This window comes from Sorghum bicolor, chromosome 10 (genome assembly GCF_000003195.3).
Source record: "Sorghum bicolor cultivar BTx623 chromosome 10, Sorghum_bicolor_NCBIv3, whole genome shotgun sequence".
Taxonomy (NCBI): domain Eukaryota; kingdom Viridiplantae; phylum Streptophyta; class Magnoliopsida; order Poales; family Poaceae; genus Sorghum; species Sorghum bicolor.
Genome location: NC_012879.2, coordinates 44,059,261 through 44,130,933, shown reverse-complemented (window position 1 = coordinate 44,130,933; position 71,673 = coordinate 44,059,261). Strand labels below are relative to the sequence as shown.

At 43.8% G+C, this 71,673-nt stretch overlaps 4 protein-coding genes across 9 annotated transcripts; 2 read left to right on the top strand and 2 right to left on the bottom strand.

Annotated features, from left to right (window-relative positions):
• Positions 35,081-36,011, top strand: LOC8058846. Its single transcript, XM_002438436.2, has one exon. It carries the CDS (start codon positions 35,263-35,265, stop codon positions 35,821-35,823), a length of 561 nt encoding a protein of 186 aa, XP_002438481.1. The 5' UTR covers positions 35,081-35,262; the 3' UTR covers positions 35,824-36,011.
• LOC8072626 lies at positions 40,997-44,093 on the top strand. 3 transcript variants are annotated; one of them, XM_021449665.1, is made up of 2 exons: positions 40,997-41,409; positions 43,864-44,093. In XM_021449665.1, exon 1 carries the CDS (start codon positions 41,068-41,070, stop codon positions 41,404-41,406), a length of 339 nt encoding a protein of 112 aa, XP_021305340.1. In that variant the 5' UTR covers positions 40,997-41,067; the 3' UTR covers positions 41,407-41,409; positions 43,864-44,093. The 3 variants fall into 3 exon arrangements, with proteins under 3 accessions (XP_021305340.1, XP_021305339.1, XP_002438480.1); XM_021449664.1 differs by having other exon boundaries at positions 40,998-41,409; positions 43,800-44,093; XM_002438435.2 differs by having other exon boundaries at positions 41,005-41,409; positions 43,811-44,093.
• LOC110431056 (protein trichome birefringence-like 24) lies at positions 44,618-49,738 on the bottom strand. Of its 2 annotated transcripts, none has more exons than XM_021449663.1 (4): positions 49,236-49,738; positions 47,972-48,019; positions 47,035-47,312; positions 44,618-45,872 (listed from the first exon to the last, which is right to left on the bottom strand). In XM_021449663.1, the coding sequence occupies exons 1-4, from the start codon at positions 49,462-49,464 to the stop codon at positions 45,096-45,098; spliced, it is 1,332 nt and encodes a 443-aa protein (XP_021305338.1). In that variant the 5' UTR covers positions 49,465-49,738; the 3' UTR covers positions 44,618-45,095. The 2 variants fall into 2 exon arrangements, with proteins under 2 accessions (XP_021305338.1, XP_021305337.1); XM_021449662.1 differs by having other exon boundaries at positions 47,972-48,055; positions 49,236-49,737.
• On the bottom strand, positions 52,175-59,739 carry LOC110431010. Of its 3 annotated transcripts, none has more exons than XM_021449469.1 (9): positions 59,521-59,739; positions 55,098-55,339; positions 54,960-55,010; positions 54,791-54,864; positions 54,433-54,695; positions 54,124-54,192; positions 53,158-53,216; positions 52,981-53,082; positions 52,175-52,558 (listed from the first exon to the last, which is right to left on the bottom strand). In XM_021449469.1, exons 2-9 carry the CDS (start codon positions 55,309-55,311, stop codon positions 52,422-52,424), a joined length of 969 nt encoding a protein of 322 aa, XP_021305144.1. In that variant the 5' UTR covers positions 55,312-55,339; positions 59,521-59,739; the 3' UTR covers positions 52,175-52,421. The 3 variants fall into 3 exon arrangements, with proteins under 3 accessions (XP_021305144.1, XP_021305146.1, XP_021305145.1); XM_021449471.1 differs by lacking the exon at positions 59,521-59,739 and adding an exon at positions 59,434-59,456; XM_021449470.1 differs by lacking the exon at positions 59,521-59,739 and adding an exon at positions 55,766-55,886.

Genomic DNA, 71,673 nt, shown 5'->3' with positions numbered 1-71,673 from the left:
ATTGCTAGGGGTAGAGTTTATCTCTATTTTTAGTGATGACGGTAGTAAATGTCAACACAACCTCAACCAAGTTCTGCCTCCAAGTTCCATGTGATTCCAATTTGCTCATCATGTGAGAGTCTGGGCCACTCGTAACCGTGAGCACGACTGATATATCAGTTTGATCAAACTCTACAGAGGTTGTACACTTTCACTTCAAGTCATGATTCCCATTTGCCCGGGGTCATGACTCCCCAAAAACACTACCAAAGGTGAGCAGGGAGGGTTTCACTACGAGATTTTTCACAGGTTCTAGCTAATAGAGTGCCACTAATAAGTTTTGGCCGGAACGCGCGACAGTCGTGCCCATAGCAATGGGACCCCGAACTGACCGACCTCTTAATATGAATACCCAAGCTACTTCCTTATGCCTACCCAGAAAGTTACAACAGTAGAGGTCCCAATATTACGTCAAGCCAGAGTGAAAGGTCCTTGTTTGGTTTTGGTAATTAAGTGACAACTTAGGTGGACTAATAGTATTTATGTGAGATATACAGGAGATTAGTCCATAGGTGGATATGTGATGATAAAGGAACTCATTGCATATGAGACATGACATGGAGTCATGTGACCAAGGTGGAGAAGATCAAGATGAGGCTTGGCTCGATGGACTAGTTGCAAGTGTGAAGGGCAAGTCAGAGGCTTTGAAGCGAGGGACCGCGTGTGACGGTGAAGCTTGATCAAGACTTGGCGCCGATGGACCAAGGCAATGGTGAAGAGCAAGTGAGGTCAAGATCGATGAACCAATATGGTCATGTGATAATATGAAGTGGATCATATCATTTATGATTGGTTGGTGCATGTGTTGCATCAACATCGAAGGAGATGGAATGGAATACACAAGGCAAAGGTATAACCTATAGGGCATTTCATTTCACCGGTCTAAGTTGAGTAGAGAAGTGCTTGACCGGATTTAAGATAGATAACCGTACTATAAAGAGGGGAAATCTTTAATTGCAATGGTTATCTAGTGCCACTAAGTGTGAGTCTCATTTGCATATGCATTGCGCTTAGTGACGTGGTGAGAATACTTGAGAAAACCCTAAAAATTATTTGTGAAAATGCTAACTTAAGTGCTCAATTGTTTTTGGTACTTTGTGGGAAAGTTAGCACCTTAAAAAGGGGTTTTGAGTTGGAAAACCAAGCTAGTAGTCATGCCCAAACAGCAAGGGGTTGATCGGAATTATTCACTGCCCTACCTAGATATTCTATATTTGTGCTTGCAACAGAGAGGGGTCGATCGGAATTTTTCTTACTTTACCTGGATATTTTCATGGCCCTACATGGAAATTCCGGTTGAGCTCAGATCTAACCCACGCCAACGGTCAAAAGTGTGTTCGCCTAGAATTATTTCCTACCCGCACTGGAATTTCCTACGAGGCTGAATCTGACCGTTGGGAGCGCAAGCTGAGGTATTTGGGGCTGCTGCTGCCCTCTTCCTCCTCACTTCTCTCCCCATTTTCTCACTTTAGGAGAGCAAGCAAGTTAGGGTTCTTCCTCTCCTCTCTCTCTCTCCCATGGATTTGAGCTGAAATTTCTTAGAGAGATTGAGTGCCCTTTGTGGGTGTGGATGAGAGGTTGAAGATCCACCTTTTCCCCTTCCTCTCCATCTCATGCTTGGTGCCTTTTTGAGTGAGGGAGTGAGAGCCTAGTGTGTGCATTCGGGATTTGCATTTGGTGGCACAAGGAAATCTTTGTGATTGGGGATTTCTTGTTACTCTTGGTGATTGCCATCACCTAGATGGTTTGGTGGATTGTGACTCCGTTTGAAGCACGCAAGAAGATTGTGCGGTGCTCCGGAGGAGGATTTGTGAGGGGTACGGTGCTCACCCCGTGGGGATCGCAAAGAGCAACTCTAGTGGATTGCTTGTGGCTTGGAGGATCCCCATCTTGAGAGTGGATGTGTGGCACCCGCTGAGGGTTTGGCTTTGGATTGCCAATTAGCTCGTGATCCATCAAGTGGGTGTATCGCTACAACGAGGACGTAGCTTGGTGGCAACCAAGTGAACCTCGGTAAAAATCACCGTGTCAACATTGTCTACTCTTCTCGGTGGTTTGCATTCGCCTTACACAAGCTTGTATTTACATTCTTTATATACTTGTGCTTGTGTAGTTGCTTTTGTAATTAGTTAAGCTTGTGTAGCTTGCTAGTTACCTTCTTGCTTGTGTAGCTAGAAGTAGTTCCCTTGCGTGGCTAATTCGGTTTGTGTAACCTTGTTAGTCACATTGCTTAGTTTGTGTAGCTAAGTAAGTTGCGCTCTCTAATTTGGCATTAGTTGCCTTATTATTGAGCTTGCTAGTGAGCTTAGGCTTCGTGCGCTTTGCCTCACTAGTTTGTGTAGGAGCTCCCCCAGTTTGCAAAGTACTAGTTGCATAGGTTTGTGTGACCTTGCTTCTAGAATTGGTTAGGTGAGCTCTTGCTAAGGTAGCACCTTGTTTTCTTGTTTAAGATCTTTTACAAGGTGCTAGAGAACTTAGATAGAGGGGTGTAGTCTTGCCTAGGCCGATAGATTTAATTCCGCATTTGTTTCGGTTAGCCGGTGCGATAATTTTTTAGAAAGGACTATTCACCCCCCTCTAGTCCACCATCTCGACCCTTCAATTGGTATCAGAGCCGAGGTCTCTCATTTGTGGTCTTCACCGACCCGAGAGGATGGCGACTTATGGGCTAGATGTTGAGTGTCCACACATTTTTGATGGCACACACTTTGCACAGTGGAGAAATTGGATGCAATGCAATTTTAAGTTTATTTCTCCTCAAATGTGGTGGATGGTAGATGTGGGCTTTTCTCATGTGTTGGATGAAGATGGTCTAACTCAAGCACAAGAGAAATGCCTAGATCTTGACATCCAAGCTACTAACATCATGTATAGATCTTTGGATGATTGCATATTTGGAGAGATCATCAACATGATGACCGCCCATGAGATTTGGAGTTATCTCAATAAGAAATATGGGATAGACTTCAACGATGATGATGTTGATGATGAGCCCAAGGAGAAGGTACATGAGGATGTTGAGCATGACCACAATTTGGTAATTGTTGAAGATTGCTCCACCTCATGGTCAAGTGATGATGATGATGTATCTACCACAAGCTCACTTGACAAGATTGATGATGATGCCACAAGTGAGGCAAATGATGATACTACTTCATGCACACTTGATGGTGAAGATGATGGTTCATGCTCAAGCCATGACTATGACGCTACTACAAGCCCATCCACTACACCACATAGCTTCATGTCACAAGGTGACACCAAGGTATATAATGCTAATGTGGTTAATCATGTTGTCTCATATGATGAGCTTGTTAGTAGACTTGCTAGCATGACCATGTCTTTAGAAAATGAGAAGGCTAAAACAAGTAAATTGGAAAATGAAAACTCATTTCTAAAGACCACATGTGAACAACAAAAGCATCTACTTTATGTTACTACTTGTTCACATGAGGAGATAAAATTGGCTCATGAGGAACTTTGTGTTGCTCATGATAACTTGGTACAAGATCATACTTTTCTCACTAAGAAGCTTTGTAATAAAGAAATTAAAACTAGTGAGAGCTCATCACTTGGGTCAAATGATCAATCACATATTGCTACTAACCCTTGTGATGTAGGCAAGAAGCATGTATCCACCTCTTGCGATGATTTATTATCTATGCCATGTTCTTCACATATAGATGCTTGTTCTACTTCTATGTCCTGTGAGACTAACCTTTTGAAGGAGAACAATGAGCTTAATGAACAAGTGAAGATTTTGAGCAACAAGTTGGAGAGGTGCTACTACTCAAAAGTCACCTTTGAGCACATATTGAAGACTCAAAGAAACTATGGTGACAAGTGTGGCCTTGGCTTTAAGAAGAAGATGACAAAGGGCGAGAGAAAGCAAGAAAAGAGGATAAAGAAGCTCCATCAAAAGAAGCTTTCTCATACCATGTGCTATCGGTGCCGTGAAGCGGGACACCTTGCAAATGGTTGCCCAAATATTAAGAAGCTCAAGAAGATGAAAGAAGAAGAGAGGCTTAAGCATGTCAAATGCTTCAAGTGCTGCACTTGGGGTCATCTTACCTCAATGTGCCCAACCAAGCAATTGGTGAAGCATCAAGTGAAGCCTCAACCAATGCCACAAGTTGAGCAAACAAAGACACCCCAAGATCAAGTCAAGATCAACCATGATGGTGATGACTTGATGATGAAGAAGAAGAAAACAAGAAGGGGTGGAAGAGCAAGGCATCCAATGCAAATCCAAGATGCCAAGATGATGAGCAAGAATGAAGACAAGAAGAAAGCTTATGCTCACATCAAGTGCTTTGAGTGCAAGAATGATGGACACTTTGCCTCGAGGTATCCTACCAAGCTTGAGAAGAAGGCTCAAGCAACTCTCAAGAGGCAAGGCAATGAGAAGCAACACATGAGCAAGGAAGAAAAGGCTCAATCCAAAAGAAGTTGCTACTTATGTCGGGAAAGGGGACACATGGCTCATTCATGTCCCCTAGGTAATAATTCTAAGCCCATTTCAATAAATGATAATACTATGCTTAGAAAGGATAGTAATGGTACCTCTATGGTTGCTATTGCAAAACATCCTGCTACTCATACTAAGGCGTCGCCTAAGTATGTTGCTCCTAACTTGAGAGGACCCAAACTAGTTTGGGTACCATCAAAAAGTGGATGAATGTGTGTAGGTACCATCGGCATTGGAGGCTTGATTCAATTGATCCTATAATGGTTCATCATATGATTGAGTCAAGTATTGAAGCCTAGTGCACATCCAACCCAATGCCATGACAAGATAGTGAAGTTCAAATGTGCTACAACATACAAGTGTAATATTCAAGTTGTGGTGATTTATTGGATTATTTGATGGCTTGCAAATACATGAGTTGAAGCTTGCAAATTGGATGATCATGAGCTAACCAAGGTATATCTTTGTTGACCACATTCATTTGGGTGCATATGAGTTGATTGAATTGGATAAATATGCAATGTTGCTTGCTATAAGTTGTTTGAATGGATAAATGCTTAGTAATCAAGTTTGGATTGATTCGAGTTGGATAAGTTCATGAGATGACTTTTAGTAAGTGGATTGAATTGATATATGTCTTGTGAAAATATTCAATCAAGTTGATTTCAAGTTTGATTCAATTTGAAGAAGTATAGTTCAATTGCTTGAAATATGTTCAATATTGAAAATCTGAGCTAGCTGAGATCAAGTCTGCATTAGAGTGATCAAATCTTATTGGAAAGGCTTGAAATTTGGTATGCATGCTGTACATTTATCATTGAAGATGCTATAGAAATTTCATGAGAATTGGATAAGGGATACTTCAGTTTTAGAGTGGATGTCATCAGCAATAGTACAGCAGTTTTCAGCATGTAGCAGTGGTGGAAGAATTGAAATCTGGTAGTAATCTAGAAGTCAAATGAAGCTGAAATTTTTACATCTGCTAGATAACTCATTGAAGCACATCTCCACCAAATTTCGTGGTATTTGGATCTGTACATTGAGAGATATAGGTTATTATTTAGAAGGTACAGAATCTGCCAGAAAAGTGACAAGTATTGGATTGATCTAGAGTCACTTCAATTGAAAGGTCCTCAAGTTGGAAACATGATTAAAAGTGTTTGAGGCACCTAAGTTTAGTTTTGAATTAATCAAGAAGCATGACAAGCAAAGAGTACAAGGCTATTTGATTGTGGAATGTACTTGGTGTACACATTTAGTACTCAAATTGAAGATCAAGATCAAACTCAAGATGAAGATGAAGTTTAAGTTCTAGTGACTATTGGAGATTATTTAGAAAAAAAAAGAACTTAAACAAGTAGAAAGAAAAGGACTTAAAGAAGGGTTCACGGATATTCATCATATTAAGTCCATCACTTGAATCAATCAATCAAAGGCAATTCAAGTGAGTGTCAAGAATGGTTCTTTAGAGAGAGGTCACTTCTCCCTATGTGAGGGGCTTGCCGCCCGAGGAGTGGGTTAACCAAGTGTGGTGCTTGGAAGTCTAACATGGAAGTGGTGATCTAAAGGACATTTGAGATGCTTAGTTGAAGCAATCAATAGGATTGATCAAGAAATCAAGCAACAACCCAAAAGAGAGCTAGTCATGATATTTCAATTGATATTCTTATTAGTTCTCTCATGCAAGCAATGATCAAGAAAAGATGAAGCAAGCCAACCACAACAAGACAGTGCACTTGATCATAAAGTGGTTTTCATTTCATATGGGTGAAGATTTGATCTATCAATTGGCATTTATAATTTGTCTTCACCAAGCTTATAAATTGGACTTCACATTGCCATTGGAGAAATGAATTGGAATCTATGTGACTATCCTCTTCTCCAACATAGCCACGGTATCATTGTAATGTGCATGATCATTTCATCCCTTACTAGTATGCGGTTAGTGCATATAGTACATGCTTAATAGGATCATGCATGACAAATGAAAAGTTTTCAATGCATAACCTACCACTATTGCTTGAATGATTAATTGATCTAGTGGTATGTGTATGAGTTTGTTCATGAGCTAGTAAACCCAACTACTTGATCTATTTTGGATTGTTAACAAGTGACAAGTACAACATTGGCAAGATAACCCTTAATGTGAGGTGTGAAAAAGCTTGTCATTGGTTCAAACCGGACTTTGATGCTTAGGCAAATCAACATAGTTCAAGTCAACAATTAGAAGCTCATGATGATTAGAGTACAAGAACAAGACAACAATGCAAATGGATATCTAAATTCAAATGTTTCTTCAATTGGTATCCAACAAATGGTACTCATGACGATGATAGCAAATGTTCAAGATAGCAAACAAGTGGTTCCATACTAGAAGACCTTAATTGATAGAAGAATCCCATATGATATCGGACAAGATATTCCAAATATCACATTTATACATATGGTATCAAGAAGGTGGTTCCACAAGTGATCCTCAACTTTAAGTGATCATAAAGCAAAGAAAAGTTCCCTCACCAACAAGATGGACAAGTGAATGACCCATGCTACGACATAGGGGGAGTGCCCCACCAAATGGTATCAAGGTCAAAGATCCTATGTGGTATCTCGAGAGCAATTCAAATAATGTCATTCCAACACATATGGTGATGTCCATCAAAAATGCAAGATTCAAGCCTCAACCATCTATCCCAATGCAATCCTTTGTCACAATGAGATTCATACTGTTTCAATTGATATCAAGTGATTTAATTGGTATCACATACCTTTTATGGAAATTGATGACAAAGGGGGAGAAGTTGGAACAAAGATATGATCATGGAATAAGTTGGACAACTAAAAGGGGGAGAGATCAAAGATGGAGATGGACAAGGGAGCAACATTAAAAGAAAAGATGATGGATCAAAAGTCTTGGACAAGGGAAGCACACAAGTAGGGGGAGCAAGCTCATGAACATTGATTGTTTGCATTTGATATGTGCATATTCATATGCTTGCTTGCATTGCATTTTTTTTAAATTCAATATGCATGCTTGTGTGGTGTGTGCTAGTTATAGAACTTGATTGATGATATGATAACTAGCATGCATAGGTTGGTATCTAGACTTGTGTTTATTAAGTAAAAACTAGACCCTTGCTTATAATGTTGATCTTACGGGGTTTCTAGTTTTTTTGTTGTCTAGCTACTCATGGTGCTAAGGATGGTGTACAATGGCTACTTCAAATGATATAAAAAATGGTATCGAGCTACAAAGGTTTATTCTATACACCTTAGCACTTAGTCGGGTATTATGGTGCTTATCCAAATCTTGACATTAAGCTTAAATGTTGGATAAGTAGCATAAAATCCAAAATCAAGTTAGCAATTTACACTTGTGTGAAGTGCTAGCTTGAAAAGGCTTTAATTTCCATATCTTTGTAGAGTCGTCATCAATTACCAAAAAGGGGGAGATTGAAAGGTCCTTGTTTGGTTTTGGTAATTGAGTGACAACTTAGGTGGACTAATAGTATTTATGTGAGATATACAGGAGATTAGTCCATAGGTGGATATGTGATGATAAAGGAACTCATTGCATATGAGACATGACATGGAGTCATGTGACCAAGGTGGAGAAGATCAAGATGAGGCTTGGCTCGATGGACTAGTTGCAAGTGTGAAGGGCAAGTCAGAGGCTTTGAAGCGAGGGACCGCGTGTGAAGGTGAAGCTTGAGCAAGACTTGGCACCGTTGGACCAAGGCAATGGTGAAGAGCAAGTGAGGTCAAGATCGATGAACCAATATGGTCACGTGATAATAAAAAGTGGATCATATCATTTGTGATTGGTTGGTGCATGTGTTGCATCAACATCAAAGGAGATGGAATGGAATGCACAAGGCAAAGGTATAACCTATAGGACATTTCATTTCACCGGTCTAAGTTGAGTAGAGAAGTGCTTGACCGGATTTAAGATAGATAACCGTACTATAAAGAGGGGAAATCTTTAATTGCAATGGTTATCTAGTGCCACTAAGTGTGAGTCTCATTTGCATATGCATTGCGCTTAGTGACGTGGTGAGAATACTTGAGAAAACCCTAAAAATTATTTGTGAAAATGCTAACTTAAGTGCTCAATTGTTTTTGGTACTTTGTGAGAAAGTTAGCACCTTAAAAAGGGGTTTTGAATTGGAAAACTGAGCTAGTAGTCATGCCCAAACAGCAAGGGGTCGATCGGAATTATTCACAGCCCTACCTGGATATTCTATATTTGTGCTTGCAACAGAGAGGGGTCGATCGGAATTTTCCTTGCTTTACCTGGATATTTTCATGGCCCTATCTGGATATTCCGATTGAGCTCAGATCTAACCCACGCCAACGGTCAAAAGTGTGTTCGTCTGGAATTATTTCCTACCCGCACTGGAATTTCCTACGAGGCTGAATCTGACCGTTGGGAGCGCGAGCTGAGGTATTTGGTGCTACTGCTGCCCTCTTCCTCCTCACTTCTCTCCCCATTTTCTCACTTTAGGAGAGCAAGCAAGTTAGGGTTCTTCCTCTCCTCTCTCTCTCTCTCTCCCATGGATTTGAGCTGAAATTTCTTAGAGAGATTGAGTGCCCTTTGTGGGTGTGGATGAGAGGTTGAAGATCCACCTTTTCCCCTTCCTCTCCATCTTATGCTTGGTGCCTTTTTGAGTGAGGGAGTGAGAGCCTAGTGTGTGCATTCGGGATTTGCATTTGGTGGCACTAGGAAATCTTTGTGATTGGGGATTTCTTGTTACTCTTGGTGATTGCCATCACCTAGACGGTTTGGTGGATTGTGACTCCGTTTGAAGCACGCAAGAAGATTGTGCGGTGCTCCGGAGGAGGATTTGTGAGGGGCACGGTGCTCACCCCACGAGGATCGCAAAGAGCAACTCTAGTGGATTGCTTGTGGCTTGGAGGATCCCCATTTTGAGAGTGGATGTGCGGCACCCGCTGAGGGTTTGGCTTTGGATTGCCAATTAGCTTGTGTAGGAGCTCCCCCAGTTTGCAAAGTACTAGTTGCATAGGTTTGTGTGACCTTGCTTCTAGAATTGGTTAGGTGAGCTCTTGCTAAGGTAGCACCTTGTTTTCTTGTTTAAGATCTTTTACAAGGTGCTAGAGAACTTAGATAGAGGGGTGTAGTCTTGGCCAGGCCGATAGATTTAATTCTGCATTCGTTTCGGTTAGCCGGTGCGATAATTTTTTAGAAAGGACTATTCACCTCCCCTCTAGTCCGCCATCTCGACCCTTCACAAAGTCATATAGCTTAAAGTTGTATTGTAAGTCCCAGGGGGCGCTCCATGACTATGTCCTTACGGAGGGAGGCAACGAGTATCCCTGGAAAACCAGGCCAAGCTCTAGTACTCGTTCCCCTTTCCTCAACAAACTACGATGCTCGCAAGCACCACAACATCTCCATCACCGAAGTGACCATTGTTCATCATTTAAACATTAATCATTGTTGAAGAAGTTATTAAGCAAGATTATTTACTTTCATTTATTATATAGAATAGATGAGCTGAGTAGCTAAGCATATCTACTGTTTGCTATACTACCCATGTATAAACCCCGGTATACAAGGAATAATAGTAAAGAGCTAGTCGAGTCCTTAGGGTTTGCTGTATTAAGACACATGCAATGGAAAGTAAATGTATTTAAAGTTCATAGGTACAATATGATCAAAGGGTGTCGACACTTGCCTTAGAATTCTTTGGCTTCTTTCTTCTGATCTCGAACTTCTACTTCAACTGTCGGTCTCTAGCTCCTAGTCTTCACTGTTGACGAATCATGCCTCTTCTACTCAAAGCAAACAAGCAAGATAAATCGACAAACCACAATCACAACGAAGAACAAACGACAATCAAAAGAGAAGCTTGAAAAGAGAGCACTAAATGACACAGCTTGCTGCTACGATCGTGAAAACGTAAGAACGATTGAGAACAGAGCTATTGTTAAACACGCACGATTATCGAGGCTTGCAACATAACAAAGAACATAGACTATACGCTTCGATTATTTTACTAGATGAAATACGGTGACATACATTCAAGAGAAATATCATAAAACAGAGCTAAACAAATTATAATTATCAATGATGAAGTATAGTTCTAGTCATATTCGATTTATGAATAATAATAAATCATTTAAGTCACTTTATCATTTATAGTTTAGAAAAACGTAGAATTTGTAACATAAGTTAAACAAAGTATTTATGAAATGAAATTAAGTAGGTCACAATTAATATGGAATTTATATTGATAATATTAATATTTATTTATGAAAACCAAAGTTATAAACATAAATTGCTTTTGTAGATTAAAAGGGCATTTAGTTAGACATTAATCATTTTGTATTTATGGTGAAAACCTGAAGCGTTAAACATGGTGAACATTGTTACAAACACGTAGTTTACGTCGATACGAAACTAACGCGACAAGAACGGGATCAATCCGAGTTAAAACATGGATTCTATGGTCAAAACTAGGTCGGTGGCAAAACTGTGAATCAACAGAACTATTTTTTGTATTTTAAATAAATCAAAACGGTATTTTATAGTGTTTTCGACTGTGGGCACTATTTCTCTAAAGTGGAGGGGCTAAACCAGAAAACGCAGGGGCATATTTCTTATTAATTGGAACTACAATGGACCACAGGTTATTTCCAAAAACTACAGGGGCTTTTCTGCAAAAACAGCAATGTTAATCGGGGCTTGACCTGGTTGACCAGGTCTTCGCTGACGCGGCCTTGCGTGGTGCCATGTGGCACTGACGAGGTTGGTTGGGCCTACGACAGCGCGGTGGACCGGCCCGTGGACCCTGCTCATCGGCCCACGGTCGACCGAGGCGCCTGGGTGCACAGGCCTCGCGGCGGGCAGTGCGGGCCACACGGCGGCGCCCTGGGTGCTAGCTGGAAGTTCGCCAAAGTTCGGTGAAAAAGCGCTGCAAGGCACAGGGGGCCGAGGCGAGGGCACGGACGGAAGCAGCTCGGCCTTGCAGATTCAATGCACGGGCTCGCTACTGTGGCAGACGGCCGGAGTCGACAGCAAATACGACGTGGCGGCTAGGCATGGCAGCACAACGACGGCGAGCCTGCACGGTTCATAGAGAATGAGAGAGAGTGGCACTGGTGGCTTCCTCACCTCCTTGCAAACAACACGATGGCGTCCTTAACGACAGAGACAGAGAGGAAGCAGAGATCGACGGCGGCGGGTATCCTCGAACCAAAGACGACGACGGCGCAGGCGCTGCTAGGGCTCGGGTGGCGGTGGCTCCTCCTATGGTTAGACGCGGGTTGCGGCGCGCTGGGAAAAGCCTTTATAGACTGCGACCATCCTCGGGGTGTGCGCTAGGGGGATCGAGCGGCGGCGGCGCTCCCCTGCGCGATTCGAGAGGTAGGCGACGACGCCGCGTCCCGCTGACATGCGGGCCCGCGTTGTCAGCGGCTCAGGCGAGGTGGGGGCACGCCGACATGGGCGCGTCTAGTGGGCCACGATTGCTGGGCTGGCAGCTGCGCGCAGGAGGTGGGCTTCGGCCGAGGAGGAGGTGCGGGCACGGGCTGAAGAGAAGCTAGGCCGGGGTTCGGCTACAAGGAGGAGCAGGCTAAAACGGGGAGGGAAAAGAGAGAGAGAAAGAAATAACTTTTCTTTTTGTAAAACAGAAATTCTAAACTATTTTGCCAACCAATTTCCAAACTATTTTCAAACCATATTTCAAAATAAATTTGATTCAATACTTTCCTATTTTTGAATACATAACCTATTTTCTTAAAACAACTCTTTTTTTTAAAATTGTTTTTTCCTTTCAACTCAAATTAGAAATGGTTTTTCAAATAGGACTTTTAGTGTTTTATTTTTCCAAACACCGAAAAGGGCCTAATTATAGTTGCTCGAATTTTAGAAATTCATTTTTCACACACAAGCTAAACAAAACTAGGGCACAAAGCACACAACAGCAAACAAAACACCCTTCGCTTAACTTTTGTAAAAGTTTTAAAATTTCACATTTTTCTCATTTTATAATAACAACAATTAATAAAATCTTGTAATATTTTAGAAAAATTTTAAATCCTTATTTAATTTAGTGTTTTCTAATAACAATCTAAAATTAAAACTTTTGGTGTGTTATATACTCCCTCCAAGTTGCTAAAAGAAGTCATTTTGAACAAGCTTGGGTCAAACATTGAAAATATAAATCATAAATAATTTTTAAGTATTAAGTTTGAAAATATGGAATCCATATGAATAGATTTATCTTGAAAAATACTTTCATATAAATATACATATATCTTGTTTTAAAATAATACTTTTAAAAAATAAGAAGTTAAAGTTATGCTCCGAAGATCATATCACAATCCAAAATGACTTCTTTTAGCAACCAAGAGGGAATATATATCACATTCATCCATGTGAAACTAACATCACCTAATCAAAAGATGTCTGGCAACTTGTAATTCGTGATGTCTAGCATGGTTCTCTGGTTTCTTAGCTTCTGGTACTTCTCCGCCATCGTCAACTTGCTCTCCACATTGAAGAACGTTTTCCAACATGCACACACGAGTCTATAATAAATTTACATGTGTCCGCTATTGTTTGAGTGATGCTCTTATGGTTGACATTTTCTCTCTCTCACCATGTCAACCTGCTCTTATGATACCGTCGTAGTGGTATCATGGTATGGTAAGGCGTCGTGTTAGGGATGACAAGTTAGCATAAGCAGCGTAAGCAGTGCCAACAAGTAGCACCGGCAAAGACATCGATGTGAACTCTTCGGTGCAGTCTAGTGGCGCTTCCGGTCGCTCACAGCACTCCCCTCGAGATCGGATTAGGGTTTAGGACTGTGGGATATGGCGGCTATCAATCTTGTCCTAAAAGCCCCAACCTCCTCTTCCTATTTATATGTGCCACGCGACGGGGGGCCACCAGCCAAGTTATTAGGCTAGATGCCCTTCATCAGGGCATGGTCAAGGGTCCGACCTAGTATTTGGACTTGGGCTGGTGGAGATCAACCTAACATTCTCTCCCTTGATCACAACTTATCATTTAAACTTTACACTTTTCTCTTTTACCATTCCAACACAGATTAGTGCATAGAGCTTGCTTCATCATCACGATCAAACAATGATAGATTTAACAGCTACAATACACGTCTCTGTTCTGAATAGATTCTTTAACTTTGGGCCTTTATTATCTAAAAATCATAGGCTTTCCCATAAACCCATGTCGACTGTGTGTTCTCTGAACACAATGGGTGGTAAGCCTTTGATAAATGGATCCGTGAGCGCTTGCTCAATACTTTTAACATGATTCCAGACTATCTCCTTCACAACGTGTAACTTTGTGTCAATGTATTTGGTAGCACACCAGACCCATTGTCATAGGAGTAAAATATTTAAATGCTTAATGCTATTGACAACCATTATCAATTCCGGGTATAGGTTTTCTTAACCTTTTTCGCCTACCTTTTAAGCCTGATAATAAGCTATACTTTAGGTATCCATCATTGATGACACCACGACTAATTCTTTGGAGCTTTTCCATAATAAAACTCTAACTGCAAGTGTTAGCTACTATGTGGGTTTCACTAGACATCTCACCAAAATTTAACATTTGTACCCATAACTATTTGAGAGTGTTTACATTTACTACCGTCATTACTAAAAATAGAGATAAATCCTACCCCTAGCAACAACGCCAGAAATGTTCGGTATATAATTAACTTGTCATTTAGCAACTAGCCACATCTTAATTACTAACATTTCTAAACATGAAATAGGTTGTCATCCCTATTTATATTGCTAGTAAATTATTATAGATTTACATGTACTAATGTGACTAGGTAGATATAAAAGATATGAATATAATATGATTATAAAATAAATGGGTTCTGCAAGTGTTAGTACACAGGAACCAACACAGCTGTCACCTACGCGGACTACCACACGACCCGGCACATCAGGGTGCACTCGCAGACAAACAAGATATCTAGACACCACGTCTACATAGTGTCTATCATCTACCCAATGATCGATTAGGTAAACGCTATAAGATCAAATCAATTATCCTAGACATATAATCAAAGTAGACAATGACTAATGCAATTAAGAACATATGAATCTATTAAGAATAAAGTCTCCCTAATATACAATTGAATACTATAAAGTAAGAACTAGGTTTATTACTGAACTCTTGTGCTCCAGACCGATGCCAGGGGCTTCAGATCCTGATGAAGAACTAGATCTCCTTTACTTCTAATCTAACTAACTAGAACTATGAACTAGAAGACACTTAATGAACTTGAAGGCGCTTGATGCTTGATGGCTTGAGGCCTTGATGAACTGGTTGATTCAGGATTGTCTCCCGGGGGGTCTACCCATATATTTATAGTCCGGTGGGATGCGCGTGCGCCGTCGGATCAAACCGACTTAACCAAGGGCCAAGATGACTCCTCAAAGGCGGTGGAGGAAGCTTCCAGAAGAGGGGCCCAAAACCCTAAAGGGGGCCACCGACCGGCGCTCGGGTCGGGCCGACCGGCCCCACCTGGCAGCCACCAGGCCCCCCTTTGCTCCGGTGGCTTCTCGATCCTTCTTGAGTCTTCTCGCGACGTTTCCCATGGCGAATACATTTTCATGTTTATTTTGCACTAGAGTCCCTCTTTTTCAGCTTTCCTAAAATTCACCCTGGAAATTTAGAATATACAAAACTCGTGGAAATTGTTAGTTTAAAAAGGATCAAGATGCCCAAGAGGGGGGTGAATTGGGCTTCTCTAAAAATTTAAGCAACCTATAAGCTCCAATTCAACCCCTTGTGCCTAGTGTGACTTAGAGAGCTACCGGATAAAAGTTTTGCAACCTAGTTCCAATCCTATTCTAGCATGGCAATTCTAAGAATGTAAAAGCACAAAGTAAATGCTAGAAAGTAAAGGAGTAGTGGAAGAAAATGCTCGGCGATGTTTTGCCGAGGTATCGGAGAGTCGCCACTCTCCACTAGTCCTCGTTGGAGCACCCGCGCAAGGGTCTTGCTCCCCCTTGGTCCGCGCAAGGACCAAGTGCTCTCTACGGGCTGATTCTTCGACACTCCGTCGCTGTGAATCGCCCAAAACCGCTCACAAGCTTGACACGAGCCACCCACAAGAACTCCGGGTGATCTTCGTGCCTCCAATCACCACCGACCGTATAGGTGATGGCGATCACCAAGAGTAACAAGCAAAGAACTCTCACTTGACCCAAACAAGGCACTAGAGAGTGGTGGATGCACACTTGACTCTTGGAACTCAATAGAGGAGGATTCTCTCAAGAATTCACTCAAATCTCAATCCTCTCTAGGCTCTTGCAACTCTCTTGCTCCACAACGAGTTTCTCTGATGTTCAAATGGGCAAGAGAGATCTCATGGACGAGGTGGAGGAGTATAAATACTATCCACCAAGTCCAAAGGTCGGCCAACCGTTTTCCACTGAAAACGGGGTCACCGGACGCACATTATGTTGCACCGGACGCACTACACCGAGCGTCCGGTGCTTCATAACGGCTACCTGCGCTTGACTCAAACAGGTCACCGGACGCTAACTCTCAGCGTCCGGTGCACCGTCCGGTGCTCGGGAAGACTTTACATACTCCCTGCGCATGGGACCGGACGCTACCCGGTGCGTCCGGTGCTAGCGTCCGGTGCTCAGGGGAACTTTGCAAGCTCCCTGAGTAAGGGACCGGACGCTACCCGGTGCGTCCGGTGCTAGCGTCCGGTGCCTAACCCTAAGCACTGGCCTGTTCTAACGGCTAAGGACCTCACCGGACGCACTCACAGAGCGTCCGGTGCCCCTTTGGGCACCCAAACTTCGTCGAAACGTGATCGCTCCCAAACGAAGTTGGCTCCTCTCGATCTAAGGACTATCTCTGAGCTGCCTAGTGCTAGGTTTACCAAGTGTGCACCACACCTAAACCTAAAGCCTTGCCTAAGTCAAGCTACTAGATCAAAGCCCCTCTTAATAGTACGGTCAAAGGAAAAACAAGGTCCTAAACTACTCTAAGTGCCCTTCTTCACCATATGGCACTTAGACCTAGTCTAGTCTTGACGATGTCCATCCATCCTTTGAAAACCGAAAACGATTTCCACTATTAAGTAGGCATGTACGTCCCTGTCCACCGAGTACCTATATACCATGATCTTACCTATGACTTTGCCTCTGCAAAACACACGTTTGTCATAGTAATCAACAATGTCATTAATCACCGAAATCACTAAGGGCCTAGATGCTCTTTCAATCCCCCCCTTTTTGGTGATTGATGACAACCTCTAATATGAAAAGAGTTGAGGTTTTTAAAGTGACTTGGTTTCAATAAGCATATTACAATAAGAATAAAGGGATTAGTAATGCTTATATCAACCAAGTCCAATACCTTGCATCCAAATATGTGAGTGGTATACGACAAGATATAAACACTAGGCTCATAAGTACATCGGAGTAGAAACATGGAAGCAAAAGGTAATATGAGCCAAACACATGACATTAAGATATCACATTAAGCAAAAATCATGTCTCATAACCATAGTATCTCACACAAGTGCAATGCAAAAAGGTAAACATGATGCATGATGATAGCACACAAAGAAAGTACCTCAAAAGAATAAAACTCCCTCTCTAGTTCTCAATAGAATAAACTCCCTCTCTAGCTCCTCTAGCTCCCCCTAACTCCCTAACTCTCTCATACGCACTCTCTCCCCCTTTGGCATCAAGCACCAAAAACCTAAGAAGACGGTGGAGGAGGCGGAGCAGTAGAGTCCCTCGGTACGGCTACGAAGCGAGCTGTATCATCTGAAGTGTCGGCCGTCGAGGCGGAAGAGGTGGAGTGACCCTCTGAAGCTGCAGGTGCTGGAGAAGCGGTCCGGGTCTGCTCTGGCGCTGTCACAGGCTGTGCTGGCTGCTCGAGTCCGGCTGACGAAGCTGGCACGGACTCGGTCGCTGTAGCTGTCGTCTCTGGTACGGTAGTAGACGGTGCAAGCTGCTCGGACGACGCTACGGACGACGACAGAAGCTCTGTAGTGGTAACTGGCGCCGTAAAGACTGCAGGAGCCTGCAGAGGAGGAGGCATAGGGTCACCAGTCAGAGCACTGTAGGTGAAGCTGAGGTGCGGATCTGTCTGCGAGTCCCACACAAGCTGTGACGCTGAAGCTGACTGAGGGGTGAAGCCTGAGCGGAGAGGGGTAAACTGCGGTACCTGCTCAAAGCCTGAAGAGATAGAACCCTGAGAGACCTGGTGTTGTGGCGTCGAAAACGGCTGACTCTGAGCTGGTAGCTGGAGCGGCTGCTGTGACGGGCTCTGAGTCTGGGGCGCAGGAGTAGGGGGCCTGACGGACGACTTGCCTGGGAGCTGTATTTGCGGTAGCTGAATCCCGGAGGCGGCCATGAGAGCGGCCATCATCGCTGTCTGCTGGGCCTGGAAAGCAAGCTGCTGCTCCTGAAAGGTGAGAAGCTGACGCTGGAGCTCATCCTGCCTGGCCTGCATGGCTGCATTGATGGCAGCCTGATCCCTGTCTCGCCTCGCCTGCTCCTCAGCTGCACGGCGCTGATCTGCCCTCATCCCCTCTAGAATAGCAAGCAGAGCGGGGTCTGAAGCACTCGAAGAACCACCTGCCTCGTGGTCGTGAGCTCTGGGAGGAAGGTCAGTCACTGGCGGCTGATAGTCGTCGTCTGAACTGTCTGAGGCGAAGTCAAACTCGCCCTCTGCCTCTGCATCGGCGAACGCCCCAATAGCTATATCCTGCTGCTCCTCTGTCTCAGCAACTGTTGCTGTACTGCGAGTGCCCCTCGGAGAAGGTGGGGGCACTGGTCCACGTGGAGCACGAGGAGGAGGGGCACCGCGAAGGTCGTGGTGCGCTCTCAACATCTGCCGGGGGTCGTAGTGAGGGAAGACGGTGTCGGACTCTGTCAACTCCCTCTGCAAGTGAGCTGGCAGGGGCAGTGGCCTAGCATGAAGTATAAGCAGGGTGATCCAATGTGCGTAGGGCAACTGACGCCGGCCCCTGAAGCTCTCGGAGATGGTGTCCTCTATCTCTGAGACAATCAGATCCCACAAGTCAAACTCTGTCTGGGAGATGAGGTGAGCAACTAACCACTGCTGGATGCGAGTGAACCTGTCTCTGTAGCCTGTCCTGGGGAGAAGAGTCTTCCTCAACACGAAGTCAAGGATCCTGGCTGGGCGTGTCAAGTCTCCCACTGTCCTGCTGGAGCCCTCCCCAAAAGGTGCACGGAAGCATGGAGCCACGAAGTCAACCGGTGGTATCTCGCCACCGTGAGGACGACGAGGGGGATCCACGTTCCCGTAGCACCGCTGGTGAATCCTGGTGGGAGAGGCTCGCAGTCCAAGCACCTGTCTGGCCAACTGTGTTGTCACTCTGTAGTCGGTCTCTGCCAGTGCGTAGTGGATGTAGCTGTGATCTGGAGAAATCCACACTGACGCATAGAACTCTCTGACCCACTGCTCACAATAAGTACCGGGGAGCGCTAGCAGCTCCGGGAGTCCGTGGAGGTAAGTGAAATACTGATGAATATCTGCCCCGACCACGTTCTCGAGAATCTCTAGATCAATCACCCTGTGCTCCCTGAACTGAGACTGAGAGCGAACCAATGCCTCGTGAATGTCCTCCTAGACGACGGTGTAGAAGCGGGCACCGGCTCTAGGATCCCTGGCAGCTGGAAACCAAGTCGGAAACGGAACGAACCGCAGCTGCTGGATCTCTCTGGCGGACACAAGAGTGAGATCCCTGTGAATCCTGACTGGCCTCTGACGGGAAGCTGGAGTGCCTCTAGCCGGAGTGGCACGAGCTGTGGAGGTGGACTGTCCCTGTGTACCTGTCCGGGGAGTGGCCTGAGTACGAGCACGAGTCGACCTCCGCAGTGGCTGCTCCTGCTCCTGTCCCTCTGCTAGACCCTCTGCCTGGGTCTCTGTCTCAGTGTCCGGATCCTCCTGAGTTGGATCCCTGACCACAAGCCTAACCCTTTGTCCTCCAATCATCACGGTGCCTGGTGGGGATCCATGGAATGCCTCTGCCTCAAGTACTGCACGCCGCTGCCGTGGCATGAGGTCATCACCTATCCTCAGAGCACCTGAGCGACCACCCCTCTCGGCTGCCTCAGCCGCTGCTGCAACTGCCTCTGCGACCTCTGCATCTCTGTCACTGGCCTTCCGCTTCTTGGTGGCCAGCTTCTTGCCTTTCCCCTTCTCTGCCGCTGACAGGCGACGGGGAGGATCACCTCCACCATCACCTCCTGGGGAACCTCCTGAGCCAGCTGTCGGACCACTGACGTTCTTGGTACGAGCCATTGCCAAACAAGCGTCCGACAGACAACCGACTGACAAAGGAGATTAGCGCGCTGCAGGGAATTGACAAGATAGGATCTATATAAGCAAACATACCGACTAGAGATGAGATAAACCTATGGATCGCAAGAAAAGATAAGATACGGGCGCGAACGTCTTACGATCCACTGACGAGACCCGTTCCGGATGAAAATTCTCGATTGACAATCACCGGAGAACGCGAGAACTGTCCTTACGGTGCTGCAGCGGGAGAACAGAGAAGACCAAGGTCAAACAACCTTATCCTAATCCATTGAAACATTAAGAGAAGCACCTTAAAGACATGAACTCGAGAAACTCACCCAATCCTTCAAATCCACTCGAGATGGATCTGCGCGAGAGGAGAAGGATGGGGCAAGGATCTCTGGGCAGATCTGGCCGCGGGGAGGAAGAAAGAGATCACCGGAGGAAGGAGGAACTGCGGCGGCGGCGGTTTCGGCGGTCTAGGGCACGGGGAGACTCGGGCGATGTCGGCGGAAGAGAGAGAAAAATGCCCGCTTGAAACCCCTGGGCGCGGGCTTTATGCGCCCGCCGCGGGGTCACCGGACGCACTTAAAGTGGCACCGGACGCGTCCGGTGACCACCGGACTCATGCGCAGAGAGGTTTGCATTTTGGCTTTGCACCGGACGATGGGCACCGGACGCTGGCTTTAGCGTCCGGTGCTTAGGGTCACACTAGGTGAGCACCGGACGCATCACACCGGACGCCGCAGGAACACTGTTCCTGCGTCCGGTGCGTGCAATCTGGCACACTCACCGCACCGGACGCTCAGAGGCAGCGTCCGGTGCATCGTCCGGTGCTCCTCTGAGCACTTTTCCAACGAAGCACTACGCCCGACTTTTACCCAACCAAGTTCCATTTCTAAAAGCACTCAAATGAACACAAAATGGAACTGATATGAGTGACTTCTCAAATTTTTCACAAAATATTTAGCCATAGGCTTAGTAATTTTTAAGAAAATAGTTCGAGAAAACATCAAAGAGCATCGTATGGCCATAAAGCTAGGGGTTTGAATCATAATGAGCTTGGAATGCTCCCCTTATCTATGGACGAACACAACGGATGCTCAACGAATAACCGAAAAGAAACGATTAACTAACAAGCATGCTCATGATAGAGTTGTAATGCAATACTCGAAAGAAAACTATTACTTGTCAAGTTTGATCCAAGGTTAAGCTTTTTCACACACACAAGGGGGTTATCTTAACCATGTTAGACAAGCCCTACATGCAAGTTATATTTTTAGTTTTAGTATGCATGATATGCAAAGCAAAAGTTATTTACAAGATGCAACACACAACTTTTATCTTTTAGTGAAGTTGGATAGGTCAAGCACATTTAGTTCATTTCTTAACATACAAAACCTAGCTTCATCTAGGGGTTTTGTGAAGATATCCGCCAATTGATTTTCCGTTCCCACATTCTCTAGGGATATGTCACCTTGAGCAATGTGATCCCTAAGGAAGTGGTGGCGGATGTCAATATGTTTTGTGCGGGTGTGTTGAACCGGGTTGTTTGCAAGTTTTACGGCACTTTCGTTGTCACACAACAAAGGTACTTTGTCTAGTACTACTCCATAGTCTAGCAAAGTTTGTTTCGTGTAGAGTATTTGTGCACAACAAGCACCGGCGGCTATGTATTCCGCCTCGGCCGTTGACAAGGCAACACTATTTTGTTTCTTTGACATCCAAGAGACAAGAGATCTACCTAGGAAGTGGCACCCTCCGGATGTGCTTCTTCTATCAATCCGGCACCCGGCATAATCCGAATCGGAATAGCCTACAAGTTGGAATCTTGCACCTTTGGGATACCACAAGCCTAGGCAAGGTGTGTATTTTAGATACCTAAGAATTCTCTTGACCGCAATCAAGTGTGATTCCATAGGCCTTGCTTGATATCTTGCACACATAGACACACTAAACATTACATCGGGCCTAGATGCGGTGAGGTAGAGTAGACTTCCTATCATGGAGCGATAGAGAGTCTTGTCAATAGGGTTACCTCCCTCATCCAAGTCGAGATGCCCATTTGATGCCATGGGAGTCCTGATTGGCTTGCAATCCATCATCTTGAACCTCTTGAGAAGATCTTGAGTGTACTTCTCTTGAGAGATGAAGACCCCTTCCTTCATTTGCTTGACTTGAAATCCAAGGAAGAAGGATAGCTCGCCAATCGTGGACATCTCAAACTCCTTGGACATCAAATCACCAAATTCCTTGCAAAAATCTTCATTAGTAGAGCCAAAAATAATATCATCAACATAAACTTGGCAAATGAAGATTTCCCCATTCATTTTCTTGGTGAAGAGTGTTGTGTCAACTTTCCCAATCTTGAAGCCCTTCTCAATGAGGAAGTCCCTAAGCCTCTCATACCAAGCTCTAGGAGCTTGCTTGAGACCATAGAGAGCCTTGGACAACCGGTAGACATGCTTGGGGTACCTAGGGTCTTCAAAACCGGGGGGTTGCTCAACATAGACAAGCTCATTAATATAACCATTTAAAAAGGCACTTTTCACATCCATTTGAAATAACTTGATGTTATGACTAGATGCATATGCAAGTAGGATATGGATTGCTTCAAGTCTTGCCACCGGTGCAAAGGTTTCACCGAAGTCAAGACCTTCCACTTGTGAAAAGCCTTTTGCCACAAGTCTTGCCTTGTTGCGCACCACTTTGCCTTGATCATCCTTCTTGTTCCGGAAGACCCACTTTGTTCCAATCTTGCATCTTTGGGTCGCTCTTCAAGTGTTCATACTTGGTTGCGAGTGAAGTTATTCAACTCCTCTTGCATGGTCATGATCCAATCCACATCACGAAGAGCTTCCTCTATAGTCTTTGGTTCATCTTCAAGAGACACAAAAGCGTGATGTTCAATAAATAAAGCATGTCTAGAACGAGTAGTTACACCACGTGATGGACTCCCGATGATGAGATCTTGAGAGTGATCTTGGAGGAGATGTGATGTTCTTCTTGGTGCTAGTTGAGGGGTTAGTTGGGGAGCATCAACATCTTGTGCTTGTGCCACCGCTTGCTCATGAGTGACTTGGGTATCTTCATGAGCATCTCTCACATCCTTGTCTTCATCTTGTGGTACATGTGAGGTGGATGGTGGCTCAATGACTTGCACATCATCATCATCTTCTTTAGGCTTGATGTCTCCCACCGGCATGTTCTTCATGGCATCCCTCAATGGTTCACCACCTACATCATCAAGATTATCACTTGCTCCTTGGGAGCCATTAGTTTCATCAAATTCAACATCAAATGTTTCTTCAACCATGTTTGTGGCATGGTTAAAGACCCTATATGCCTTGGACTTTGATGAATAGCCATCCAAGTAGCCAATGTCACATCTTCTTTGGAACTATCCCAAGTGTTGGCGCTTCTTGTAGATGTAGCACTTGCAACCAAACACACTAAAGAATGAGACATCGGGCTTCTTCCCATTGAGCAACTCATATGGTGTCTTCTCTAGGAACTTGTGTGGAAAGAGCCAGTTTGAAGCATAGCATGCCGTGTTGATTGCCTCGGCCCACATCTTCTCCGAAGTGTTGTACTCATCTAACATTGTTCTTGCCAAGGTGATCAATGTCTGGTTCTTTCTTTCTACAACCCCATTTTGTTGTGGTGTGTATGTTGAGGAGAACTCATGCTTGATTCCCACTTCATCACAATATTCTTCAATGTTGGTGTTATCAAACTCTTTTCCATTGTCACTTCTTATTTTCTTGATCTTCACATCAAATTGATTTTGAGCATTCTTTGCAAATTTCTTGAATATTGATGCAACTTCGGCCTTGTCTTGCAAGAAGAATGTCCAAGTGTACCGGGAAAAATCATCAACTATAACCAAGCAATATTTGTTGCCTCCAAGACTAGCATATGTGGTTGGTCCAAACAAGTCCATGTGAAGTAGCTCAAGCACTCTTGAAGTAGAAAGATAGGCTTTGGTTGGATGAGTGTTTGCAACTTGTTTGCCCGCTTGACATGCACTACAAAGCTTGTCCTTTTCAAATGTCACATCCTTCAAGCCTCTAATCAATTCTTTCTTCATCAACTTCTTGAGCGTGCCCATTCCAACATGTGCTAACCTTCTATGCCACAACCACCCAAGTGAAGTCTTGGTGAATAAGCAAGTCTTGACATCAACTTCATTTGATGAGAAATCAACTACATATAAGTTGTTGTGCCGGAAGCCTTTGAAAATCACTTCATTGTCATCTTCCTTGGTCACAATTACTTCCTTCTTTTTGAATAGGCATTCAAATCCAAGATCACAAAGTTGTCCAACCGAGAGCAAATTGAAACTCAAAGATTGCACATAGAGCACATTGGTGATGGAGTTGTCATTTGATATAGCAACCTTTCCTAATCCTTTAACCTTGCCTTTTGAATTGTCACCAAATGTGATCTTCTCTTGGTTGTCAACATCTTCATCAAGAGAGGTGAACATCCAGGGATCTCCGGTCATATGTTGAGTGCAACCACTATCAATTACCCAATGTGATCCACCGGTCTTGTAGTTCACCTACACACAAGAGATCAAGCTTGAGATTTAGGGACCCACATTTGCTTAGGGCCCTTGACCTTTTCTACTAGTTGCTTTGGCACCCAAATCTTCTTTGGCCTTTGCTTGTTGGGCGGCCCCATGAAGCTAACCTTGACCTTGCCACTCTTGTCTTTCCTTACAATGTAGTGAGCATTAAAGGCAAATGGTCTTGCATGCTTGGGCAAGGGTGGTGGTAGTGGTGCCTTGCATTCATGAGCAAAGTGTCCTTCTTGACCGCACTCAAAGCATCTCTTGGGTTTTGGCTTGCTTGGTTGATCATGAGTGGCTAGTGACTTGATGAGCTTTGTTTGATGAGCCTTGTAGCCAATCCCACTCTTGTCCATCTTCATGACGGTGTTCATAAAAAGCTCACTTTGAAGGTCCTTTCCCTTTGTAAACTTTGCTAACCCCATGGTTAGGTGTTCCTTCTCTTTCTTTAGCTTGTTGTTCTCTTGAGTTAGCTTCTTGATGATTGGGTCATTGTTGCTAGCTAACTCATCCAAGATGAATGTCTCATCTTCTTCTTGCTTGTCATACATCAAACCAAGCTTGAGATATTGATTTTCTTCCTTGAGCAACTTGTTCTCATATGCAAGCTTCTTGTCTTGATCAAGTGACTCAATCACATTGGTCTTGTGCTTGGCTTGTTCTTGCAACTCTTTCTTGAGCATGACAATTTCATTCTTGAGCTTGATAGTGTCCTCATAACTCTCGGCCACTACCACTTTCTTGCCCTTGCAATCAACACATTTGCTTGTGCTCTCCACAAGTAAGTCATCACAAGATGTGGCTACATCAAGCTTAGCAACATTGTTAGTAGCAACATGTGTTTTATCAATTGCAAGTTCATAAGCAATCTCAAGGTTGTCATAGTTTGCTTTTAGAGTTGTTAGTTCTTATTTCATTGCTCTATATCTAGTGATAAGCTCATCATGAACACTCTCAAGTTTATTATGTTTTTCTTTGAGCTCTTTTAGAGAGAGTTTGAGCTCCTTGAGTATAGTGGTCATGATCTCATTTTGTTCTCTAAGCTCATCACTAGACTTAAGCTTTGCTAGAAGTGTTTCATTTTCAAGTTCAAGCTTTTCATTTTCACTTCTAGATTTTCTTATGACTTTAGTGTACTTATTTAGCAATTTTACAAGTTCATCATAAGACGGTGATTCATATTCACTATCACTTTCACTACTTTCATCCTCACTTTGTATCTTCCGGTCACCCTTAGCCATAAGGCATAGGTGTGTAGAGGATGTAGATGGTGGTGAAGATGATGGTGATGGAGCATCGATGGCAATGGCGGCAACCTTCTCATCATCACTTTCATTGCCGGAGGAGTCACCACTTGAGCTCTCAATGTCGGTGAGCCAATCACCAACAATGTAAGCCTTGCCATTTTTCTTCTTGTAGTGCTCCTTCTTCTTACCACCTTTCTTCTTGTATTGCTTCTTGTCATTCTTCTCATCATCACTTGAATCATCTTGCTCTTTGTTCTTCTTCTTGTACTTGTCCTTCTTGGGCTTTGGACATTGATGAGCAAGATGCCCAAGTTCACCACAATTGTAGCAATCCATCTCGGAGATGGGCTTCCTCTTGCTACTTGTGAAGAATTTCTTCTTCTTGGAGTCAAAGTTGACTCCATTCTTGTTGAGCTTCTTCAACATTTTCGTGGTTCTTCTCACCAAGAGGGCAATGGATGCATCATCATCACTTGAAGTTGATGACTCAACTTCAATTTTCTTGGCTTTGCCCTTATGAGAAGCCTTGAGAGCCAAGTCCTTCTTTTCTTTCTTGGCCGACGAGGAGCCATCTTGAGGGTTCATGTGCATGTACATCTCATGAGCATTGATCTTCCCCAATATGGTGGTTGGTGTAGCGGTGGAAAGATCGCCTTGATGAAGCACGGTTACTATGTGCCCATATTTCTCAATGGGAAGCACACATAGTATCTTCCTCGCTACATCCGCCGTACTCATTTGTGTAAGCCCAAGTCCATTCAGCTCCTCTACAATGACATTCAAGCGAGAATACATTTCATTAGCATTTTCTTTAGGAAGCATTTCAAATGTAGCTTATTCATCACTAGGTGATAGCGTTCCTCGCGTACACTCTTAGTTCCCTCATGGAGCGCACAAAGTTCCTTCCAAAGTTCATTGGCGGTTTTGTGGCTCCGAACACGGTTGAACACCTCTTTGCAAAGACCTCTAAAGATGTGGTTTTTGGCCTTTGCATTCCACTTCTCATTTTCTTGCTCTTGTGGAGTAAGAGCGGTGGCTCTTTCCGGAGGGGCAAACCCTTCGGTCGCGGCTTTTAGGCACTTTACATCGCATGCCTCAAGGTATGACTCCATCCGTATTTTCCAATACGGGAAGTCATCCCCATCGAACATGGGTGGCGGTCCATCCCCGTTAGACATCTTTCTCTAGGTGGTGAAGCCTAAATAATGAGCACTAGGCTCTGATACCAATTGAAAGGATCAAGATGCCCAAGAGGGGGGTGAATTGGGCTTCTCTAAAAATTTAAGCAACCTATAAGCTCCAATTCAACCCCTTGTGCCTAGTGTGACTTAGAGAGCTACCGGATAAAAGTTTTGCAACCTAGTTCCAATCCTATTCTAGCATGGCAATTCTAAGAATGTAAAAGCACAAAGTAAATGCTAGAAAGTAAAGGAGTAGTGGAAGAAAATGCTCGACGATGTTTTGCCGAGGTATCGGAGAGTCGCCACTCTCCACTAGTCCTCGTTGGAGCACCCGCGCAAGGGTCTTGCTCCCCCTTGGTCCGCGCAAGGACCAAGTGCTCTCTACGGGCTGATTCTTCGACACTCCGTCACGGTGAATCGCCCAAAACCGCTCACAAGCTTGACACGAGCCACCCACAAGAACTCCGGGTGATCTTCGTGCCTCCAATCACCACCGAACCGTCTAGGTGATGGCGATCACCAAGAGTAACAAGCAAAGAACACTCACTTGACCCAAACAAGGCACTAGAGAGTGGTGGATGCACACTTGACTCTTGGAACTCACTAGAGGAGGATTCTCTCAAGAATTCACTCAAATCTCAATCCTCTCTAGGCTCTTGCAACTCTCTTGCTCCACAACGAGTTTCTCTGATGTTCAAATGGGCAAGAGAGATCTCATGGACGAGGTGGAGGAGTATAAATACTATCCATCAAGTCCAAAGGTCGGCCAACCGTTTTCCACTGAAAACGGGGTCACCGGACGCACATTATGTTGCACCGGACGCACTGTACCGAGCGTCCGGTGCTTCATAACGGCTACCTGCGCTTGACTCTGACAGGTCACCGGACGCTAACTCTCAGCGTCCGGTGCACCGTCCGGTGCTCGGGAAGACTTTACATACTCCCTGCGCATGGGACCGGACGCTACCCGGTGCGTCCGGTGCTAGCGTCCGGTGCTCAGGGGAACTTTGCAAGCTCCCTGAGTAAGGGACCGGACGCTACCCGGTGCGTCCGGTGCTAGCGTCCGGTGCCTAACCCTAAGCACTGGCCTGTTCTAACGGCTAAGTACCTCACCGGACGCACTCACAGAGCGTCCGGTGCATCGTCCTGTGCCCCTTTGGGCACCCAAACTTCGTCGAAACGTGATCGCTCCCAAACGAAGTTGGCTTCTCTCGATCTAAGGACTATCTCTGAGCTGCCTAGTGCTAGGTTTACCAAGTGTGCACCACACCTAAACCTAAAGCCTTGCCTAAGTCAAGCTACTAGATCAAAGCCCCTCTTAATAGTACGGTCAAAGGAAAAACAAGGTCCTAAACTACTCTAAGTGCCCTTCTTCACCATATGGCACTTAGACCTAGTCTAGTCTTGACGATGTCCATCCATCCTTTGAAAACCGAAAATGATTTCCACTATTAAGTAGGCATGTACATCCCTGTCCATCGAGTACCTATATACCATGACCTTACCTATGACTTTGCCTCTGCAAAACACACGTTTGTCATAGTAATCAACAATGTCATTAATCACCGAAATCACTAAGGGCCTAGATGCTCTTTCACATGGGTTTAAACTCAATACTAGTGTGTATTTATGTTCTCCTTTAGGTCTAAAGTTATAATAAAAGTTGATGTTACCGACCGTCAACAGCAAGCGGACAGATAATTATACCATTGTAGCATTTTACCTAGGGAGTTCATCTAGGTTGTCGATTTATATTTATACCACTAGGAAAGCTATGTAATAAACTATAATCTATTATATTGATAAAAGACTATATAGGATGAATAAGTGATATTACCAATGTATCTACTCTACTCATAACAGGCAAAGGTCACAAGATAAATATAGATAAATATGGGTGATAGCATAAACATCAAGTATCATAATTATGGATAATCATCAGAGCATCTACTAGTCATAATCATAGTTAGCCATTGGATAAACTAGGGAGTTAGGTCTAAGGTAATTCTATAACTACATCAATGAATAACTCTAATTAGTGCAATTACATCTAGAAATCATTGTTAGGTTAACCCTATATCATAATCACATGTAAAGAGGCATCAACTAATGAGGGTATTAAGACACAAGGGTCACCTCCTTCACGACCGTGCCCATGCTAGTCCTATGTACGGAGGGTGGACTACAGAGGAACCAACGCAGCTATCACCTGCACGGACTACCACATGTCCCAGCACATCAGGGTGCAGTCGTAGATAAACAAGATATCTAGACACCACGTCTACATATTGTCTACCATCTACACAACGATCAATTAGGTAAATGTTATATGAGCAATTACATGAATTCAATAAGATCAAACCAACTATCCAAGACATATAATCAAAGTAGACAATGACTATTGCAATTAAGAACATATGAGTCTATTAAGAATAAAGTCTCCCTAATATATAATGAATATAATAAAGTAAGACCTAGATCTATTACCAAACTCTTGCGCTCCAGACCGACGCCAGGGCTTCAGATCCCGATGAAGAACTAGATCTCCTCTACTTCTAATCTAACTAACTAGAACTATGAACTAGAAGGGTCTTGATGAACTAGAAGGCTCTTGATGCTTGATGGCTTAAGGCCTTGAAGAATGAATTGGCTTTCTCCATGGGAGTCTACCCATGTATTTATAGTCCGGTGGGATGCGCGTGCGCCGTAGGATCAAACCGACTTAACCAAGAGCCGAGATACATCAGGAGAGGCGGTGGAGTAACATTCCAGAAGGGGGAGGCAAACCCTAGCAGCAGGGCACCGCCCGGCCCTATGGTGGGGCTGGCTGGCCGCACCTGGTGGTGGCCTGGCCCCCCCCCCCCCCCCCCCGTTGCTTCGGGTGTCTTCTAGATGATTCCTGAGTCTTCCCATGATGTTTCCCGTGGCGGATAAGTTTCGCGTTTATTTTGCACATGAATCCCTCTTTTTAGCTTTTCTGAAATAAACCCTAGAGAATATAGAATATTCAAAACTCATGGAAATTGTTAGAACCCTAGACTAGTGTGTTTTCATGTTTTCTTTTGGGTCTAAAGTTCTAATAAAAGTTGATGTTAACCACCGTCAACAGAGAGTACATGTTCTTTCTTACTCACCATGAGGCCTATAAATCCTTGCATCATTGCAAGACATTCTCAACTCCATTCCAGTGATCTATATCTAGAGTGGACTTTTGCCAAACCATACTAGATACATAAAGTATGTCAAGGTAAGATTTTATCCATACACTCATTAAGCTTCCAACAACTAAAGCACATTGGACGTCCATTTGTTCTTCCTTACATTGGTTCTTGGAACACTAAAGTTCTCAAAACTCTTACCCTTGACCATAGGATCAGGCGTACGTGTACATATATGCATGCCATATTTCTTCAGAATCTCTTCTTAGCATGCATTTGCAACATCTTTAATACCCCTTTTCTTTTATCTCGGCAAGTTCTAGTTTTTAGAATGAAAGACACTTTACCAAGATTATTCTTATTGAAACTTTAGGACAATGACTTCTTTACTATAGACCAACATCACTACCAATAAGTAAGATGTCGTCCACATATAGGATCAAGAAAATCAATTTTCCATTCTTAGAATTTGCATAAATACATGTCCTCATTATCTTTAAAATCCAAACTTTCTCATTAACATTTTGACATTAAATACTACTGTCTAGAGCCTTGCTCTAAATCATAAATGGATTACTTTAGGTGGCATCCCTTATGTTTTTTACTTCATGACAAAACTAATTGTTTGTGCCATGTATGCTTTTCGTACAAAAACCTCATTAAGGAATGCCTTCTTTGCATTCATCTTCTGTAACTCTAGATAGTAGTGTGCCACTAACACTAATTGTAACCTGTTCATTCTTTTGCATGAATCTTTTCACCATAAGTCACATTATAACCTTCTATATTCCCTTTGGAGTCACACTTATCTTGTAGACCCATTACAACCTACTATTTTGGCTCCATTAGGAAGTTCTTCTAAGTCCCAAACATTGTTGGTACTCATCTTTTTCATCTCATCCTCCATAGCTATTCGCCATTTGGATGAGTGAGTGCTTCTCATGACTTACTCAAATGAGATAGGATCATTCTCTATTTGAATTTCTTTACTAGCATATACTTTATTGTCAATAAAAATGACTGACTTTTCTAATGGGCACTACTTTCATATGGGACTTTTGTTGCTCTTTTGTTGCCTAGAGGCAATTGATTCTATAGGCTACTGTATGACAAGATCCTTGTTTACATTATACATCTTATTTGAAAGAGACAACAACAGGTGTTGTATAAGTCATACAATCAACATGGTATTAAGCAATTCATCGATCTTGAATCATTGGAGTGAGCATGTGGTCTCACTTTTCTTCAAGTCTTAGATATATACATACCATGCTCCCCCAGATTACACCGTCTTTAGCTTTCTTATTTGGGTTTAATCTTGTAGAAACTTCATATGGCGCTTTAAGCACCATCTTTGTACTTTGTCTACTTAGGCACTTTAAGCACCATCTTTGTACTTTGTCTATTTAGCGGTATTGTTAATATGACCGTTGTACTCCCTCAACGATCATATTCATCAGTTATAGATCACTTTTATCACTATTACCCTCAATGCAAAACTATACATTAGGGAATGGGGAGTATCTTTCAAGAGTATCTTTCAGTATTTTAATAATCCCCCCTCGAAATATGGCATCAACTTTGTTGCCATAATTTCGAAATCATTCGTTACTCTTGAAAATGAGGAAACTTTGAATGCATACTCATCCACATGATTGTGTTATGTAAAACTGAGTTATTTCTCAAATCTTTTGGGAGTACACTTTCCTTATTTCACTTCAAGAACTCAACAAAGTCCTTTATTACTTTTGCAAGTCGTACTTGCATGTCATTCTTATCTTTTAGTTCATATACAACTTTCTTTTTTCCACTACACAGGATGAGTACTATACCAAAACTTTTCCTGCCATGCGAGATAAATCCCTATAAGGGACATAAATGCCAGAACTGGCTTTTAGCATTTTCAATTATTAAATTTAGAAATAAATCCAAAAACTCTTTAACACACATATTTAATCCAACTTCGGTCAAAATTAAACATGCATATAACTTTTACAACTCTCATCAATGAAACTAAAAATAAAGTTCTTTTACATAGAGGGTACATAAAAGTTAAACTAAACTTTTATTGCTCTATCTTCTTTCTTGGACCAATGTCTCTAAATTCCTTTGCTTTCAAGCCATTCTTTAAAGAGAACATTGTCCCTTATGTAATGGCCTTCTTTCATAAAACTTGCACTTTTCACCTTCTGAGTGACAAATACCCAGTTCTTTCCCTTGCTACCTTCAAGGATGAAAGCATGGATATCCTTTTCTAAAACATACTCAACAATGATCAATAATAATGAGCATGAAAATAACTCTGCGTTGGCATGGTTAAAGACATATACATTAAACTTTTAAAACTTTTTTTATATTCTAAATCACCTTTGGGCAAAAATAGAATAAGTCATCATTCTTGTACATCAATTCTATATCACCTTTTTGGACAGAAATAGAATTAATGTATATAACTCATAAACAATACCATGACATTGCTATTGGACAACTTTGCTCAGAGAAGGGACTATATCATAATTTACTAAATTCTATTGATAATCATCTTTACAGCGGAAAAATAAAAATACTATTTTCTATTTTCAGGAACATTTTTTATCTTTATCCATTCTCTGACAAATTAGTCACCTTGATGCAAATTTTATTAGAGATTTAAACTTTAAACACAAACTTCTAATATTGTTATCATCAACTTTGGTCAGAAAATAACAATATTATAGTTTATTCAATATATGTAACTGCTCTTCAAATTAAATTCTTCCGTTGGTTCAAGTTTAATGAGAAGACAATAAATATTTTCTCTGTAGAGGAAACTTTAATAAAAAATTTAATTTCATTTTTGAGAAACTCTTTAAAATACTTTCCTATTCCCTGAGCAAATTATCTTTGGACAAAATTGTACAGAGATTAGTATCAAACTTTTTGCAAAATTATCAAAATTACAGTCAAATCAGCTTCTAGAAAAATACAAAACAATTCTTTTCAATAACTGTGCATCGGCCCCGCCTGTAGTCACAGCTGACCCAAGTGCGCCGTCCCGCACAGCAGCAGCGCTCGGCCGAGTGAGGAGAAATGGGTGCGTGGCCCAGTCGTGTTCGGGCTCGCCGTTCGCAGCCCAGCGTGGCCGACGCGGCCCAAAACCTTGACCTCGTGTCACTCCCCCACGCCCAAGCCGCAACCTGGGCTGGGGCTGGGAAACTCCATTCGGGCCATTTCTTCCCGACGGCCCAACAAGATCCTGGTCATCGATTAGCATCGGATGGTTGTCCTTTATTTGCGCTTGATCAAAACCGGCACCCGGTCTCCTCTCCTAGAACCCTAGTCATTTTCTCCTTGACCTCTTCCTCTCTTGAGGCAAACTGTCGGCCGAGCGGCGGCGGCCATGGCGGCGGCCGGCGGCCGGCTCCGACGCGAAGGGAGCGTCGCCGAAGAGCTGATCCAGCTCACTTTTTCTTCTTCTTCTTCTATCTTTCTTACTTTCCCTTTCACTCTCCACATCACAGCCGAGTAACTGAGCACCATCGTCAGCCGTCCATGGCGGTAGGAGAAAAGAGAGAAGGCGGTGGCACCACCTTAGCACCCCTTGCCGGAGCATGCGTGCAGCTAAAGCTGTGTGCGGCGCCATCGAGCGGCACCGTGGTGGTGCCTGTTAGGCCCGAGCCCGAGGCGGAGCCACGTGATGGCGCCGCTGCCGTCCCTGTTCCCGAGAGCCAACACACGGTCGATGGTGACTGCCGAAACCGGGTAGGTCTGGCCTTTGTTAGTTCGTTAGGGTTGGGGTTGAATGTGGAGATTTCTATCGAATCAAAGTTCGTTCTTTTGGGGTAAGGGTTCAAGATTGATCTGAATCAACTCGAATCACCTCTTTCCTTTTCTTTCTTCTCTTGTTTTCCCTGCTAGGATTTGATAGATCTGCGTCGGATCTTATCATTTTCTTTTCCCTGGACCTGATCTAGATGGCTCCAATACCATTGTTAGTCTCTTTGGATCGTCTAGTGTGTAGAATAGTTGGTTAGTAACTCAATATGTGGGGAAAACTTTTATCGTTAACTTTAGTGATTCCTATGAGTCCCCTCTATCGGTGTAGAGTTGCAGTAGCACCGGCAAGGACGTCAATGTGAACTCATCGGTGTAGTCCAGTGGCACTTCCCGTCGCTCACAGCATTACCCTTAAGATCGGATTAGGGTTTAGGACAGTGAAATTTGGCAGCTGTCAACCTCATCCTGAAAGCTCTAACCTCTTCTTCCTCTTTATATGTGTTGTGCAACAGAGCGCACCAGCTATGTTATTGGGCTGGACGCCCTCAATCAGGGCGTGATCAAGGGTCCGACCCAATCTTTGGACTTTGGCAGGTGGAGATGAACCCTATGTTACGCCGATACTTCTGTGAATCGCCGTACCGGTATCGCGATACGTATCCGATACGGCGATACGCCGATACGCTGCCGATACGGTATCGGAGAAGTATCGGGGCAATAGAGAAATAAAAATAAATAAAATAAATCCGATACTTCGTCGATACTAGACCGATACCTTCTCGATACTTCCCAGCCCATAACCTCTCAAATTGAAGTCCATCAAGTCAGCAGCCCATTTTTGTGGCCCATTTGCAGAGCATTAAAATCCTACTAGCCACCACACGTACACAATAGATGTAGTAGCAGACTTAGCTTAAAACTTATAGTATCCTAATATTTATTATTCTGCTGTAAGGATATTAAAAACAATATTTAGTTTTCTGCTAGTGTGGAACCAAGTATCTTAAATGTTTCATGGTACTAGCCATGTCTATATTTTATCATCTCAATTTGTTGATTGTTCTACTATAGTGAAAATTACTCTTAATATAGGAGTATTCTGATTTTTTGGTATATTTATATACTTATTCTTGTTTTCTGAAAATGTCGTATCAACGTATTGCCATATCCGTATCGCCGTATTGGTATCCGGTATCGGTGCAACTTAGGATGAACCTACCACCCTTACCTTTTGCAGCTTTGCTCACAATAATCAAATCGGAATGGAAGGCGTGTGAGCCGTGACCTACGCTGGCTTTTGATCCTGCATATATCCCCATCCCCGTCGATCACAAGCTCCACCAGCCTCCCGATGTTTGTCACCTGCACCCACCTGTAAAAGCTCTTCCACTTTTGGTCTTTCGCTAGCCCTGTCACTGCGCCTAGCTCCGTCTTCGTTCCTATCCCCTTCCCCTCTGTCTCCTCTCATCATATTTTTCTTGCTCCTTGGATCGAGGCAAAAAGTTAGCTATATAGCTAGGGAAAGCTATAAAGATGGCGACGGCCGATCACGAGGCGACGGCGGACGACAGTAGCCGCGGCCCGCTCCTCATGTGGGACTGCGGCAGCGTGCTCTACGACTCGTACGAGCTCACCGCCTTCAAGCGCCAGCTCGACGCCGCTGTGCTCGCCAGCAGCCGCTCGCTCTCCATGCCGCACCTCACCGCCAGCGTCGCCACAACGTCGCCAGTACCGCCGACCGCCGCCGCCGCCGACGTACAGCAGCACCATCAGCAGGCAAGGCGACGCAGGAGGAGGAGGCGCCTGCCCGCGCTGCTCCGGAGGCTCTTCTCCAAGGTGATGCTCCGGCTGCGGCTGTTCCCAGCCACCGGGGCACGGGGCGCGCGCTACCGGACGGGGGACGACGGAACGGGGTCGCCGTGGTCCGGCGCCCTCACGTCCATCCCGGAGGAGCAGAGCTCCAGCAGCCCTGAGATGGCGGACTCCCCGCGGGTTGATGAGCGCGCCCAGAGCAAGCTGCGGAAGACGCAATCGGAGCGCTTCATCGGCAGCAAGACGGCGTCGTCCATGGTGCAATTCGATGTCGTCTTGTAGCTGCAACACAATTCCCTAGTTGCTTGGAAGCGCTTATTATTTGTATTCACTATTCAGTCTTAGTACTAGCGAGCATACCGTATAGTCTATAAGTTGACAACAAATTAAGATAGGTTCATGTGAGGAACTTCTACTCAAGATATGCTACATAATTTGGGTATGACTAATTGACTATACAGTTGTCGTCACCGGCAACCGGACAGCGCCACCAACAACAAAGGGGCCAACAAGCCACCTCTACAAGTTTTCGTGTTGTTAATTATTTGTTAAGCACAGGCACTTTCAACTCCTCCCCTCGTCTTGTCTGGTGCACCTTGTGCCTCCTTGTCCGCCTAGATACTAACGGTCTCCACTTTGAGATCCAGGTTGACTCCAAGCTGGAGCCGACAGAAACCGCATGGTTGATTCATACTCCCATAGCCATGGATGATGGCCAAATCAAATCAAATCACAGAAGTAGTGGAATTAGTTTTCCAGCTTGTTGCCAAATATGCTGGTCAACCAAAGCAATAATAGGCACATGCAAAAGATTGTCAAGATCAGAAATGCTAGCACTAACCTGACAAGGTGCCAATGTTGCCGGCAGGCTTGAGCTGAGAAACAAGAAATACTAGATGTATAGTACATAGTACACAACATGAATGTTCACAAAGCACGCATCTCATCTGTGTAAACATATGCATGTAAATCTTATTCTTATGAGCATCTTTTAATTGATGTAGGATGAGCATCTTTTAAGACTAGACCACCAAATACTCGAGACGAGATTGACGATGGTCTCGTATCGTTATGTATCTGCTTAGAACTTTTTTTTTAATGTCAACAGGGGATAGGTTCCCGTGGTTTTTATTTCATTGATCTAGGTCCGAAACCCATCGGAGTCAAACTCTTTTATATCATCGAAGTTTGGAATTCTAGTTACATAGGGGTAGTAAGAATAATAGACACCATCTGCTATTGCCTTGTTCATTTTGGGCAACCTCATCTTCCAGAACTGTGCTTCAGCGTGGATGAGCAAGAAAACATGTCGGTGTGTGATCGTTTCATCTCTGAACATGACATTGTTCCGTCGTTTCCAAAGATTCAAGTAACAGAGGGTGATGAAGGTGCTGGAAATTTGTCTTGGGAAGTTGTCTGGGCATTGAAAATTTGTTATGCGCCCATCAGAAGACAAGGGCGCAGTTAAGAAACCTAGCTTCATGTAGAAGACCTCTGCAAATGCACTGTCAAGGACTATATATGATTTCAACGATTCTTCAGCCTGGTTGCAGATTTCACAGACTGGATTACTGACAATCGCTTTGCGGTGAAGATTAATTCGGCATTGGACCCTCCCATGAACCAAAAAGTCACACGAGGAACTGAACCGTGATCCACTTAGAACTTCATTCGTTGTTGTGCTTGTTGAAGTTCTACTGCACGGCCACTGTCATCTTAGCCCTTTTAGTCGGCAATTCTATCAAACTTAGATTACACAACTATGCACTGAATCCACAGCAAGGTGTAGCTCCAGCATATATAAAGATTGAACCGAACTGACAAAGTTCGATTCATTCGAACCTCCAGTGGTAAATTGATGAGTGGGACCTATGTCGATCTGAATAAATAACAAAAATCACCTATGTTCTCGCCTCTCTGTGTCATTGTTTCATTGGACGGTACTTGCATGCAAGCAGCTCCTGTCTTATTTCATTCTTTCGGTTCGACACATCTGCAGGCACAGATTTAGGATCTAACAAACTAATGGTTTGCGCCTTGCAGTGTTCTTGGTTCGATCTACTCTCCCCGTTCCAAAATAACTGTCGTTTGCATTTCCCGACAATAACTTTAACTAAATATATAGTAAAAAATATTAATATTTATAGTACATAATTAGTATCATTGGAAAGATCTTTAAATCTAGTTTTTTAACAAATTTATTTAAAGATACAAATATTACACATATTTTTTATAAATCGACTCAAAGTTGTAGTACGAAAAACTAAAACGACGCTCTTTTTGCGACGAAGGGAGTATGTTGCTTAAGCTTTGTTTTTTATTTTATCACACTAGTGGTGCTCTTAAAAGGACTTGTTCAAGGCTGAATGTTGACAGGTGATAGTAGGAACTGATGTGCATGGTGGTATTAGTGCAAAGGAGGGGATCACGTAAGGAGATCCTTTTGTCCCTAGGTCAGCGAGATTATTAGTTTGAAGTTTCCACTACACTAGTTAGCAGCAGAATTAAATAGGTATTTAGTGGATTTTAGCTGTAAATAATTAGATACAAATATAAGTAGCTTGCTATAATATCAGCTATATATAGCTGGATATTTAAAACCTTTTTTTAGATTGATCATGTTTGGATGTATCCTGAATAGGTGGAGATCATGGTTGCAGCTCGTGAGGGTAGACAGAATAATATGGATACATCCAAACATGTTTGAGGACGTAAACAGGTGATTTCTAAGTTAGGGACCGAGATGACATAGTTGAACAAGTTTAGGGATCGGGATGACATAGAGGAACAAGTTTGAGGCCTAAATGGTCGATTTACGAGTTTAAGGGCCAGGATGACACGACAATACAAGTTTAGGGACCGATAGTAGACTTTACTCTTTAATATTTATATTTTGGATTGATTCTATGTATAAAAAAGGTTCATCTGACCAGATTTACCCCCCCCCCCCTTTAGGCCTTGTTTGGATGTTGTTGTATTTACTTCAATCCATGTGTGTTGGTGTGGATTGGAGTGGAATTTAGTTCAAGTTCTACTCCAATCCACCTCAACACATGTGGATTGATGTGAATACGACTACATCCAAACAAGGCCTTAATTGGAAAACTAGATTTTAAGACTCCTCTAACTTTCGAAACCATTTGATTTACCTCCTTCAATAGAAAAATTAGGATTTTAGGCTCCCTTAACTTTTGAAATCATCTAAATTACCTCTATAAGCAGTGTCGAAAGCAATTTACACTGACATGATGCCATTAGACTTTTAGGGAGGAGAATAAGACTATAGAAAATAAAGAGTTGTGTTTTCAAAAAGTTATCCAAATATTTTTAAGAAATAAATATGTTTCAAAAATACTAGAATGTGACTTAACCTTAAATTTTGATAGAAATTTTGATTTAACTCAAAAAATATGAAACTAATTATATTTTTTTCTAAAATAATGATCAATGTTTTTGTTTCTTTCTTAGAATTATTTGAATCTTATATGGTCTCCTAAATTTTGAAATTAGGCCAAAAATTGAAATGGAGGATGCAAACCAAGACCAATCCTTGGAGACCATAGCATGAATCACCACACTATCCTCCATATAAACTGCAAACACGTTTTCTTAACAGTAATATCTTGCATAACCATTGAGGCATGCACGGAAAATCCTAAATAAAGATATACTCCCTTCATCCATTTATCAGATTTATTTTAGGGTGTGGCAAGGATAAATTAATTCGGCCAGCAAAAAAAGTTGCATGCAGACGGTTGAATTAATTGGACTAGTGAGAGCCGCATGTGTTTGGAAAAAAGGTGAAAATAGTGGTCCCTGGTTTGGAGGGCTGAAGCGCGGCGGACCGCTAGGCAGCGACTGTGGTGGCTTGCGGCAGCGTGCACCTCAATGTTCTCCAGGAATCCAAATCCACCACCCTAGGCCTCCACACGGAATAGGAGGAGGGAGATGGAGGTGCTACTCTTCACAAGGTCTGCCATCTTCTAGCTAGTGCTCGTCCACGAGGAAAAACGATTGTTCGTTTGAGCTTATCTGTTGAATCTATCGGCTATTCAACAGTGTTTTTCTCTCACAATAAATTAACAAACAGTATTTAGATATGGAGCCAAGCGAACAGACGGTCAACCACGAAACAAGGGGCTCAGGACCTCAGACTAGCAACACATGCACGTGACTTGCTCTGATCAGGGCACGGGCGGACCATGGATGTCAGGCCAGCCCCATGCAGAACCCAAGTGCAAAATAACAATAACATTAATTCATTTAATAAGCTACTTTGAGATATGCGCAACTTTTAGAAAGAGAAGTTCCCAAATTGTTTAGAGAGGTAAATTAGATGATTTCAAATGTTGAGAAAGTTCAAGAACTTACTTTCGAATTAAAAGATGTACATCAATTATACAAAGGAAAAAAGTCCAATTTAACTCCCTAAGCTATTTTCGAAGTCTATTTTTTCTCTCTGAACTCTAGAACCAGGGCCTTGTTTAGTTTCAAATTTTTTGGCAAAATGAGCACTGTAGCAATTTCGTTTGTATTTGACAAATATTGTTCAATCATAGACTAACTAGGTTCAAAAGATTCGTCTCGTCAATTCTGACTAAACTGTGTAATTAGTTTTTATTTTTATCTATATTTAATACTTCATGCATATGTCTAAAGATTCGATGTGACGGGGAATCTGAAAAATTTTGCAAAATTTTTTGGGAACTAAACAAGGGCCAGGTAAATCACTTTCCTTAATTTTTAAACTGTTCATTTTACCTCCTGAAACGGTGATTTTCAAAGGTGGTTTTGTCTTTTTTTTATTTATTTTAGCTAGTTTTTTTAAAAATAATAGTAAATCATAAAATAAAAAATCTAATTTTATTGGACTTCACATGAGTAGATCTATATATTGAATATATAGTAGTGTGATTTAGTACAAAGTTTTTGTTGGAGCTTTAGATCTACACTTTTTTGTAATTAATTCCAAACAACAATTTCTATGATCCAATTATGGTAAAATTTTTATTGTGGACTAACTATATATGGTTGAACTGTAGTAAAAATGTCATACTCAGTGAAGTCCAACAAAATTAAATTTTCTATTTTATGATTTACTATGATTTTTCAAATATTCAACTAAAATAAATAAAAAACAAAACTGCCTTTGAAAACCGACCTACAACCAGGTCAGAAAGATAAAATGAATGGTTTTAGAAGTTAAAAAAGGTAGTTTACCAAGTTTTCGAGTTCAAGGATGAAAACTAAATTTTGAGGATAGTTCAGTAGATAAAATGGAGTTTTTCCTTATGCAAATGGATCTCTGTGATCCGTTTTCACCCGTGCTACTGAGTTGAAACTGGCCTGCGGGGCGACGTGGGCTGAGCATCATGTCGTACTGGAGCGTTCCAGTGCTAGGGTAGGCCTCCACGTCGAAGCTCGCTTCAGGCTCGGCCCAGTACGCAATTTTGCCTGCCTCTCTCCTGTCTCCTCTCCTCGTCGAGCGATGGTGGCTGGTGGGGTGGTCCATCAGTAAAGGCCGGAATGGCAAACCACCAGGAGAAGCCCACCACGCCCCCGCCGCCGGAGGGCGGCGTCGCTCGCCCCCGCTTGCCCAGCGGCGGCAGCGCGCACGTGGGCGGCGCGGGGTACCCGAACCCGCCAGATGCCGCGATCCCCGAAGCGGCGACTCTTCGGGACCAGTGGCGGTTCGCCGTGCGGCAGTACAGCCGCTGGTACTCCCACGCCTGGGGCACCGCCATCCTCGCCGGCGCTGCCTTCTTCGCGCTCGGATGGCTTGTCAAGGGGTCGAACCCGCTCCCGTCCCGGGCCGAGCCGCAACACGACGCCAACGGCAAATCCGTCGCTGAGGAGGAGAATTGACTGGTGAGTGGTGAACGCACTTTTCTTTCCTGTTCCACTTTTCTGATATATGTTGGTTCGCAGATACCGGGAACGTTTGGAGAATTGTATGTTGTTTTTCTTGATAGAAACTAGCTTTCTTTTATTTTTATTAATAAGACTTCCATTTGTCAAGAAACAAATTTGGTCGGGGTTAGGGTCTTAGAATGTTCTGGGTTTGCTTAGATGCATATGCATGACTAAATTCCTGTTGGTATATTGTTGAACTTTCAGTACAAGAAAGTTGATTGCTGCAAGTGTTTATATTTGCTAAACTCGGGTAAATTCCAAGGCATGAATTGCAGTTTTACCACATCTTGATCGGCTGAACCATACTAGTGGGTTGATTACTCTAGAGCCCTCATGGGGCTGTGAGTATATGATTGCTGCAGAGTGCTTGGAAGGGAATATTACATTTGGATAATAAAAAGTAATTACTGAGTAATGTTCCCAATTGAGTGTAATACTGTAACATTGGAGTATGCCTTGATCAATGTGTGATTTCTTTTGAAGGTCATGATCATTTCATTGGGTGATCAAAACTTGAGATGGTTTTTGGTCAATGAATGTTTCAATTTTATCCATTTGGACTATTGTTGTCCAATCAATAATTTTACAATATTATTCCGAAGAACATATTATTTCCTTGAAAATTCCATCAAAGAAATATTATTTCAGAATAACTCCTTTTCAAGAAGATTAATTTGCAATAGATCCTACTTTTGTATCAAACTTAGCAGGTGTCAATACTATTATCTCCCATCAATTATGTTTACCTTCTTCCCTGTTTGTTTCTGGATTTCACATTTCATCATCTGGTATTCTATGTATTCAATGTAGAAATTTGGTGGTTTTTATTAGGCTTTCTAGCCTTGTATATGCTGCCTGCTTTTTTTTATATAAGATAAAACACTCGGCTTTTACTTCATTTATTCCTAGTTACTACTTAGTTAATTTATTCAACTATTTTATTGCTGCATATATTGTTTGGCATTGCTGTGGTCTTTTATTGCTTAATCTTATAATCTTTAAACATTAATACCACTGCTACAATTTGGCTAATATTGGGGTGTAATGTTTGACTTAGCAGTAATGTTTCCAGTGGAGTGTTATGCATAGTCACAAAGTTTATGGGTTGATGGGGTCGAGGTTCAGGGTCGCGGAACATGGTACACTACGTTTGAGAGTTTTACACTTTGGGTCGAAATTGAACCTGTGAACCTAGGTCGCGGTCGACAAACCTGGGTAGAGGGTTGATTTCTTCAAACTCGTTTTGTGACTGGTATTATGTTGAAGAATGACGTGATTAATGTGTGATTGCTTTTGATAATAACTTTTATTGGATAACTATTACTTATGCTTTTGTTTTTTTGCTCATGGAAGGTTTTAGTTTTATTCCTTTGGGTCATTAATATCCCCTGAACTTTACTGAAGTGTCCGAAATGTGGATGTTGTTTTTACTATCGTTCCAGGTGCCTATTGAGGACCAGAGTTAACTTTTAAATTGATAAATTCTTTAGTTCAATCATGATGGAATAAGTGTCTTGAATATCAATGACGGCAAATATAGATACATTAGCTGCCATAAAAATACCGAAATTGCAAAGTTCTACATGATCTTGAGGGGCCTCTCTCTCTCTCTCTCCACCTTCCCTATTTGTTTCTTAGGAGGCTGTTTATTGACTGTAGTTATGAGTCATTTTTAATATCATCAGACATGTCATTGTGAAGGTTTGACGGAATCTTGAATTGGCATCTATGAGGTTTGCAGTGTTTAGGGTTAGTGATGGTCATCCACATAACACAACCATCTTCTGAAATTTACAATGGCACCACATAACACAAATAGATGAGTTATGCCAGGCTGCCACCTTGGAGTTTCAAATGATTTTGTTTCATTGAGTAAATCTCACAAACCTACCACTATTTTGATATTGTCACAAAGATACAACTTCTTAAGAGTTAAGCCCATTTCATAAATCGCCACTACTTGGGGTTTCTTTTCACAACTACCTTTTTATCTGTCTTCTATTTCTCGTGAGCTCGTCCCACTATTTCTGGTGCCCTTCCCCCTGCATACAGCAAAGTTGGCATAGGGCCAACTTGCATGGCAAACGACATAGCCTGACATGGATGAGTAGAATAGGGTGTGTTTCAAGTGATCTGTTGCTGACATGTGAGCCCATCTGGTGAGGAATGCAAATTGTCATGGAAATTGTCATCTAAATTTGTGAGAGCAAGACCCAAACAGTGTTGGGTTTGTCAAATGGGCTCAAGCAGTAGTTTGTGACAATTTAGACCAAAATTATGGTGGGTGTCCAAATTACCCGTTTCTGTACTTCTTTTTTGGTTTTCTGAGTTAATCTTTGATAAAGGTACCTTGCAGTTGGTACCCTTCTGCTCGTGCGAAGTTCACACTGGACTGTCAATGGTGAACAGGACTGAAGACAAAACAGAGACTTTGTGTGGCATGGAGCTGTGAACCTGCTTTCTTTCTCTAGACGCAATCAATACTTGCTTTTTGTTTCTCCCCTGTTGTATATTTGCGAAATAAGGGTCCCTTGCTTGTTGCAAGGGAGGCTCTTGAAGGTCTTGTAATGTACAAATGAAATGCTGCCGAATTCATCGTGAAAGAGTTATGTATTATCGTTCCATTGTACATTGGTTTATGGACTTGTTTGCTTATCTGCATTATCCTATATCCAAGCAATGCAGTTTGCCTATATTTGGTTGCCCACAGAAGGCCAGAAGCTATTGATTGGCACAGTGCTTAAAGCAGGTAAAATACAGCATTAACTAATATGTCAGAGTTAATCGTATAAGTAATGTAGATTTGCACAAGCTAATAGAACATGTAACAACAAAATATTCTCATCTCTGTAACTTCTACTGAAAACATGAGATCTCCAGAACATGGAGATGACTACATATAAACAACCAAACTTCAAACTAAACACGTTTTGCTTATATAAATAACCAAACACAATCATACTAAACACAAGTTGTCTATGTACGACAATCAAACAAGACATTAGGTATATTTATACTAGTTTGGATTGTGCTGCATAAGGTCTATAAACTTAAGGTTAATGCAAACAACTAGTCACCTAGACCTATAGATTATTTCAAGAGGATCCATTTTTTTTTATGGATCCATTGTCGATCAGTTGCATGGTAGAATATTCGGTTCTCATATGTTAATCGATGAGCAACATTTCATTAGATACACATTTTCTCTTGGAGAAAGAGACTGAAGAGTTTAAAACGCTGCTACTTGCTAGGCTTTGTTGCGAATATTTGCAGTACATTTTGCACTAGGTATGGATGCACCGTTCTATATATATCGCCACTGTTTATATATTATACTTCCTTTTGGAAGCAACTCAAGTATGAGACTCCTTAGACCACTCTGATACATACAGATATTAAGAAGTAACTGGAGCACTCGGGCGTGCTATCACAAGTTACCTCTTTTACAGCACACCATTAACAACTAATAACAATCCCTCTGCTAGGGAGATTGCTTCAAGAACCACCATTATATCCACCGCGAAGTGATGTTTGAAGCTACACGAATTTCTGGATACCACAAGTTTTTGCAGCAAAGGAGACTTGAGACAATACTGGTGTTGAAATCAGATGCCATGCCTAGGGTACCACCTGATAATGTTTCAGTCCTTTGCCAGCATCTTCATGAGTACATCGTTCCATGCATCAATAGGCCCAGGCAAGCACCAGTGGAGGCAGTCATTCTGGACTTTGGCTGTCATGCCCTTCTCATAAGGATGGTATGCTCTATATGGCCCTGAATGTCCATCAGGCCTTAGGAGAGAGAGCTCAAATGTATCGAGCAGTTTCAGACGGTCACCATCGATAGGACCCTTGTTTGCCACTGCGTTGTCAAACTCCTCTCTCTCAATATGCCACATTTTATTGTCCATTTCTCTGTCACCGGCCTCCCCTGGCTTGAATGGGGCCGTCCTGTTGCAAGTCCCGCCACTGAACCACTCACCATTCTCAAAATGCGAAGGAGCCCACGTTCTGTAGAAGACTACTGGCTTGTGAGGTGAAGATGTGATGAACTGGAAGGCCACCTTGAGTGCCCTGCGGAAGGAGTACTCTGGAGACCTTTCTTTCAGGGTTTTGTTCTGGCAGGAGTGGCAGCCAATCGCAGCTCCATTCTCCCAGTACACTGCAGTTTTGAAGAACCATTGGCCTGTGGATATCACTACGTAATCAAAGCTCTCCCATTGACTAGTCCAATTTTTCTCTAGAACGTCAAGGTGCAGCTGGAGATCAGCAGTAGAAACTCCATCACTGTCCTCAAATATTTTAGCTTTGACCAGGAATGGTGCCCAGATAAGAGAGACTGTGAAATTGTGTGAAGGAAAGTGCCATCTTCTGGATCTGAATGTATCATCATGGTAGACCTCAGTAGCATCTTCGACCTGCAACAACGACAATAAAGTATTTTGGTCCCATGCAAGTTAGAGATGAAACTCAACAACAGCCACAGGAAAAGCATAAAAATTGTACTAGCAGTACTAATAACAATAACAATGACAGGATAATGCATATCTGCCAAAGCTTTTGCTTTTCAAAAATCATACCACGAAGAATTCATGCAAGCACTATTATCTACAAAAGGCACTAGACAATATATTTACAATCAGGTGTTGAGAAAAGCATGTCCTGAGCTCATCAATCCATCTTCAACAAGAACAACTATCTTGTGTGTTCTGTACAATAATACTTGTTGCTCACTAGCTAGCGATATCAAAGGATGTTTCTGAGGGCATCCGTAGTGTGGCGTCAAACCAATCCGACACAGTTTTGACACAGTTTGACCATGTGAAGTAAAATTTGCAAGCTCCAGTATCACATTCGACCATCACTTCAGGAAAACATGACTGCTCATGATGGATCTCCAGTTCTCCGCACCCTGTGCAGTGCCTAACGTGGATTGCACAGTATTTTAATGACCCGGAAGTTGCATGGTTTGACTATTCTGCAGAGTCTGATTTTGGAAGCAGTTGGACTCCTCTAGTGTGCTCTGTTCGGTTAATCGAACTTAACTTTCCCTCAGTTCGGTTTGAGTACACTAGAGCTGCTCTGAAGTGCAAAAGTTAAGGATGTAAACACAAGTTATGTCTAATCAAAAGGTGGTAGGTGCACAATTTCCAGGGCTCCCACTGAAGTTGCAGTGAGAAATGCGAAGACAGATTGAAAAGGATCTTAGTATGCTCATATGTCAGATCAATATCTTTCCCTAATGACACAGGTGAAAGAACTTATCTTCCATCATATTTACAGAAAAAGCATCGCCCTTAGGCTGCTGTGTCTTTACCTTCTTCCTTTTTTATCACTAGTCATATGCATTATACTAAAACCAAAGAATAAAAAAAATATCATGGAAGCCTGGGCTGTTCTCCATGTCTATTTATAGTTAATATAAGGAATTCCTTGTACATGCATATATAGAGAAATAAAAATATAAAACTGGAGAAAGTGATGTAATAAAAGCACATTGCACATTGCCAGAGAAAAATGAACCAGACACAAATATCAGCACCTTAAATGTTAATGTACGTGTAAAAAATTATGGAATACCTTAGAAAGAAGACAAAGCAATGACTGGACATGGTTGCGAAGGATGGAATCACCAATAAGTGCCCAATGCTTGCCCTTCATGCCATCCAGAAACTTCTTGCCATCAAATGGTGGTACCTCACAACCATATGGCTTCCATCTCCAATTGAGATAATCTGTGTCAGGCCTTCCATTTGTCATACAGTTCTGAGGAGACTCAATGAAGCGGCAGCTTGCATTAGTGTAAGCTGGCCCTGATGAATTGGGAACCCACTCGCCATGGAAAAGATCACAACTTTCTGCATGCACAAAAGAAAATATGTAGCCAAATACTGATGAAAGAACTAAAGAAAAGTTTTTTGTCCAAACATATGAAAATGAAACTGGACCACACAATTTAATTCCTTAAGAATATTAAAAATACTTTACAAGTTACTGTAGTTTTGCATGGAGAAAGCATGGGCTGGTGATAACAAGCCAAGAAACTGGATAGATTGTCCAAATCTAGTCTAGGGTTCCCTCTGAAGTTTGTTCTCAAAACAAGAAGAAAAAACCGCATACCTTTACCTTCCTTCAAGCTTTGGATGAAAGGGGTTGCTCAAGGAATTTGAGCACAGGAATATTATGGACATTATTCAAATTCTAACTAAATGCTAGGGATTTAGGTCCAAGCAAGACCTTTAGTGTTTAACACTTAACTAAGTTTGATAATATTTTCCAACCTAAACAGATTTCCCCCAATGCAATGATTTACTGCCTGAAATGCCAAACAGTCCTCAAGTAAAACATAGGCTAATCAATGATTCCATCCCAGCATCTTAGGAGCATACGTTCTGGTTTGGGGAACCTTCCTTCTTATCTAGAGCTGTTAGAGGTTCTGAAGAGGTCAAAGTAAAAATCCTTCTCAAGTAAAACATAGGCTAATCAATGATTGCATCTCAGCATCTCAGGGGCATACCTTCTGGTTTTGGGGAACCTTCCTTCTTGTCTATAGCTGTTAGAGGTTCTGCAGAGGTCAAAGTAAAAATCGCATCATCCGTTTCTGTTAAGCAGGAGCAATATATTAGAACAAGACAAGAACCAAACAAGCTGGAGTAGTTATTTTGTTAATATATCTATTGGAAATAAAAAGAAAAGAATAAAAAGGTGAGTCACACTTGACGACAAGAAACAGCGCATTAGTCTAATCCCATTTGAAGATCTACTTAAGGGCATCCGCAACGGGAGGCTATGTCGCCAGCTTTCATCCTACATGGAGGCCAGAGCGAGGAAAGAGAGCGCTCGCTAGCGACGAACAAATTGCCCAACAATTTCTTGTAGCCCGAGGATCTGAGAGATGAACAAATGGGACTAGGTGAGAGAGTATGAGTAAAATAGAATTCTTAGACTTCTCTCTCATCCAGCTCCTCTAGCGACTTCGCCGGCCTTGTTGCGGACGCCCTAAGGTGGCTTGTGTGGCTGCACTTCAATCCACCTCGATCAGCCCACGTGGATTGAGGTGGATAGGAGTGCAGCGAAACAAGGCCTACTCGGATCCTTATATGGAATCCCAAAGCAAAAGGCTCCCGCCTTTCCATACACGATGTAGAAAAGCTTGCTCGTATCACTAAACTAATGGAAGTGATCAAACCAACACCTCCATCCTCCCTCTGCAGTCTGCTGATATCTTGATCAAATACATGCAAATAAGAAATGCCACAGAAGTGGAATGTAGAAGAACATTCATCTAGAGTCAAACAGAACAAGTACATAATAAATTAAACACAAGTAAAGCCAGGGGATCCTCGCATTCCCCCCTGAGGATTAAACAATTCAAGATACTCCGTCAGCAGAGCATGTTAAATTAATAGGGAGCACTAGCAGATCTTTGGAGCAATTCTGATAATCCTCGGATCTTTTAGCATGCACATTTAATATCCTTTTTGGTGTTTAACCAACAACCCGTGGTATAAGCATTTCCATTCCATCGTAGTTTCAGCATTTGAGATATTTGCTACTGCTCTTCTCCGGCTACAATCACAATTCTCCAGATTCTGGTAACACAAAATGATCATCTTTCCATGATGCAAATCCCAACCAAACCCCATGGCAGAGCGTGTGTTCGTGGGACCGTGAGGAAGCACGGCTCAATCCTTTCTCTTGTCTTGTTTCAAGAAACGACAAAAAAAGAGAGAGAGGAAAAGTGCCGTAAAAAAAAAAAAGACATTCCAAGAACCGCTCACCGACGGAAGGAATCCCGCCGCCGCCGGTTCTTTCCCTCCCCGGCGCCGCGATAAGACGAGCGCCCCCCTCTGGCGCGGCGGTGGGCGGCAGGAGGTAGGCCGCGGGGCCGACCAGCAGCCGCAGTGCGAGGCCCGCGAGGATCACGAACAGTACCAGCTTCAGCGCCGACCCGGCGCCCACCACCGCCTTCCTCTGCTGCGCAGGCGTCGGCGGCCACTCCATCCCCATCCCTCTCGACACGCCCCCGGCTCCAAATGATCTCGGAGGCGGGCAACAGCGCCACCGAGGACTACTGACACAGTGACACTGCAGGTCTGAAGCCGGACTACAGCTGCGATTGTCGTGTCGGTGGCTCCGCGCTCGGCGGTCGGCGGTGACGGTGGAAGTGTTGCCAGGTCTATATGGAGTTATGTGGGGTCCTGCTCCTGCCTGGTCTGGTCTGGTCTGGTCTGTGACAGCTACAGTCAAGACGAACGGAAGCGCGGTGAAGAAGCCAACAAGGAGCGCCGCATCTTTTGCTGCTAGCTAGGCGCGCTTTCACCGGACGCGTCACGCACGCGTGCTTGTTGTGAAAGCGTACTTGGTTTTGTTCGACTTAGGACTTGTTTACTTAACTCAAAAATCAAAAAAAATTTCAAGATTTTCTGTCATATCGAATCTTGCAGTACATGTATGAAACACTAAATATAGACAAAAATAAAAAATAATTTTACAGATTACCTGTAAATCACGAGATGAATCTTTTAAACCTACTTACTCCATGATTGGACAATGTTCGTCGAATAAAAACAAAAGTGCTACAGTTCTAAAAACCAAAAAATTTTCCGAACTAAACAAGGCCTATCTGGTTTTACATATCTATGTGAGCAAGCTGCTGGAAGGGAAACAAATATCAGCATAATACTGTACTAGTTGTGTAATTTCACATCACTCTTGTCTTGTGAAGTCTAAGATGTGCCGGAGATTATTACATGGCAATGTAGGTTATACTCAATGTAGGGATATATTGTATTGTATCGTTGTGTGACATGTCGTTTATTAGTGGTGTATAAGATACAAGGCCGTGCCGGCAAAAATTAAGGCCCTGTTCTAAGATCTAAAATAGGCCAACTTATAGCACTGAGTAACTAAGAATATTTTCTATACAAGCCACGAATTGTAGATATATCTTAAAAGAATTCGGTTACTTGTTGGTTTCTAGCCTCCAAGTACCAATTATCTCAATTTTTTTATGGATACATAACACTATAATATAGTTTGATACTTGCCAACACACCTTCTTCCATTGTCCATCGCCAACGCTCTTTATTTTGCACTTTAGTGTTAACACTTCAGTATTGACTCGAGATTCCTTAGCTATCTTATGGAGACGTGACTCAGCAAGTTGAATTAGACACGGAGTAGTCAGACTGATGAAAAAATGGTTTACATGAAACTATATGGTGCCACATAAGAAGAAATAATGTAGCAAATTTTATAGTTGACACAAGTATTTATCATAAACTCCACACAGAAAAGTCAGCATAAAATATTTAATATTAATTATTAATGAGCTATAATTTTGAGGCCCCTAAAAATTTGAGGCCCTGTAGCGTCGCACGGCCCGCACACCCTTGTGCACGGCCCTGATAAGATAATGAGAGTGTATGTGCAAACCACAAGAAATTTAGTTGATGTTGTGACAAGATTTAGACCCTGTTTGACACCGCTCAACTTCAAGAGTAAAGCTATTTTTTAGAAAATAGTTTTATGAGCAATTTTCTAGATGAAACTGAGCTATTTTAGAAAAAATATTTGGTAAAATAGCTCCAACTACTTCTTGCATAGATGAGAGAGAGAGAAATGAGAGAGAGAGCTGCAATAAGTTATTTTCAGCTTCATCCTAACTTATGTCTTTGTGAGAGGAGAAAAAAATAACTTCATCCATGAAGTTATTTTAAAAATAAGTGTTTGACAAAAAAAATTTTACAATAGCTAATGAAGCTGTTGTAAGCTGTACCAAACAGGCGCTTAAACTAACCAACGTAGAAGTATATGATAATACACACGGTCACCTCAATAGTAGGGTCGCGGCAAGATTGGCATATAGCTGTAGTAAATGAGACGAGGAAGGGGCATGAGCTAAACCTAGACTGGACGTGATTGTCTAAACTAGTAACCGGTAAAGAGAAAGTAGTGTGTGTCATATAAACGTTGTGTAACAGAAGATCGATGTTCTGCGCGGGATGGGTCCGTGATTTGGTGGGGAAGGATTCACTCCTAGATAAAAATCACACTAAAATAAAACACAAATAATATTCCAAATTTGATTGGGATGACGATGTCAGGTGATTTATTAGACACCACTAACTAAATACAGAAATTGAATTAAGAGATTGGTAGACGATGTTTTTCTCCTTGAACCCTTCATTTTAACTATATATAAAAGTTTGGATTCTGGAGTTTTTTTTTCCTTAGGGGTCGGGGCCGGGTTTGCTCTCGGAGATGATTCTAGCTACTGGCATCTTCTCGTGTAGAGGAATTTTGCTCATATAATAAAAATAATAAGTAAGTCCTAAAGTCAGTCATCAGTCAAAAAAATTAGAGATATATTGGGAGGTTTTGAAAACTCAGCAGGTGGGGGTCAACGCTTACGTTACATACAGGAATCTCCAGCAATGAATTTTAAACACTCTTGATCAGCAATGAGTTCTCCCGTGAAAATTAAGTCGGCCAATTTAATAGTTTAACTAATCGGTTGTTTTATGGTAAAAAATAGTTTGAACCATCTAGCTATGCTACATCAGTCAGTAATTTATGATTTGCTAATCAGTTTTGGTTCTCGGTTTGTGACAATATGAGTTGACACCGATTCACCCAGGATGTATTACTCGAGCTGGTGGCAGAAACAAGGCGTAGAGTACGTACTAATTATTTACCGCAGGTTTGTGTGACAAGATGAAACCGAAAATGGATTTGCTTCGCCCATAATCAATAATCAGTCACCGGATTACCGGACTCATGGTCACACACCTGAGATTAGTAATGTCGGTCACCCTTTACATCTCAAGCTGTCAGTCAGTCGCTAGGAAATGTCAGAGCCTCTAGAGAGAGAATAAAATGCCATGCTTAAGTGGCAGGACCTAAACAAAAGCAAATGTTCCTAGGCCAAAAATTCTGTCACAAAACAGTTGGCACATTGGAAACTATCTGATTTGCGATTGTGCACGGTGTTGACGCTGGTCCTCCTTCAGCTTCTCCCTGGGCGAGAGCTTGTCGCCGATCAGTGTGACCTTCCAGCACTCTGCTTGAAGTATGAAAACTGAACCAGCTTTTGGTACAACTGCAGGTTCCAAAGTAGTAAAGTTGCTTAAAAAGTCTACAGTTAGAATAACAGAATTTCACATGTGCAAGAGATATCAATATCGGCATGCCTTTGACAATAACATTTCATTTGTTTGTAAGTTGTAACGAGATGAAAAATCATGGCTGCGGTGAACCTCCGATCATGAAAGTTTCAGATCATGAGCCGTAAAGGTGTTTCGTTCAGAACAAAGGCTATGGATCACAAACAATTATTTCACAACTCAACAAGTATCCTATGGAGGTAGAGCTATCGAAGAATAGTGGCATTTACAGTAGATGGAATCTAGCAATAGAACAAGGCTGCTTATAATCACTTTAAGGGCCATTTTGCTACACAAAATAAAATACAAATAATGCAAATGATTCACAATACAGCACCAGAAAGAGAAGGATAGGTACCTCGGAAGCGGTTGTCCTCGGATATAATTCCAAATGTCTCTGCAGTATCCCGAATCATGATGCCGTTTACACCTTGATATGAAGCAGCTTTACATTCTGCCACTGGATACCTCAAAGAAATGTAAGCATGATTGAACTAAAAAAAGGTTAAATAAAGTAAACCAGCATATGGATCACCTATTAGAAGGGCCCCGTGAAGATCTGCTGAAAGAAGGTTTTCAGACAATTTCTTTTTCCTGTGGGGAAGACAGCACATGTAATTAGCTCATATAGGGTACAGATTACAGGAACGAGCACAATGACAGAGTTTACATCCAAGTTTTCCAAAAGATCGAGTTGGTCCCCTGCTCTGAGTGCGCTTGTTTTGCACTCAGGATAATCAATGCTTTTCTTGTTTGTTCAAATCTTCAAACTCCTTAATATTTCATAAAACATTATGCTTATATCCTAACAAATGGCTTGGTACTTTTAGTTTAGTCCCTACGGTCAATAAATTTCAGTTCAAGGAACTACTAGGGTCTTTGAGTGGTCTCGAAGTATATAAGAAAGCGCATTTTACTGTACTGTATAAAGTCTGGAAATCAGTGTAACTCTTAACTATTTGGTACAGTAGACATATTGTGTTAAAATCCAACATGTTATATGATCAATCTATCACTATAGCATTCTAAACAGAACCAATTCAGTATATGTTTGGGTGTTTGGGTGTGTGCTTGTGTGGGTTTGTATTCTAAATACTTTCTTCTCATTAATGCAATGATCCAAAAGATGTCCTGCCTGCGCATTGAAGGGAAAAAAAAGGTTCAACTGGAGACAGTAGCGGAGCCAAAAGCTTTTAGGAGCCCAGGCGATCCTCATTATGCAAAATTATTTAGCTAGCAAAATATAGTATTCTTCTTTGATATAAAGAAAATTTTCTTTCGAACTTCACCGACGAGCCCGGCGGATGGCCAGGCGGTGGCTCTGCCACTGAGGCACTGACTAAAGAGTTATAGCAGCAGAACACTCAAAGACTAACTGCCTTTTATCTTGTTGAGTTTCAGTATAACACATGGATTTTATTTACCCCAAAAAGACGTAAAGAATAAAAGGGCAGATAAGAGGTCCAAAATAGCAGACAGAAGGACTATTGTGGAGTCATACGGGGTTACTTTCATAACCTCTCTGATATAATCCTTCCACATCTCATGCATTGGTTTATAGAAGTCATACCTGCAAGACCAAGAATGTCAGGTGCTTGTGTAGACTCCAAAGTTTTTTTTTTAACGTTAGACTCCAAAGTTAATAAGGGTATTATTTAGAGATTTGAGCAAAGATATAAACTGTAGTTTCGTTCATTAAGAAACGCTGTTTTATTCCCATTCGTGTAAACTGAAGAAACCAAAAACAGTCATGTTTTTTGGTGGTGAGGTATCAACCTATGGGAGTATGGGCAACCAGAACAAAACTTACTTGTGGAATGTACCATCTAAATCAAATGAACCACATTTCTTATGTTGTTTCAGAGACATGTGCCTTTTTGATCGCTTTGAATGAATCAGCAAAGATCTTGCTTGGGCATCCACTAATCTAGGACCCCTCTGAACATAATTATCCAAAAGGATCCCTTTTTCCAGCTTCAACTTTTTGGCTCCCTTTGTAATTTTCCCAGCATCTCCGCCTTTCTGAATTATGTCATATATAACACTGTGAACAACCTCTGTGCCATCCAAATCCTAAACCAAAGTTCACCATAGCGAATATTAGAGGTTGTAAAATAACATATAACAATAAAATTTATACCAAGAACCCATACAAAAGGAAGATTTACCGAGACACCATCTTTGGACAAATTGTCATGAAAGGCACAAGAAAGTTCGCCATACACAGGATTGATTTCTTCACCTACAAAGTTCAAAGTATTTGTTGCACAGGTACACAGCCATACACTTGATACATGTGCACACATAGAGAGAGAGAGAGAGAGGTAGGTCGGTTACCTGAGGATGCAGAAGGCTTTTGTTGGCGATTAGAACTGGAAAATGCTACCCCTGAAAAGCAGCAGCAGCATGATGGAAAATGCTGATAAACAAAATCTTGCCTGATTGCATAAAAAAGAATAATGAAGAAAACAAAACCTTTATGAGGAGAAGGCTGGGCATATGTTTGACGAGGAGTGATTTCTGGACCTTTGCCTTTCCTTGGTGCATCAAATTTAGGCTTAGGGGTATTGAAATTGCTCTTCTTCTGACTCTTAACCTGTTCATCTTGCAATTTCTTAGCTTTTGCAGCAGTATACTGTTGCTGAAGGGCTTCCAACGTGCGTTTTTTCTGATCAGAGATAGTCGACATTGATCCTTTAGGAAGCCAATACCAGATACTGAAACAACAAAAAGCTATACCTTAACATGGCAACATCCCAAAATATTTGAAGCTGCACGAGCACAACAAATGTCTATAACTACAATTGGATACTGAAAAAGGCTACTCCTTCCGATCACAAATGTAGAAGACAATCTAGCTTTGTTCTAAGTTAATTTTTTTTGCTTGAACTACCAACATGTAAAAAAACTCATACAAATTAGTAATATAAGCTGGATGTTTCTAGATTCATGATGAAATACACTTCCATAAAAACGATCGATCATAGATGCTATTTAACATAATATGCTTTCATCGATAAACAGTTTCATGATAGATTCTATTTAAGATAATATATTTTTATCAATATTCAGAGTTAAATTGCAGACTATCCTAATGGACTTTGATTAGTGATCGTGTAATTGGAGCAAGTACCAAGTAGTACCTTAAAAGTGTGACAAACAGTCCAGTGTGTTTGCAAGTGCATAGCACACACCTTAACTGACACCCAACAAGACAACTGGCAAATGATCATAGCCTCATACATAATATTAACCAAATGGCTACGGTGGCTGTGGACCTAGCAAATCGAAGGGAATATTGTCTCAGTAGCACACTTGGTGAAGAATGTTTTGCTAGCATACTACTATTTCAGCTGTATATGCAATTTTAGCACTATCTATCTCCTCTCTGTCTCTCTCCATTACATCACTCTATTAATTGAGGAGCCCCTGCACCATAAACACATGTTTCGATCTGAGACAGCTCCTCTGGTGTGTTATTTCATCAGCCCCCCGCATGCCTGCAGTTGCTCCTATCCAGGGTTTGTCTGTTGCTTTTGATCAACTTTAGCTGTCCCTGATGGATTCAGCAGCATACCAATGATCTCTAGTCACGATGATGGTGGTGGTGGTCGAGCTAAAGGAAACCTGCTCTTTTGAGAGAAATGGGGATATGCTTGTCAGGTTGGATATGAGGACGTTGCGGTAGTCATGGTGCTATGGACATTGGGTCAGAGCGGAGCTGCGGTAAACTATGCAGCACAGATACGGCAATTTCCTAAAAATCCGATACACATATACATTTTACTATTTAAAAATAAAAAGATAACAACGCTTATTAAAACTGATATAAAAATAAAACATTGCAATCTAGACTTAAGTTCTATTATTATAGAACAGCAGGTCTCAAGTTTCAACTCTCAAATTCCCAGATATAGTAGTCTCAAATATATATAGGAAAGTAATAAAAGGCATTCAGGCTCACATCAAGTTCCTATTTCCTCATTTGTTTCATTCTCATCCTCAACATCAAGCCGCACATCACCCAAACCAAAAGACACAGCTTGCAATTCAGGCTCATCAAGTGGGAGAGATCAAGGAGGAGAGGTCAGTCACTTAGAGAATGCCAATATGACAAAGTGAACCAAAAGAATCTCCTCCCGCATCCCACTGTCTTGTATGCATCAGTTCTACTTGACAGATGCCTCAGTGGGGTGCAAAGAAATCAAGCAACAATAGAGTAGATCGAGAAGTGAGAACAGGGAAGGGCAGTGGTGGACCAAGGTTTTCGACATGACTAGGGCCTGTTTGGTTTGAAGCCAAACCTTGCCACACTTTGCCACTCCTAAGTTTAGTAGAGTTTGATCAAGTTAGCAGCTGTTTGGTTGTAGCCACTAACTCTGGAAAGATTCTTTTTCTATGAGCTCGGACCCACATGTCGGTGACTACAAAAAGTGTGCAAGATTCCCCTAGGCTAGCCAAAATGCAATTTGATGAACTAACTTAGCCAAATATGACAAGAAATTGTGGCAAACATTGGCACTCTTAGTATACAAAACTACCTATACATATCGGTTCACATATCAATAAAATAGAGATATAAAAGAAAATGCACATATTTAAACATCAATTTTTTTGGTCCGACAATAAACTATATAAAAACAAGAAAAAACATAAAGAAAAACAAATCAATGCATAATTATTGGAAATTTGCTTCAGATGAGGCCACCATGCATATCTTTATAGAGACAAGTTAAATATATAAATAAAAATAAGAGACACACAATTAAATTAGTTATTTATCCTACATTGCTAATCGATATTCTAATGGTCCTCTTCATATAATGTTATATGCTACTACAGAATAAAATGGAATCACATTGTGTGGATGGTTACTGAGCGACTAAATGCATATATACATTTATTTCAGAATTCGTATATAAATGAAAAAAGTGCTGAACAGCAGAAAGTACCAAAGAGGAGGAAGGGACCGAGGGAATCAGCACTCAACTGGGCTAGGGGCCGGACCCGGACGGGCAGACGCCCAGGGGGGCTCACGGCCGGACGGGGCCAGAGGCCTGGAGCCTCGGAGGTCGGGGGGCGGCGTCCGGCGTCCGGCGCCCTGCGCGCGCGCCTGCACAGAGACGGGAGGGCGGCCGGTGGCTGGCGCTGCCTCACAGAGCCGCGGTGGGCCGGGACCCGCGGCCGGCGGCCTGCGCTGATCCGGCAGGGCGGACGGCGGACGGCGTGGTGGCGGTTTGGGCGGCTGGCGCCTGGTGGCCGATCGGCAGTGGACCGGCGGCGGCGCAACGGCGGGGTGGCGCTCGCAGCTCGCAGACTGCTTCTCCCGTGCGGCGGCAGTCAGCAGGGTGAGGTCTCTTAGTGTTGGGCCTTTACATATTGGGCCAATGACTAGGGCCTGGGTTCCAGGGGCCTAGGCCCAGGTCCGGCCTGGGGAAGTCGATGAACTCACGGTGGTCACGGAAAGGGACGGGGCTCAGCTGATCTCTAAATCGGTTTCACTGATTTTGAAGCTAGGCCTTGTTTAGTTCCAAAAAATTTTAAGAAATCGACACTGTAACATTTTTATTTGCATTTGATAAATATTGTCTAATTATAGACTAACTAGGCTTAAAAGATTCGTCTCGTCAATTCTGACCAAACTGTGCAATTAGTTTTTATTTTCGTCTATATTTAATGCTCCATGCATGCGTCTAAAGATTCGATGTGACGGAAAATCTGAAAAAATTTTTGGGAACTAAACAAGGCCTTACTCGTGTGTGATTTTGTTTTTAAAAAAAAACGTGTGATTTCGGACATTCTCTCCTTCGCCGATGTGTGATCTGACATACAACACAACTTTTAGCTTCCGTGGAAGATTTAGTAAGGAGAATAAAAGACATTGTTGTCCCTACACTTATCTTCACCTCCTACATACCATGCATGTGTGAGAGAGAAGCTCATGCTGTTATGTTGGGTGAGTAGATATGACAATTCAGTGGAGTTAATTTCAGTGGATTCTATGCATAACTATCCAGGTACTATACAGATATGGCTATTTCATGTTTAATGCATTGTCTGAACTCTGAATATAAGCCTTGATTTGAGGGCAAAAGCAACCTTCCAATCCATGACAAATTTGTGATTTAGTTGGTATATTATACTAACAGATGCAACACTGAAGGCCTAAATAGTTCCACGGGCTGTCATTGCTGAGTCAGCCATGTGCTTTTCAAAACTGCATATATATCCTCCGTAGTATTTCTGAATCTACACAGATAATGTTGTCAGTAACATTCATAATGAAACTTTTTTTGCTGCATCAGTCATAATTGTGTCTAGCTAAATGGCAACCATGTGAAACTGTACACTAGCAAACATGTGGAAGAGCTGCACACCTTTTGAATTATGTGGCATACTATGGCAACCGTAGTTCTTTGCTTTGTGACTGTTTCTCTTTGCTTTGCCTGTACAGTTTCTTTAGGTTTCTTGTACCTAACTCCTCTCATTTATAAATAGAAATTGGCACATTGGTTCCAGTTCATTAGAATAAAAAGGCAGCCTTAGTTATTTGTTTTATTACTTAAAAGAAAATCTCCTTATGTGCTCTCTTCACGGGCTGAAAATCAGCAATTGAATACTCAGCATGTGACACTGGCTGTACAATCAGTAAAGACCTATGTAGGCATATTTGTTAGATCTAACCGAGTAGGCATATTTCTATTGCTGAAGTGGAGAGAGACTTTCTTGAGCACCTATTTTTACTGGTTTTACGGCTGAAATGCTGGATGCTTTTAAACGAAAAGAACTAAAGAAGCAGTGAGTGCCTGACCTCTTTGGGACTATCTGAATCACGAATTCATGACCAGATCCCTGAAAGAGATCAACCTCCAACACAGCGATGGTAAAGAATTGGTACCGGATGCGGCCGATGGATCTGATGCGGCGACGGATGCGGATGCGGCCGCGGAGCACGGAGACGGCGCTCGACCCACTGCTCTCCCTCCTCCCCGACCGCTCCCTCGACCTCCTTGTCCTCACGGCATGGGGTGTGCGAAGCGGCGGCGGCGGCGGCCGTGCGTGTGCGAACTGCGAAGAGGGAGAGTCTGAGCGTAACTCGTAGGCTGAGGGCAATGGTTAGGTTGTGGGCTACTGGGCTGTAATTCGTGAATAAACCAAACCAGCCATCTATAACCCAAATCTATCCGGCCCATGACGAACTTAAAAATTATTACTCCCAATCCATAGCCATTTGATGCACGGCAACGTATCCTATACAAACTAGGCATTCCGTGTAAACTTATAAACTAACGATTTGGATCATAGGATTATCATCTAATGGCTGTGTTAAGAGGTGGGTTACTTTTCAAAAAAACCCCTCCCACCGTCCGTCAGGCCGTCGCTCCATCCCGTCCGTCTGGACGCCGCACGTACGTATCCGCTCGTATCCGTATCGTCAGGCCGTCGCTCGTATAGATTGGAAGGCAAGTCACGAACGCCGCCGTCGGCCTGCACACGATCGGTCGCCCGATCGTCTCTCCCCACGCCTCGTCCGCCGGCTTGCCCCACGCCTGGCACTCGATCGGTAGCACGTACGCATTACCTCGCCGACGGCCGCGCGCCGATTTTTTGCGGCTGTGATGGAGGAGCCCCGGCCGCCAGCCTCCACCGAGAAGACGAAGGACCCCCGTGGTGACGTTGCGACTGTGATGGCTGGCACCGTGACGATGCCCACGAACTCCACTCCGATGGTGGCGACGCCGCCGCCATGCTGTCCACAAACGCCGCCGCAATGGAGGCCACGATCTCAGGAACACACGGCCCTGATGCAGGTTTGTTTCTCGTATAAAACTTTTACCTTCACTTTTACCTTGACTGCGATCATTGCTAACGTTGTCGTTATCACGCAGTCGTCGTTCATTCCGCCACAGATGATGTCGTCCTGACCATCATGGACGTCGATGTTGGAGTTGTAGCCCACGTTGAGGAACCAAGCACACCACGGACAGCACCTTCTAATGTAGTAGATAATTGCAAAGCAAATAAAAAGCCTGTGGTTGGAATGATTTTTGATACACTCAAGGATGCGGAGAATTTTTATAAATCATATGCACACGATGCTGGTTTCTCTGTTCGTGTTGGTGCACATAAGAAGGACAATGAGGAAATATTTTACCAGCGGTATTTGTGCTCAAGAGAAGGGTACAGGAAGGAGAGCGTTCAAGAAGTTAGTGACCAGTCCGGGAAAAAAAGGAAGACACCAAATGTGATGGAAACCCGTTGTGGTTGCCAGGCACGTATTGTTGTCAAGCTTGACAGTGAGAAGAAGTATCAAATATTGTCATTTGTCGAGGAGCATAATCATGGTTTCGTGTCGCCAGATAAGAGGCACCTGCTAAGATCCAATCGTCAAGTTAGTGAGAGGGCAAAGAGTACTTTGTTCAACTGTCATAAGGCTAGCATTGGCACGTCACATGCATTTCGACTTCTCCAAGTCACTGACGGTGGATTTGAGCATGTTGGTTGCACGCTGAGGGATTTCAAGAACTATTATCGTGACCTGAGGTGCAGAATCAAGAATGCTGATGCACAAATGTTTGTGCATCAACTTGAGCGAAAGAAGGAAGCAAATCCTGCCTTCTTTTATGAGTTTATGGTGGACAAAGAAGGACGGCTTGTGCGTGTCTTCTGGGCAGATGCCACATGTAGAAAAAATTGTAGTGTTTTTGGTGATGTGCTTTCGGTAGATTCTACATATACTACCAACCAATATGATATGAAGTTTGTGCCATTCACTAGGGTCAATCATCACTTGCAAAGTGTTTTCCTTGGGGCAGCGTTTCTGGCTGATGAAAAGATCGACTCATTTGTATGGCTGTTCCAGACCTTTCTTAAGGCTACGGGTGGACTAGCACCTCATCTAATCATAACAGATGAAGATGCTAGCATGAAGGCTGCTATTGCTCAGGTTCTACCAAATACAACTCAGATTTTGCATGTGGCATATCATGGATAAGGTACCTGAGAAGGTTGGGGCCGACATAAAAAATGATGAGGATTTCTGGAAACTGTTAAATGAGTGTGTTTGGGGCTCCGAGAATTCAGATGAGTTTGAGTCTCGATGGAATTCTGTCATGATAAAGTATGTGCTCACTGGAAATGAGTGGTTTTCCACAAAGTTCAACATGCGAGAATCATGGATCCCAGCATACTTTATGGACATACCTCTAGCAGGACTCCTTAGGACTACATCACGATCCGAGAGTGCAAATTCTTTCTTTAACCGCTTCATTCATCGAAAATTATCCTTTGTTGAGTTTTGGCTAAGGCTTGAAACAGCTTTGGAGTGCCAGCGCGAAGAGGAGTTGCTAGCCGACAATAAAAGTCTTCACACTAGCCGTAAATTGATGACACCTTGGGTCATGGAGAAGCAGTGTAGTGTCATATATACTCATGAAATTTTCAGCAAGTTTCAGGAACAACTAGTGGTTGCAAGAGACCATTGCATTATTCAAGGGATTTCAGAGACTGAAGATATGAAAATTGTCACCATCAGCAGCCAATCTGGTAAAGAGCGAGTGGTTAAAATGAACAAATTAAACATGTTTGGTATGTGCTCCTGTAAATTTTATGAGTCATTTGGCATCCCGTGTCGTCATATCATTCAAGTGCTTAGAGGCGAGAAGCTAAATGAGATACCACCAATTTATTTTATGAAGAGGTGGGATATAAGGTGTAAAAGGTGAGTTTACACGCCTGGTTTGTTTTACATTTACGTATTGTTTTCTATGTGCAATAGTTCTGACCAGATCTTTATTTTATAGAGAATTGTTCTTTGATGAGGAAGGTAACCTTCTGGATGAAAAGGCTAAAGATCCTGTGGAGGTGGCAATGGGGAGAAAAATTTCAGATTCACGTAACAAGTTTGAAGAGCTAATCCAGATGGCCAAGAACTCTGAACAAGGAATGGAATTTTTATATTCTAGTTTATCAAACCTTGTAGAACCTCTCCAAAATATCGTTCCTGCTGCTACAGTCAATAAGCAAGATGAGTTTGAATCATTCCTTGGTGGCAAAATTCCACAAGAAGTTGAGATACATCCACCAAATGATATCAACTCCAGAGAGCGCTGCAAAAGAATCAAGAAGAGCAAGGAGAAGAAGGCGCCCAGAAAACGGATGTGTGGAAAATGCAAGCAATTAGTGTCTCATGACGCACGTAATTGCCCCCTCAATGTTGCTGGTTGAGACATTCTTAGTTCTCCATTATGTTAAGACATGCTTGTAATTCAATTTCTTAGTTCTCCATTCTGTTAAGACATGGAAGGTCGTGTGTACTCTGAATATTTCATACAACAGCTTAGCGAGCTGTGCTTTGCCCTTATGTACCACTCTGTGTTCTTTGTCTTGTGTACTCTGAATATTTCATTGCACTATGATGTTTCTTTCTAAAAAAGCGATGATGGTCAGTAAATAACAGTAGCAGCACAGAACAGCAATATATTCTTTTTGTGTGTGAAAGGGCAAAGAGCAGCAAAGAACAGCAGCAGCAGCAATATATGCTTTGCCCTTTCATTGCAGCAAAGAACAACAGCAACAAAGAACAGCAACTGGCGGTCAAAAAATAGCAGCTTTGATAAGTTTGCTGCTGATCAATATTCTAATACTAATCTGTTTTTTTTTACAAACAAAATTAAGCTGGTTTGATAAGTTCCCTAGTTCCCTGTTCTTCGGTCCTTCACTGTCAGTGTCACAAACAGGTGCCAAACGAAGTTCTGAACTGTATGACTGCATGGCAGCAGAACTGAACTTGTTACGCCGAGGCACATCGCCCCCAAACGAGTCCTCCATCACAGTCGTCGGATCCCAAGGCCAGGCCGGCGGGCGACCGATCGAGTGCCAGGCGTGGGGCGAGCCGGCGGACGAGGCGTGGGGAGAGACGATCGGGCGACCGATCGTGTGCAGGCCGGCGGTGGCGGCATTCGTGACTTGCCTTCCAATCGATACGAGCGACGGCCTGACGATACGGATACGAGCGGATACGTACGTGCGGCGTCCAGACGGACGGGACGGAGCGACGGCCTGACGGACGGTGGGAGGGGTTTTTTGGAAAAGTAACCCACCTCTTAACACAGCCATTAGATGATAATCCTAGGATCCAAATCGTTAGTTTACAAGTTTACACAGGATGCCTAGTTTGCATAGGATACGTTGCCTTGATGCACAATCCAAACCGTTAAAACCATTCCAGCCCAAACCACAGGCAGAGTGACGTGGATAGAGCGTTCAACAACAGGGATCGTTGAAACCCCCGTCCCACTCGGGTTCGAAGCGTGACACACTCCTAATGCGACACCCTGAGACCTCTTGTGGTCTCGGTTTTTTTTGTTATAATCGTGTTTTCTAAGCTGATATTATGGGGGTGTTTGGGACTGCTCTGCTCCATGTTTTTCAGCTCTGCTCCACGTTTTTTAGCCAAACGGTTTCAGCTCCACGCACCCAGTTCGAGGAAAAAGGGTGAAATTGTGAGAGCACCTAAAAAGGTACTTCACAAACTTCAGTTTTTTATGGAGCTGCTCCATGGTGGAGTTTGTGAAGCAGAGTTTGTGGAGCAGTCCCAAATACCCCCTATAAGAGAGAGGTACGTGTCGGCTTCGATATACAAAGACTACCATAGAGAGCGAGGTATGCTAACTATGTGTTTATCGGGATTATTATCGAGTCTCATGATTGGTGTGCAAGCAGAATGCGCTCTTGGCTAGAATTCATGTATGTGCACGTTCAACATTATTCCTCTTTGCTACAGCTTCAATTTCCACTACTAAAAAGGTAATTTATACATACGGTTGACAGAGACGAGAGTACTTGATTTTAGAAGATGGTCTTGGTTAATCAGATATTCTATATGCGCCATTGTTTTCCTTATGTAGAAATAAAATTCCAAAGACGAGTGTCTTATAAGTGTTCGCCTCTAAAAATTAATTAGAAAAACAAAAAAAAAAGTGTCACCATAGCTGTCCTCGACGCCATAGAGAAATAGGACAAGGGTCTCCTACACCTTGCTTGTCCGCACACCCTCCTCGATTGAGACGACATATGATCTGAACTAACCTAAACACAGGTGGAGATATTTCTGAAGAAGGCTCAAGATTGCAAAAAAAAAAGTCGGCATTGACACAAGTGTGGTGGTCCGCCGAGATGTACCACTTGATGTAATATCCGGCCCAGGGCTTAATAGGATTAATAGGAGACTCATACCAACAAGTTGTAACTTCTTTTCCGGAAGCAAATCTCTAAAGTACTCTAAAGTTAAGCGTGCTTGGCCTAGAGAAATTTAGGGATTTAGAGATGGGTGACTGTGGGGGTATAAACCCCTATACCCTTACGGCTAGACTTCAGCCAGGAAGCTTGGCCCACTACGAGACGAGTTCGAGGCTTGATCCGACAGCCCGAGTTTCGCGCAAGGAGACAAGACGTGGAGATCAAGCAGGATTCTAGTCGGTTGGAATAAGGAATTGATATCGAATTATCTATGGCAATTGTAACCGACTAGGATTAGTTTCTAGATCTGTAACCCTGCCCTCCAGACTATATAAGGAGGGGCAAGGGACCCCCCTAGGACATCATATTCTCTCAGCACAAATCAATACAACCAGACGCAGGACGTAGGTATTACGCCAACTCGGCGGCCGAACCTGGATAAAAAGCTTGTCCGTGTCTTGCGTCACCATCGAGTTCGTAGTTTGCGCACCGTCTACCGATAAACTACTACCGTGGGTATACCCCAAGGTAGACTGCCGACCAGCTTTCGTCGACAGTGGCGCGCCAGGTAGGGGGTGTGCGTGCAACTCTTCCGGCGAACAAGATGGTCACGATCCCTGCTTCCGCGACCGTGCCCGAAGGCCTCACGTTCACCGTCGGCCAGATCACGTGGACGACGTGCAGCGGCGGTTTCGCGACCACGGTTCCGAAAGAGATCCAGATCCAATCTGAGATCACGCCGTCTCCGACCACACGCATGACGGCACCAAGCTCCCGACCACCGTTCCCGCTCTACAAGGGAAGGGAGATCGACTGCTCGGACCTCCTCCAAGCGCTCGATCGCGCTGACTCCAAGCTACTCGAAGTCTCCCAACTAATAGATGGAGTTCTGCGCCGGCCCGACCAAGCTGCTCGAGCGGATTTTTCGAAATTCCGCCGGCCAACTCGTGTCGCCACACACGAACGGCTGGGAACGTCCCTGACGATAACCTCAACCCCCTCAGGACGATCCGTCGAGCTCAAAAAGGAAGACTATCCTTGCGGCCTGAACAACTCGGCCTCTGTTTACTCACAGCATGTCCAATCCGTTTTCAGCAAAGCGGGCTGGTCGCCGACAAGGAACAATCGTCACCATGTCAACATGGTGACCATCCGAGAGCTACGGGACGGCCAGGTTTCCAGCACCAACTCAAGCACCGGCTCCGTCCCCACCGAGGTTGTGAACACCGAAGACGAGGACTACGACCTGGATTTTCCTTCACACCCTCCGGGTTTCGACCGATTCCCGATATTCCCCCCCCGGCGAGGGGATATTGTATTCAATGTCAGCGCCGACGAACCGGCTGTTGACGGAGAAACAGACGACCAGAGGCAACTCCGCGAACAGCGTAACGCCGAGCGCGCCCGACGGCGTGCGGACGAGCAACAACAGACGCCACCAGGTAACCTCAACGATGCCTTTGACATGGTCGGGGACCAGCCGGTCTACAAAACGCCAAGCGCCAACGTGGCCGTCGCCATGGCCAACCTGGATCGGCTTCCTGACACCCCCGAATGCCAGGAAGTCCGGACCAGTATCCGAGCACACCTGATCGCCGCAATGGGACAGACAGCCACTCTGCTCAAGAGAGTCCAGGACGTCTCTTATACGGAAGCCGCCTCCGACCAGACTCATCGTAGCCGGGCCTCACCCAGCAGGCGTCGCCGCAGCCGCTCCCCCGACAACCATCGAGGTGACTCACGGCGCGACGATGGTGGTCGGGACGCCGATGGCCGCCGCCAGCAGAACCGCGTACGCGGCCAAGAAGAAGAAGATCAACACAGGGATCTCCGCCACAACATCCCTCCCAAAGATGCCCGGGACCGCATCAACAGGCGCGCCGCAGAGAGAGCAGTCCACGAAAACCTGCGCCGCATCGAGTACGACGCGACCCACGGTCCTCCGGGCCTAAGGCAGTTCTCCTCACACCTCCGCCAGGTCGTGTGGCCCCGCAATTTCAAGCTCGAAAAACTTAAAAAATACGACGGCAAGGAAAATCCAGAGAACTGGATCACTCTCTATGAAATCGCCGTCCGATCAGCGGCAGGAGATGAGCACGTCATGGCTAATTACTTCCCCGTAGTCCTCGACCAGGCTGGTCATCAGTGGCTTCTCGGCTTGCCCGAGGACTCCTTCGACTCTTGGGAAGAGCTACGACAGGCTTTCATCGACAACTTCATCGCCACATGCGAGCAGCCCGGAAACAAGTATGACCTTGAAAGGATAAGAGACAGGAAGAATGAGCCTCTGCGCGATTACATCCGACGATTCTCGGATATGCGCCTCAAAATCCCGAAGATTTCTCATGACGAGGCCATATCAGCCTTTATCAAGGGCTTGCGTTTCCATGAAGCGCTGAGGAACAAGCTGCTGCGTAAGCGCCCATCAACGGTAGCAGAGCTCCTCGCCACGGCTAAAAATTATGCCGATGCTGATGACGCAGAAAAACTAATCCGAGACGATGCGAGAGGCACCGACCAGCAGATCCGAAATTTCCCACCTGGTCCCACAGGGAGATCGCGTTCAGCAGGAAGGACCAGTGGGCCGCTATCCCAGAGCCGGGTCGTTTCCCACTGATTCTTGATCCCTGCATCAATAGCATCAGATTCGAGCGCGTGCTCGTGGACGGGGGAAGCTCCATCGACATCCTCTTCCGCAACAGCCTGCCCGCCCTCAAGATATCACCAGCGCAACTAAAACCTTACGACGCCCAATTCTGGGGGGTTCTGCCAGGTCAAAGTTCGGTCCCCCTCGGACAGATAACATTGCCTGTCCAATTCGGCACACCCGATCACTTCCGGACGGAGTTCATCAACTTCGTAGTCGCGGACTTCGACGGGACCTACCACGCCATACTGGGCCGCCCATCGCTGACAAAGTTCATGGCAGTCCCGCACTACTCATACCTAGTGCTTAAGATGCCCACGGAGAAGGGTGTCCTGACCGTCAGAGGCAACGTCTACACTGCGTACACCTGCGAAGAAGAAAGTTTCAAGATCACCGAGGCAATTGACCTCTCAATCCGCATGGCGGAAACAGCAAACCAAGCCGCACAGCTGCCCCCCGACCAGCTCCGATTACCTGAGCAGGAGACAGCCAGAAAGAATTCGAAATCCAAGGAGTACAAAGAAGTGCAGCTGGTCGAAGGCAACCCCGAGAAGACAGCCCTCATCGGGGCTAACCTGGATCCAAAATAGGAAGACGCGCTCGTCAGGTTTCTAAGGGACAACGTGAGCGTTTTCGCATGGAAACCCGCAGACATGCCCGGTGTCCCACGAAACCTGATCGAGCACTCCTTAAACGTCTCGAAGACCGCAAGACCAATCAAGCAAAAACTGCGACGGTTCGCTCGTGACAAAAAGGAGGCTATTAGGACAGAAATAACACGGCTTCTAGCAGCCGGATTCATAAAAGAGGTGTATCATCCCGATTGGCTTGCCAATCCGGTTCTTGTACGCAAAAAGAATAATGAATGGAGAATGTGCGTTGATTACACCGATCTCAACAAACACTGTCCTAAAGATCCTTTTGGTCTTCCTCGCATCGACGAGGTGGTCGACTCAACGGCCGGATGCGAACTCCTCTCCTTTCTAGATTGCTACTCTGGTTATCACCAGATCTCGTTAAAGGAAGAAGATCAGATCAAAACATCCTTCATCACGCCCTTCGGCGCATACTGTTACACTACCATGTCTTTCGGACTTAAAAACGCCGGGGCCACTTATCAAAGGGCCATCCAGCAATGCCTCCACGACGAGATTCGCGATGACCTCGTCGAGGCCTATGTGGACGACGTGGTCGTAAAAACAAGGGACGCGAGCACCCTAATCGACAACTTAGACCGAACCTTCAAGGCACTCAATAGGTACAAGTGGAAGCTCAACCCCAAGAAATGCATTTTCGGCGTTCCTTCCGGTCTACTGCTCGGCAACGTCGTCAGTCGCGACGGCATACGACCAAACCCTTCAAAAGTCAAAGCCGTACTTGACATGCGACCACCGAAGAACGTCAAGGATATTCAGAAGCTAACCGGATGCATGGCCGCCCTCAGTCGTTTCATCTCAAGGCTGGGAGAAAAAGGCCTCCCTTTCTTCAAACTACTGAAAGCGTCAGAAAAATTCTCTTGGACAGAGGAAGCCGACGCTGCGTTCACTCAGCTTAAGACCTTCCTCACTTCACCGCCTGTCCTCACAGCGCCTCAGCCCAATGAAGACCTACTCCTTTACATTGCTGCAACCGACAGGGTTGTTTCCACGGCAATAGTGGTCGAGCGAGATGAACCAGGTCACGTCTTCAAGGTCCAGAGACCTGTTTACTTCATAAGCGAAGTTTTAAACGAATCCAAGGCCAGGTACCCACAAATACAGAAGCTTATATACGCCATCCTGATAACGTCAAGAAAGCTGAAGCACTACTTCGACGGTCATCGAGTCCTGGTGACAACCAGCTTTCCTCTCGGGGACATCCTGCGCAACAAAGACGCCAATGGCAGAATCGTGAAATGGGCAATGGAATTATGTCCATTTTCCCTAGAGTTCCAGAGTCGCACCACCGTCAAGTCTCAAGCCCTGGTCGATTTCATTGCCGAATGGACGGATCTCAACGAGCCTTCCGTTCCAGATGTCTCAGACCACTGGTCAATGTTCTTTGATGGGTCCTTGAACATCAACGGTGCAGGCGCTGGGATATTGTTCGTATCACCCAACAAGGACAAACTCCGCTACGTCCTTCGGATCCTTTTTCCGGCGTCAAACAATGTCGCCGAATACGAAGCATGCTTACATGGCGTACGACTGGCCGTTGAACTGGGGGTCAAGCGCCTCTATGTCTACGGCGACTCCGCTTTGGTCATCAACCAGCTCAACAAGGAGTGGGACGCAACCCACGAGAAGATGGATCTCTACTGCAAAGAAATTCGCAAATGGGAAACTAACTTCTATTGCATAGAGTACATCCACGTGGTCCGGGATAAGAACCAAGCAGCAGATGCGTTGTCAAAGTTAGGCTCGTCTCGGGCCCAAATCCCGCGGGGTATTTTCGCCCAGGACATCCATGAGCCGAGCGTAAGCTCCCCCCTGGTCGACAAGCAACCCACCGAGGCAATGCTCATAGATGACGCCACTCCGACAACCGGTGGGCGTGACTGGCGCATCCCGTTCATCAAATACATCTCAGACGGGACAGGTTTTCAGGACAAAACAGAGAACGAGCGTCTCATCCGACGATCAAAGAACTACATCCTGGTCGACGGAAAACTCATGCGGAAAAACGCAAGCTCCGAAGTACTGCTCAAGTGCATACCCCAAGATGATGGTATCAAGCTCTTGGAGGACATACACGCTGGATCCTGCGGCAATCACGCCGCATCTAGAACGCTGGTCGGAAAGGCTTTCCGAGCAGGTTTTTATTGGCCAACCGCGGTCGGCGACGCAGAAAAACTGGTTCGGCATTGCGAAGGATGTCAGTTTTTCGCTAAGAGGACCCACGTACCTGCCCATGAAATTCAAACTATCCCGTCGTCTTGGCCCTTTGCTTGCTGGGGGCTTGACATGATCGGACCATTTAAACCAGCCCCGGGCAATTTCAAGTTTGTCTTCGTGTTAATCGACAAGTTCTCCAAGTGGATTGAATACATGCCCCTGGTCAAGGCAACCTCCGAGAAGGCTGTGGAGTTCCTCAATCAAATCATACACAGATTCGGCATCCCGAACAGCATAATCACCGACCTGGGCACTCAGTTTACTGGCACCACTTTTTGGGATTTCTGCGACGACAGAGGCATAGTCATAAAATATGTGTCAGTGGCACATCCACGTGCCAACGGTCAAGTCGAACGTGCTAACGGAATGATCGTTGACGCCCTAAAGAAGAGGCTGTACACCGAAAACGACAGAGCACCCGGTCGATGGATGAAAGAATTGCCGGCAGTGGTCTGGGGCCTCCGAACCCAGACCAGTCGAAACACAGGGGTGTCTCCGTACTTCATGGTATACGGTGCAGAGGCTGTCCTGCCGTCTGACATACACTTCGGATCTCCTAGAATCGAGCACTACGACGAGGCGACTGCCGACAACGCCAGAGAACTCGAAATCAATTGCATGGAGGAAAAGCGTTTAGTTTCATGTCTCCGAACAGCAAAATATCTCGCGGCAGTCAGGCGATACTACAACAGGAACGTCAAGGACCGTTCCTTCGTGGTCGGCGATCTGGTGCTTCGATGGAAAACAAGCCAGGAGGGAATGCACAAGTTATCCACTCCCTGGGAAGGACCCTTCGTGGTGACCGAGGTCACACGACCTACGTCCTACAGATTGGCATACCCAGACGGAACACGAGTGCCTAACTCTTGGCACATCGACAAACTGCGACGTTTCTATCCATAAAGTTTTAATGACTTTCTTTTGTAAGTATCTTATAATTTTTGATAATGAAATTCTCTATTTTTCGCCTATACCTTGTCATACACAGCACTCGGCAAAACTCCTGCAATGGATGCTCTTGGCTACAACCAAGACAAATACGGTGACACGTCACTCAGATATTTTTACAGCGCTCAAAACAACAGTCATGACAAAAAAGAAAACTTTATTACAAACTTTACATACAAAGTTTACAATAAATACCCTGACGGGCAGATACTAGTCTATTCCTACAGACTACTTTATTGGCCTAGCTGCTCGGGCTGATCACCCGCCTGGCCCTGCTGCCCGGACGAAGGGGTCGGGGCCACCGGCGCCTGGCTGGTCGAGACCGCAGGCGTCGACCGCCCAT

What these genes read in the sequence shown, in the direction of transcription:
- LOC8058846 (XM_002438436.2), top strand. Translation starts at nt 35,263, where the DNA reads ATGGCGACGGCCGATCACGAGGCGACGGCGGACGACAGTAGCCGCGGC.
- LOC8072626 (XM_021449665.1), top strand. Translation starts at nt 41,068, where the DNA reads ATGGCAAACCACCAGGAGAAGCCCACCACGCCCCCGCCGCCGGAGGGC.
- LOC110431056 (XM_021449662.1), bottom strand. Translation starts at nt 49,464, where the DNA reads ATGGGGATGGAGTGGCCGCCGACGCCTGCGCAGCAGAGGAAGGCGGTG. An exon ending in CGGCGGGATTCCTTCCGTCG is followed by an intron (nt 48,056 to 49,235) that starts GTGAGCGGTTCT and finishes CCTGCTTAACAG; the next exon opens with AAACGGATGATGCGATTTTT. An exon ending in AGGTTCCCCAAAACCAGAAG is followed by an intron (nt 47,313 to 47,971) that starts GTATGCCCCTGA and finishes TTGTGCATGCAG; the next exon opens with AAAGTTGTGATCTTTTCCAT.
- LOC110431010 (XM_021449469.1), bottom strand. Translation starts at nt 55,311, where the DNA reads ATGTCGACTATCTCTGATCAGAAAAAACGCACGTTGGAAGCCCTTCAG. An exon ending in GAGGTTATGAAAGTAACCCC is followed by an intron (nt 53,217 to 54,123) that starts GTATGACTCCAC and finishes TCTTCCCCACAG; the next exon opens with GAAAAAGAAATTGTCTGAAA. An exon ending in TCACGGGGCCCTTCTAATAG is followed by an intron (nt 53,083 to 53,157) that starts GTGATCCATATG and finishes TGAGGTATCCAG; the next exon opens with TGGCAGAATGTAAAGCTGCT.